Below are 72,089 nucleotides of genomic sequence, written 5' to 3' on the forward strand. Positions count from 1 at the left end.
TGTTCCCTCCTATGTCGTTTGTGTTTTCGATTAGTGAATCAATATTCAAATACCATGTATTCCTATAAAGTAGAGGATAGGTATCATGGATATTCCAAATTTTAATAAGTAAAATGATTTTGAATCGATTATAAAACTGTTTTAAATATTTTAAAAAATAATTTGGACAAATATGATATTTTGGAAACTTATTTATAAATATATGATATTTAGGAATTAGTTAGAGCAAATATGATATTTTGTTATTTGTTTATGGTATATACGAAATTCTCACATTTCTTTAATAATTGTGGAAAGGAAAGATGATGAAGATAATGATAACAAATATTACCTTGTGGATGAGTATAATATGGCGGTTAGTGTTGAAGTTGAAATTAAAAACTTTAGTCTTGTAAATCTTGAAGTTGAAAGGTTTGCTTTTACTCAAACTATTCAAGAAGTTGTTAAAGAAGGTTAAGAATTGACTAACCAATATCTTAAGGCAATAGACCAAGATTATTTTAATAGTGGATCTTATATTGGTGATGAATGTTAGATCAAATGAAATAAGATTATAAAGGCTATAAGAAAAAGGACACAAACATAATTCCAGTCAAAGGATTGTTGTCCTAATTATATGGGTAAAACTTTGACTTTAATAAAACTTGCGAATAAGATTATAAGGATACACGATGTAGATTCAATAAAGAATTTGAAATTTTCAAAGAATGATGATCAAGTTAGAGTTAAAGAAATTTAGTGCTAGTAATGTACCCAGGGTTGAGGAAAGGAAGTACATAGTTTCCAAATGTAAAATGGATTAATAATGGACATGTAAGATAGTAGTAAATAACCATAACTTAAATTGAAAGGATGTAATGCATCTTTTTTATCTCAACAAACAATTTCCTATGCGGAATGTAACGTCCCAAAATTTAAGACTAAAAATTTCTTTTAATAAAACATCACTTAAAACAAATCATCGATTCAAAACATGATCAGAGTATTTTTATCTCAACAAACAATTTCCTATGCGGAATGTAACGTCCCAAAATTTAAGACTAAAAATTTCTTTTAATAAAACATCACTTAAAACAAATCATCGATTCAAAACATGATCAGAGTAATAGTTTCCAAGACACATGTTCGTTATCAGAGTAAAACATTCCCATGCTGACTAATCTATGGTGTGTGCCATGCGATCATCCCGAGCTCCATCATCCGCTACCGGAAATACCTGAAACCAAAACTGAAAACCGTAAGCACGAAGCTTAGTGAGTTCCCCCCATCATACCATACAGTCATATAACATACATATACTGTCAGGCATATCTGGGTGCCCGACCTACCCCTTCAGTCCTCTCGACCGGATACTGCCTAGCATATCTGGGTGATGGCTCCCCTTCGGCCTTCTCGACCGGATACTGCCTAGCATGTCTAGGTGATGGCTCCCCTTCGGTCCTCTCGACCGGATACTGCCTAGCATGTCTAGGTGATGGCTCCCCTTCGGTCCTCTCGACCGGATACTGCCTAGCATATCTGGGTGTTGGCTCCCCTTCGGTCATCTCGACCGGATACTGCCTAGCATATCTGGGTGCTGGCCTCCCCTTCGATATCTTTCAACCGGTAACCGGTGACTATTTCACCCCCTAACATTACCACATAAAAGCATAGCGTAAACACATAAGTCATATACTGCCTAGCATATCTGGGTGCTGGCCTACCCTTTCGGTCCTGTCGACCGGTAAGTGGGGCTATTTCACCCCCTTACTACCACTATCTCATAACATCATATCATGCTAGCACATAAACATAACATCACTTACTGTCAGACGTATCTGGGGTGCCTGACTACCCTCCGATCCTAACAACCGAACTCTACTGATGAGTCAGGGAGCCCCGTCCATGCTCCTACTGATAGTGAGATACGGGCCCAACCCTCCCTCACTATTTCCCTATCTTGGGCCTCGCCCTGATCTGCTGCTAATGAGATGTGGAACACCATCCACACTCTGCTATTGGTGAGGTACGGGACCTCGCCCACACTCACCACCCTACCAGGCACATACAAGTATCACACAGACAACAAGTATAAACTATCACATAAACCATTCCTTGGGCACCCGCTCGCTATCATTGGACCTTGTCCTGAATATCATACTAGCATACTGTGCCTAGGGCTAACCCCCAGGTCTTCTACTCATAACTACATGGGCCGACATTGTGGCCGTAGACCCATTCACACAAAGGGAAACTCACCTGCACTGGCTGAACTCGCTAATGATCCCACTAGCTGCTGCCCGACAACTCTCTGAACTCCTGCTCCACTCGCTCCCCGAGCTACCAATATCAATGCAACACTGAGTCTAACTGACCCCCGAAAGACAACCAAGTCAACTCTGGTCAAAGTCAAAGTCCTGGTCAAAGTCAACCTTCCAGGTCAACCCTACTCGCCGAGTTCATATGTTCAGAGTCCTTCTATTCGCGACTCGACTCGCCAAGTCAGTCCATGACTCGCCGAGTCTACCAATTACCGAGTCCTGACCTGTCCAACTCACCGAGTCTCCATTCGACTCACTGATTCGAGTCTCAACTCGAAGGGTTTGGGGTTTCGCGACCTGACTCGCCGAGTCCAAGAACAGACTCGCCGAGTCCAAGACAACCTTCAATAGACTCGCCGAGTTGTTCATCCAACTCGCCGAGTTCCTACCCAACTTCATCCGACTCGACGAGCTATTCATCCCACTCATCGATTTTCTCCAAATCTTCATGCTACTCGCCGGGTCCATTCAAAGGACTCGCCGAGTCCATTCAGATCTCCAAACATGCAGAGGACTTTTGAGTCATTAAGGGACTCCAACCCATAGATCAATACTTCCAAAGCTCAATCCCCACGTAAAGTTGCAACCTTTACGTATAACTAAAGAGATCTAGGCTCAAAACATACTAGGGTTTGGTTTAAGGACAAAAGGGCTTCACCAACTACTCATCTTCTGATGCTTTATGACATATTGGACCATCCCAACACTGGATCTGAAGTGGCAACAACATATATAATCCCCTAACTCGAATTGGGTCTCAATCAACCATAAAACCCCCAAATCTCATAACAAAATAGATCTAGATGCAAAGAAGGGAAAATGGCAGCTTAATACCTCCAAGATGAACACAAACTGAAGTAGATCTCGGATATACACCTCTCCTTTGAAGCAACCTTCTTGATCTTCAAGTTCCTTTCCACAATTTCCTTCCTCCAAAGCTATTTCTCTCAAATGATGGAAGCTCACACGAAATATAGAGTTTACAGGTTCTCTAGGATGATATGGAGGCTGAGGGAGGGACATAACACCCTTTATATAGGATACAACTCCCGGAATTAGGGTTTTCCTTGCACAGACCAGACTCGCCGAGTCGGTCACTTACTCCTCGACCCGGATCCCGCTCGGACTCGCCGAGTCGCCCCTAAAAATTTGGGTTTTCTTTCCTTTCTTGGCCTTCTAGATTTTGGGTGTTACACGGAAGAAACACTTTATCTCAACAAATTATTTCCAAGGTAGAAGGAAACACCAAAATTCATGTTAGGGCGAAAATATATATATATATATATATATATATATATATATATATATATATATATATATATATATATATATATATATATATGTTTTATTGTTGTAATTCTAATGTGCATATTTGGCGTATGATTATTAATATATTCATTACCCAATAAAGACATAAGACGGTGTATAGAAAATTAATGGGAGAATAATAACATAAAAGTATTGTTTTCACGTCTTCACTTTATTTACTGTCTTCATTTGAACTTATATATATATATATATATATATATATATATATATATATATATATATATATATATATATATATATATATAAGTAGGTTCATGCGAAAATATACCATGATGATCGGGTATTATAAGTTTAGCCGATTTCTGATGACTTTGCCATCTTTAACGAATCTCTGGTCATTCTTCGACCAAACATGAGTTTTTTGAAGAAAAAAAATTGGATATGTTTTTGTTTGCATCGGGTCTAATTCAAACACATGAATATACATTTTTATTGCAAATTCAAACACATGAACAAACCATAAAAACAAGATTGAATTTGCATATGTTATTGTTTGCATCAGTCCCTAAGATCTGGATCATTTCTTGTTTCCATATGTTTTTATGATCTTCCTTAACAAATCCAAAAAAGGAAATCATTTTGTAGTGTTTGTTCTTGTTCGTGTTTCGTGTTTCCATATATAAACTAACATCTTTGAACATGAACCAATAAACAAACCAAAATATTCGAACATGAACTCAAATCTTTGAATACAACACATAGAACTTATGTGTATATGTGTGTTTCAAAAAATGAACCCATATCTTCAAATATGAACCGATAAGTCGATTTTGCATCTCTTCAAGTTCGATCCCCAGCTTTGAAGATATATTTCTTAATTTCGTGTTTATCAAGTTTAGAGCATGGACCTAGAAAAATTGATTTTGATTTCATTTTTTAGGCACACATGTTTTCGATTTCATATTCATCGAGTTTAAGGTTTAGATTTTGTTTCTCTATCTCTCTTGATTTTGTTTCTTCCTCTTGATTTACGGTTTAGATTTTCGAGACACACACACATCAAATCTTTTTATGTTCATGAGGTCATTAAACACACACAAATGAAGGTTCGATTGTTGCATTTTTTTTTGTTCAAACCACAAATGTGAAAATCAATAACACATATCTTATATGACAAAAACTCGTCAGAAATCTCATATTGGCTGGAAACTCAATGAAAAAAATGACAGGATGTTGACCGGCTAAACTTATAATAACTAGTCATACATCATAATAATGTTATCCAAATAAAGTAACAAGTTTAATGATATAGATGATCCTCCTTAATAAATAAAAGTTTTTTTTGCCACATGTCAATTTCTCATTATTTTTGACACTTGTCATTTTGTGTAATTTTTGAAATAAATATGACACTTGTCAATTTTTGGTTTGTTTCAATTTTAAAAATTAAAGTCATATATTTATATATGTAAAGTATTAAATATAATATATATGATATTAAATTGCAATAAATACGTTTTTTTCTTTCTTATTTTAAAGTTGTATATTAAAAAATATTTTCTATTTATATTTTAATGTTTATTTTTTTTTAAATCAACCTGTGTAATACACGAGTCTCACACCTATTCTTAATAAATGAAAGTTTTTTTTTTGTCACATGTCAATCTCTTATGAGTTTTGACACTTGTCATTTTGTGGTATTTTTGAATAAATGTTTTTTCCATTTGTCATTTTCTCATTTTTTTATATTTCTTAATTAACATATCATATTTACACCTTAATTAATAATTGCTTTAATTAAAAATAACCAATAAATTACAATATTACAACTCATATAGTATTTAATATGTTTCTTTTTAAATTCAAATTTATGTAAATTTTTGTTTAAACCTTCATATTTAATTTTTTTTTTTGTTTTATCCAACCCATATAACATTCGGGTCTCACAACTATTTCAATATAAATGGGAGTAAATTTCATTATCCCTTGATAATACGCCACTTAACTAACTTATTTATTAAACATAGCTTACTATAATTGTGAGTTCGGGACAAAAACGTATGAGAGACATAAAAGGGAAAAAAATAGGGGTCCTTGTCTTCACCTGGAAACGACGCCGTTGCTCGTTAAGAATTCAACCCACACATTGCATATTTTCAAAAAGGCTTTCGAGAATCTCTGTACGAGTGTGTACTTGCCCCCCTGCTCAACGTTTTCATGTCCTCAACCCCAATCCCCTTTCAATGAAGCTACAATTATCCACCTAATCACATAAAATCGCTTAATTTCAAAGAAAAAGCAACATACACACAGTCTCACACCGTGTCGAAACCTCCATGGGTACGGAGATCAAGGTTTGGTGTCTCTCATGCATAATCTTTGGCATCTTCTTCGTCTTCCATGGTGATTCCGCCATTGTTGAACAGATCCCAGATAGAGAAAGCTTGGTTTCCTTCAAAAACGCACTTCTAAACAAGCATATTCTCTCCACATGGAACCACAACACCCCGCATTGTCAATGGGAAGGTGTTTCATGCCAACACAATCGAGTCACAATGCTCGTTCTCTCACAACAATCGTTCCATGGCCCTCTCCCGGACTCCCTCTTCTCTCTTTCCAACCTCATTGTCCTCGACCTCTCTTCCAATCAGTTTTCCGGCGAGCTTTCACCTAAAATATCCAGTCTCCGGAAACTACGTGTGTTGGATTTGGGGAAAAACCAGTTTTCCGGCAAGCTACCGATGGAGCTAGGGGAGCTGACTCAGTTGCGAACGCTTGAGCTTGGACCCAACTTTTTTTCCGGCGAAATACCTAAGGAGATTGGGAAGTTGTTAAACCTTGAGTCTCTCGACCTCTCTTCCAACTCACTCACCGGAACAGTACCGCCGGAGCTTGGAAACCTCCATAGACTCCGATCACTTGGGCTTGGTAACAATTTTCTTTCAGGTTTTCTCTCTCCCACTCTCCTCACTAACCTGAAAAACCTAATTTTTTTGGATGTTGCTAATAACACACTCTCCGGCCATATTCCCCCTGAAATCGGAATTCTCTCAAACCTCACCGATCTTTTCATCGGAATCAACCGTTTCTCCGGTGTGCTTCCACCGGAAATCGGAAATCTTTCGAAACTACAGAATTTCTTCTCCCCTTCTTGCTCAATAAAAGGCCCATTGCCGGAAACAATTGCAAACCTCAAATCTCTATCGAAACTTGACCTTTCTTACAACCCCTTGAAGTCTCCTATCCCAAAATCCATCGGACAGCTACAAAATTTATCAATCCTAAACCTCGTTTACTCCGAACTCAATGGTTCAATACCTAGCGAGCTAGGAAACTGTAGTAATCTCAGAACATTGGTTCTTTCTTTCAATTCATTAACTGGGTCTTTGCCGGAAAACCTATCGCAGCTCCCAATGCTTTCGTTTTCTGCTGAAAACAACCAGATTTCCGGTGAGTTACCATCGTGGCTCGGCAAATGGGACCAAATAAACTCACTTTTGCTGTCGGGTAATCGGTTCTCCGGACAGATCCCACCGGAAATCGGTAATTGCTCACTGCTTAATTTTATTGGTTTAAGCAACAACTTGTTAACAGGTTCGATTCCCAAAGAAATATGCAAGGCTGTTTCGTTAACAGAGATTGATCTCGAGAGTAATCTGCTTTCTGGTTCGATTCATGACACGTTTATAGCTTGTAGCAATTTGTCTCAGTTGTTGTTGTCGGATAACCAGATTATCGGGTCCATACCCGGTTACTTCTCGAAGCTTCCATTGATGGTTCTTGATCTCGATTCCAATAACTTAACCGGTTCAATTCCGGTGAGTTTATGGAACTCAATAAATCTGTTGGAGTTTTCTGCTTCAAATAACATGATAGATGGTAATCTCCCCAGAGACATTGGGAAATCTGTTATATTAGAAAGGTTGATTCTTAGCAACAATCGACTCACCGGAAATATCCCCAAAGAAATCGGAATACTTGATTCTCTTTCCGTTCTTAACCTGAAGTCCAATCAATTTACCGGTTCCATTCCTGTCGAACTTGGGAATTGTGTTTCTCTCACGACATTAGACCTCGGTGATAACAAACTCAACGGGTCAATTCCGGCGGAAATCTCCGGTTTACCGGAGTTGCAATGCTTGATTCTTTCAAACAATGATTTCTCCGGGTCAATTCCGTCGTCAAGAAAGTCAAAGTATTTCCGGCAAACCGGAATCCCGGATTCCAGTTACGTTCAGCACCATGGCCTCTACGATCTTTCCAACAATAAATTGACGGGTTCGATTCCGGATGAACTCGGGAATTGTTCGGTTTTGGTGGATCTTTTGCTAAATGGCAACATGCTTTCACGGGAGATACCAAAATCTTTAGCCAACCTTACGAATCTCACCACCTTGGATTTATCCGGTAATCAGTTTTCCGGCGGGATTCCGGCGGAATTGGGTGGTGCTTTGAAGTTGCAAGGGTTGTATTTGGGGAATAATAATCTCTCCGGTGGGATACCTAAAAGTCTCGGTCAACTTAACAGCTTGGTCAAACTTAATCTGACTGGGAACAACCTTTCCGGGTCAATACCCGAAACGTTTAAGAACTTAAACGGGTTGACCCATTTGGATTTAAGCAAGAATCTCCTCAATGGCAAACTTCCTTCTACTCTCATGGTGAATCTAGTTGGGTTTTTTATCCAAGAAAACAGGATTTCAGGTTGTTTAAATGAGTTGTTTAATGATTCTGGTTCATGGCGGATTGAGATGATGAATCTGAGTAATAACTTGTTTACTGGTGAAATTCCTTCGTCTTTGGGGAATTTGTCGTTCCTGACATCATTGGATCTTCACCGGAATGGATTCACAGGGGAAATTCCGTCGGAATTAGGGAATTTAATCGAGCTAGAGTACTTGGATTTCTCAAACAACAAGCTTTCAGGTCGAATACCCAACAAATTATGCAGTATCTCGAATTTAAATCTTGTGAATTTGGAGGGAAACGGATTAGAAGGTCCTGTTCCTCGGAATGGAATCTGTAGCAATACGTCAAGAATTTCATTATCGGGGAACAAAAATCTTTGCGGTGGAATCCTCGGAATGGAATGCCCTGTTGAAAAATTCCAAACAAAACCACAGTTTCCATACATCTGGGCTTTAATTTCAATCGTGATCGGAACTTTACTGATCATCATCGTCACTCTCTTAAAACTCTGGATGAACAGATTCAAGAAACGCGACAATTCCGAAGATGAAGAAACAGATGTCAGCAAATTAAACACCAGTTCACTCGATCAAAATCTCTATTTAATAACCAATAGCAAGTCAAAAGAGCCATTAAGCATCAACATAGCCATGTTTGAACAACCCCTTCTAAAACTAACCCTCGTCGACATCCTAGAAGCCACCAACAACTTCTGTAAATCAAACATCGTCGGCGACGGCGGATTCGGCACAGTCTACAAAGCAAAATTACCAGATGGAAAAATCGTCGCAGTGAAGAAACTAAACAAATCAAAAACACAAGGGCAACGAGAATTCTTAGCTGAAATGGAAACAATCGGGAAAGTAAAACACCAAAATCTTGTCCCATTGTTAGGGTATTGTTCTTTCGGTGAAGAAAAGCTTCTCGTTTACGAATACATGGTGAACGGAAGTTTGGATCTATGGTTACGAAACCGAACCGGCGGTTTAGAAATCTTGAACTGGACCAAACGGTTCAAGATCGCAATCGGGTCAGCCCGTGGGTTAGCCTTTTTGCACCATGGATTCATCCCACATATCATTCATCGAGACATTAAAGCTAGTAACATTTTACTCAACGAAGATTTTGAACCAAAAGTTGCTGATTTTGGGCTTGCGAGGTTGATTAGCGCATGTGAGACTCACGTGAGCACTGATTTAGCCGGAACTTTTGGTTATATTCCGCCGGAGTATGGTCAAAGCTGGAGGTCAACGACGAGGGGTGATGTTTATAGCTTCGGTGTGATTCTTCTTGAATTGGTCACCGGAAAAGAGCCCACAGGGCCTGAGTTTAAGGATATTGAAGGTGGGAATTTGGTGGGGTGGGTTTTGAAGAAGATGAAGAAAGGTCAGGTTGTTGATGTTCTTGATCCAACGGTTGTGAATGGTGCTTCGAAACAGGCGATGATCAAGACTGTTCAGATTGCTGCCATCTGTCTCTCCGAAAATCCAGCTAGTCGCCCTAGTATGCTTCATGTGTTTAAGTTCTTGAAAGCAATCAAAAATGACTTCTTGTGATGTTTTTTTTTAATACGAGGGTAGAATTGTAAAATCAGGAGTATGTTTCTAAGCTTATCAAGAAGATGAATCTTTTACTATTTTTCTTGAATTTGAATGTGTTCTTCTTTTAACTTGTGTTTTGGAAGTTTTACATGTTTACCAATTGGATAAATACATTTTTTTTATTACAATATTGTGTTTTGAAATTTTTTTAATCTTTATTGTGAAAAAATCAAATTTAAGTCTAGCATTAACATTTCACCTTTAGAATTCGTATCCAATTATATCACTTGAAATTAGTTTGTATTTTGATGATATTGTTTTAATCAGGGGAGATTTTTCAAATTATAATGTTTTTATAAAAATATGAAAATAAGCCGTAGTAATAAAAAGACAAAATTGCAAAAATGGTCCCTGTGGTATGTATTTTTTTGGGGTTTCAGTCCAAACCTCGATTTTTTGGATTCATGGTCCTTTTGGCCTAGTTTGTATGTAGAATTGGTCCCCCGACTTAATTTCCGTTAAGTTTTTGCTGTTAACCCCCTCATGTACCTCCCACATGAGGGTATATTTGTCTTTTCACTTATAAGAGACCATTTTTGCACCTAAAAAAATATATCCCCATTTTTAAAAGAAAAAAATTAATACCTATTTTTTTAGTTTAACAATTAAAAAATAAAAGTGGTCTCTCTCTCTCTCTCTCACATAAACATACATAACCAGATGAACTCATTCGTCCTCCATTCCACTCTCTTAGATTTTCTGAATCTCCAAATTCACTCCCAATTCCTCAATAGCATGACAGGAACCATTCTCTTCGCCTCCAACTTACCCAATCACAATTAAATAGAAGATCAAAAGGAAAAATCCCAATATATTTCAATCAACATGGATCCTCCATCCTCCACCGTATCAGATCTTTCAACGTATTCAATCTGACCCTGACGCAACCCCTCTTTTGCCACTACCTGGTCATGAATCGGATCATGTTGAGCCGATGATCACATCCCCCATTATCATCAACAATCAACAGCCCTTGAAGTTAAAGAACAAATAGAATATCAATCGAGACTACAGACCTAAATCTTTGATTTGCCTTAACCTTTCTCTATCTGTAGTTATTTGCTTCGATTTATATTTCTTTAGAGTAAATTACATGTTTGGTCCTTATGGTATGCTGATCTTTTGCTATTCATTTTCATTGATATGTTGATTTCGATCAACCTTGATCCTCTGGTCATCATTTGTTCATCATCTTTACCTAGAAATATGAATTAATTTCAAAGCTCAAGAAATCAAACAAAAAAAATGATGTGTACAGTTTGGGTGTGATTGTGTTGATCTTCGTGACCTACTTTCACAACAAAGAGAAACTAACGAAATAAGGAAAGGATTTTAACAGACCTAATCGGACTTGGAGTGCCGGATTCTAACCACCACTCATTTATTCCTTATCTTGCTGATTGGGTTAGCCGCCAGTTGAAAGATGTTGTACAACACCCAAGCGATGACTGGAACTTCAGAAAGCTCATTCACACAGGTGCTCAATTGAACTGATCAGGGAAGAATAAGATCGGAAGCAACAAGGGTTGCTTAAGCATTGATTTGCGAAAGAGAATGAAGGAAGGAATATCCGAGGGAAAAAGGTAAGTTGCGGAAGCAACTTCAGTAAGGAAAGGTGCGAAGATGCGATGAAGAACTGAAGGAGGTGGCGAGGTTGCTCCATGGCGAGCCTCATCGTGGTTTCTTTCTCGTCATCGATAACAACGATTCGAAAGGGAATCAGAGTAGCTGCAATACCAACGATTGAGGTGAAGCGTTTGAGGTTGTGCTTTTTTGACTGTAGGAGGGTTGTAGAGGTGTTGAACATCGATTGCAGTCGTCGAGAGGTTGTAGCTCCTCTTGATCTCGCCGGAAACAGCCATCCCATGGCGTGTTTGTTTGTTTGATGCTCGACAGGGGATTTTGTGTTATGCTTCTTCAACAATGGTGTTTGGGAAGAATAAAAGGATATATATATATATATATATATATATATATATATATATATATATATATATATATATATATATATATATAGAGAGAGAGAGAGAGAGAGAGAGAGAGAGAGAGAGAGATTCTATTTTTTAATTATTAAAATAAATAAATAGGTATTATTGTTTTTTTTAAAAGGAGGATATATTATTTTCAGATGCAAAAATGGTCCCTTAGAAGTTAAAAGACAAATATACCCTCATGTGGGAGGCACATGAGGGGGTTAACAGCAAAAACTTAACGGAAGTTAAGTCGGGGGACCAATTCTACGTACAAACTAGGCCAAAAGGACCATGAATAAAAAAAGTCGAGGTTTGGACTGAAACCCCAAAAAAATGCATACCACAAGGACCATTTTTGCAATTTTGTCTAATAAAAAAGACAAAACTTCAAAAATGGTCCCTGTGGTTTTCGAAAATATAAAGTTTAGTCTCTAAATTCAAAAAACCTTACAGATGGTCCTTGTGCTTTCAAAACTTTAAACAAATAGTCATTTTCGCTAACTCCGTTAGCTTTTGACCGTTAAGTGAAGGGCATTTCTGTCTTTTCACTATTACAGGGACCATTTTTGAAGTTTTGCCCTTATTTAAAAAAATATTATTTAATATTAAAGGTCTCTCTCTCTCTCTCTCTCTCTCTCTCTCTCGATTCCAAAAATCAAAAACCCACCATTCCAATTCATGTCTGAGTTCATGTTCGTCATTTCAAAAAATCAACAACTAGTAATCAAGAATCATAGTTCTTCAAGAGAAGAAGTATAACCCAATTTACATCTCTGTGCAGTTATGATCAAGTTTGTTGTTTCGGGTTAGAGAAAAAAAGGATCCCATTCATTAGCACCCACAGTCTCCTCATCTTATTCTTCTTCTTCTTCTAACAACGCATTATTCCATTAAGTTCTTCAATAAAACCACCATTTCCACAATCTAAAAGCTTCCCGAGTTCGAATTCTTCCATTGATCGATTAAAAGACTTCGAATTGATTTCGGGTTACCTGGATGTGGAACTTCGGCTAAACAGAACAGCCATTTCCGGTCAAGTTTCATCATCCGGTTTTGCCAAGTGAAAACATCAAAATCTTTTGATGGATGGAAGCAAGTAGGGTATAGAATGGCGAAATTGTCTGAATTAAATGAAATTGATTCTATGAGAAGAACTTACATGATCCTGGAAGCTGGTAAGAATAAGAACTTGTTTCTCCAATCGGTGTCTTTGTTGCTTAATCTCCTGAAATCCCAAGTGATTCTTCCTCCAACGAGAAAATGATCTTTTCCGTTCATCACGTTCTATTCATCTTTATTCTGCAACCAATCAACAAGATCAAGAAACGCAGCGTATGTTATACCCCCAAAGATATCTCGAAACTTGGTTGGCTACCTTTATGGTGGTTGAATCAACTCACAAACCCATCTCTAAATCGACTTCAACCTCTTATATTCATCAACCATGTCTGTATTTTAAGGTTCTAATCCCCCCCCCCCCACCCCCCACACACACACACTCTCTCTCTCTTGATTCTCTTTCTCACTCGGTAACCTTCACTGGCGGTGAATTTTCGACTGGAAAGGATGTTTGAAGGAAAAGGGTGGTTAAGAGCAGAAGTTACAGCTATTGCACAAATCCATCATCGAAACTTGGTTGGCTTACATGGTTTCATCATAAGGGGATCTACAAAGTTTCTTATGTATGAGTTTATAATCAAATCATATGGATAAACTGTAAGGTGCCCTTAAACAATCTTGAATCACTTAATGATGAATATTAGTTACCACCACCTAGATCGATCGTCGATGAAGACCACTACCGCAAAACTGAAATCGACTTTGGACTCTGCGACGTTGACAATGGGAAGGAATCAACCATCTTGAAACTGAAATCAAATATGGATATCGAGATCTTAATGACGAGAGGAATCCAACACCACCGTTAAACAAAAACTCCACCAGATCTTGAAGAACACACATCAATTAGCTTCAAGAACTTCACAATCGGTAAGATGTAAATAAGAACTTCACGATTGGTGATGTTAACAAGAACTGATTTATTGGCCGAAGAGAGAGAGAGAGAGAGAGAGAGAGAGAGAGAGAGAGAGAGAGAGAGAGAGAGACCTTTAATATTAAATAATAATTTTTTTTTAAATAAGGCCAAAACTTCAAAAATGGTCCCTGTAATAGTGAAAAGACAAAAATGCCCTTCACTTAACGGTCAAAAGCTAATGGAGTTAGCGAAAAGGACCATTTGCTAAAAGTTTTGAAATCACAGGGACCATCTGTGAGGTTTTCTGAACTCAGGGACTAAACTTGATATTTTCGAAAACCACAAGGACCATTTTTGAAGTTTTGTCAATAAAAAATTAATGAAAGTACTTTGCTATTCATTGCATTTAACCTTTTATCTATTAGCAACTATTACAAGACATTGTTAAAGTTAATTGTGGTTAGATTATATACAACTAAAAGCCAAGAACTATACATAGCATAATGACAAAAAGACCCTTGCGAGAACAATTACGACATATGATCCTACAAGGCAACATTAGTATTGAGTTCGAAAAAGAAACAGCATAATCAACAAAAGAACACAAGTAACTATCACAATAATAGTAAAAAAATTGATCAAAAATGGAAGAATTTTGTTAATAACACAAAACTCTACAACCAAAATCTAGCCAAATTATGGATCCACGTAATCTACAACAGTCGTAGATACGAAAATGAAAAAAGAACACCATTAAGAAACATACATAATCCCATTTCTATATAGGGCAAGATTAACTGAAACAAAAATACACCAAATGAAAACAACCCACCAGGCCATAAACAAACCCATTTCTTTGATCAAAGCAGAACATGGGATCATGTTACACAAAGCTGGAAAGTGATCAAGAACATTATCATTGATTCGTGATAAACCAAGAAAGAGGAGAACAAAAGCAGGCTGCGAGAAGAATTGCAGAGCAGCAAGGCACAAATAGTGGTTATGGAGGAACACTTTGGCTCGACTGTAATCCAAATCAGGGAACTTACTTGCATGTAATCTTTGGTACCATGATAACACTGCTTCGTTCAAAAACATTTGCACATTCGCCCGAAATGTTAGCATTTGTAAAACTCCGGTTGCTAGCATACACCATAGCCGGAAGTTGTTGAAATCGGATCTTGACATACCCACGTTGCCAACTAAACGATCTTTGTGTTGAATGTTGGGTGAATGATTTGATTGTGATCGTTTGTTTGTGTCGATGTTTTTGTTAACAAGGAGTTCGGAAAAGGGGTTAATCCAAAGCAATGAAGTGAAGATCGCTAATAAGTAGGTGATGTGAAGTAGTGTTCTTCCAAACCATCCGCAGTGAATCATCGATAAATTACAGCGAATCTGATCTGTTCCAAGCCAGTAGGCGCGAGCGGTTTTAGTTGCCGGAACGTATAACAGTCCGGCGAGGGAGCCCATGAATACGGCGGTGCAAAATTTTCCATACCCATCGAGAGATTCAAACGGAAAATCGAAAACCCAATTGGGAAAAACTTGGAGGACGATGAGGAAGGCGATTACAGTCGCGGAAAACCCGACGAAAACACTCAATTGTTTTTCAGAACTCTTGGAGGCAGATCGCTCGAAAGAAACCCTAGCAATCGTGACGAATACTCTAACAAGCCCTAAAAGCCCTAACAGGATTGGAATCAATGTACCATTTGGCAGAACCCCAGAGGAATCTTTTGATGAAGGTAAAAAGTTATGAAGCAACAAGCAAGAAGATGCGACGATGGTGAAATTGAAAACCCCACGAAACTGATCGAAATACAGCCTTGATTGGAGGTGATTGTGATTGAGTTTGAGTCTAAAGATCTGAGCCTTGTTTTCATCAAATTCAAACTTATTGGATTTCTTCCTTGGTTTCAATTCACCAGTAGTGGCGTCACCCGGCCTTCGGATTGCGGCTTTGATACCGGAGGAGTTGGGGTTTGGGGGTGCGACGTCATCAGGGTGGATGTAAGTGTGGAGGCCATGAAGGAAGAAGGATGGGATCTTGATGAAGGAGAAGATGAGAGTGAGGAAGAGAGAAAGTGCTGCGTGGATTATGAGGTTATTGTTGCTCGATGTGAAGAATAATGACATTGTTTCTCTGAAGATATTCAAAGAACAGAGCTGATTTTGAGCATAAGAAGAGATCTCAAGACTGAAATCAGTCTGTGTTCTATTCAATTTTGTATCTTTTTGGTCTTAAACTGTTTATTCCACCACTTCCTTTCTAAATTGGGCTTGTTATGATCATGATTTTTGAAAGTCTTCGATCTCCAACTTCTGTTTCGGAATGCCCAACCCAAATACTTTTCTCCTTCATATAAGCCTATAACCTTTAGCCCATATGAGTGTTTTTTTGGGAAAGTTGTAGGGTTTGAGAAAATCATCCCCCGTTCATTTATTTGTAAGTACAAATAATGCAAATAATTTACAATCGAAAATGAAAGTATATACACCAAATAACCAAGGTTTCAATCTTTACACTATTATGTTGTGACATGTGTTGTATAACTCTAATATCCCCCCTTAAGTCAAGAGGTGATGGGCTAATACAATGCTTGGCATGAGAATATTCATGGGACACATAAGTTTTTTTTTATTGAGGCAGGATACGTCCTATAATGATGTGTGATAGCTAGGTAATAATAGTCTTTTTATGTAAAATAAAGTTTTTTTTTCTATAAATAGAGAAGAAAACTAGTCATTAGTATTTAGCTTTATATTTAAAACATGTCGTAGAAAAAACGTTAAATATGAATAAATTAGGTAAATTAGTGTTGACTTGGTAGTTGACCAACGTAGTTAGCTCGGGACTAATTATGCCATAAAATGTGACGGGGACTAAATGAGTAAATTTAAGATGACTAGTTATTTTCACTTAAAATGATAATCATAAAGTGAACTTAAGAAGATTAAGGGTTAAATGTGTAATTAGGGCATATATTAGAGAAAGAAAAAGTATGTGTGTGTGTGTGTGTGAGAGAGAGAGAGAGAGTTGGAAGTCTTCTCAAGTATCCCAAAAGCATCAATCGAACTAGATAGTTTGTGTGAGGAGAAATGGTGATTTCATGAGATCCAAGGAGTTAGAAGTGAATTCAAGATGTATTTGGAGGAATTGAAGTTAGGTTTACATCATTGACGCCTTGTTCTCGAGTTTTTTTTTTAAATTCATTAAAAGAAAGGGAAAGAAAATTTTGACGGAAAGAAAGGGAGGTGAAGGAAAATATTCATTATTCCGTGTTCCTGAGTTTGAAGGAAATGAAAGGAAATTGAAGGAAAATTTTAAGTTTTTGTGTTCCCGAGTTAGGAGGAAAAAGAAAATAAAACATAAAATTTTCCTTCCCCTCACTTTCTTCCCAAATCCGCCCAATTTGGGAGGAAAATTTGGAAGGAAAATATGACTCCAAAATCCTTCCCCTCCCCTCACTTTTCTTCCATTAATGAAACTCGGGAACACGATTTTCCTTCGACACCCCTCACTTTCCCTCCGTATCCTCCCATTTCTCTCCTTAAGTAGAACTCGGGAACAAGGCGTGAAGCTTTAAAGGTATAAAATCGTCTCTATCTCTTATCAAAGATTGATCTAGGGTTTGGATTCCAATCCAAATCCAAAATTTATGGAGATTTAGGAGTTTAAAATCAATGCAATAAGTTCTATCTACTATTTAGTTTATGAATCCGAGCTTTGATCTCTACTCTATTGGTTGATTTGGATTGATGGACCTTGTGGACTTATAAGCCCTAGTTTTGGAGAGAAATTAGAATTTGATGATTATTAAGCTTTGTGTATGTTTTAATGCTAGAAAGCTTGTAATGTATCACCGAATAATCATCATTTCATAATTGAAGTGCTTGATTTCATCTATACTAATGGAATTAGGGATAAAACCCTAGTTGATGAAGAGTTATACTCTAGCTAATAGGACATGTACATAAACTTAATGTTATGGATTTTAAAATAAATTAATGATTATATGGTTAAAAGTAAGTAATTAGTTAAATGGGTTGTTATATGATTCCAATAGATATTCTGGATATTAAATATATTAAATATTACTATTTTATACGTTACCAAAATGCATCAAAACACCAAGATGAAGAGTCTTTTCTAACAATTATCTTCGGTTACTTTTACAACAAAAAAAATCTCACTCAAATCCTATACAAGAAATCTAACATGTGTATGAACTCAAACATAATCAATAATAGAACTGAGAAAAGTATACATGATTAATACAACAATTTACTCGTTTTAGACATGAACGTATAAACAACGTCTCACACAGTAAACAAGAGGTTGAAGACGAAGTGGTGTTTGATTTTGAAAAGGTAAAACTTATGAAATCTGCAGACCACATATATAGAAGAATAGGTGGATTAAAATTCTTTAGCCTGCAAGAAAAAAGTTATTTGTTTTTACAGTCTGCATGTCGCTAAAAAAAATTGAAGTTTAAATCAAGCATAAGTTTCGTATATACCCTTCTTAAATATCAAAATATAATATTTTCCAAACCTAATTTACATCATATTTACAACTCATAGAACTTTCAAAGTATCATAGTTTCAGAAACCTATAGTTTTAAATATTTTAAAGCATTATTTTATTAATCGACTATTATACACTCTTAAAACGCTTAAAACATCATTTATACATTTCATAAAATTTTAAAATATTTACCCAATTTACTATTTTAATCAATTTTTAATGTTCTTGTAACGTCCTAAAGATACTAGTAATATTTCAGTTTTAAAACACCCAAAAACAATACAATCATTTGTTTCAAAATCAATCAATGTATAAAGTGTTCTCAAACATCGGAGTGGATCAAATAGATATTGCAGAATAAACTCCAGATGATGTTGTGTGATAAAGTCGGACCCTTCTGTTTGGAAGCAGAAGTACCTGAAACATTTAAACCGTAAAATTGTATGCAAAAAGGTTAGTGAGTTCCCCAAAATACCATATAACCATACGGGCCCCCTCTCAACATATCGGGCCCCCGTCCATTCAATTCAAACGAGCCCCGTCTGTGACATCCCCATTTTCACAGCCAGAAAAGACCGATTTTATTTATGCTTTGTAAAAACCAGAGTACTTCTTTTCATAAAAATGTTGCGGAATTTGTTCCCAGAAAAATATGTTAAATACATTATCAAAACATTTTCGAAGAAACGTATTTTATTCATTTTAAAACGTTTGGGATATCATCGTCAATACAAAAACATAAGCATAAACAGAACTTACATTTATTTACACTAGTGATCTACATCTCTTTAATCTCTAAGTGTAATGTGACTTCATAACAACACCTGTGATATAAATAAAATGAGTGGGTCAGGTTGGGAAACCTGGTGAGTACATAGGGTTTTTAACCCACAATAATATAATTATTATGTTCAATCATCAAACAATTAACCCAATTACCCATCCCCATTATCTTCTTTATTCCTAAGTACCCTCCCTAAGGATTTATCCTAAGGGTCGTCTCCTACATCTTATTTTACCTCTCATCTCCTTACATCACATCTCCTTTTATGTTTGTTCCTAAGGACTTTCCCTAAGGATCATCGCCTACATCGCCTAGACAATATTGATTCAGGGATTACTCCCTCAATACGTAACCACTAAGGGTTAGGGTATCATCGCATGAATACGTAGTTACAACATCGCCTGAACTCGTAATTCATAGTAAAGGGGTTAGAGTATCATCACATGAATACGTAGTTACAACATCGCCTGAACTCGTAATTCATCACCTACCGGTTATGATCCTGCTGGTGTTTCCACAGGGTTGTCTATAATAGTTCGTGGTCGCCATATATACTCTGGTAGATGACTACATCTCCAAATTGTCGGACAAGGTTGTAGTATCCTACATCACCGATTCATCATCACCTATCTATCCTCACCTAATTATCCTCACCTTCCTATCATCACCTATCTCTCATTATTTTATTTCATCACACACCAACTATTTCATCTACCCATGTTTTATCCCAACATATTTGTAGATATAAAATAAATATACAGTTTAAATCATTTAAAACATGTATAAAATCATTCATCCAGCATAGACAACAAGTATTCAGATAATATGCGCGCATAGCACGTAATTTATGTAAAATACTTCATATCTATGTGTAAGATGAAAGTAACTATGCACTCACTTGATAAGGTGATGACTCGGTACTCAGACAACACTTCGTTACTGTTAAAACAATTTCCCTCGGACAAAACCTAGTATCATTACCACTAGAGTTTAGTCTAACGACAACCGCGACAAATTAATAGTCTAGCTATTATTATTATTATATAAGCGTTAAATAACACCCAATATAACTCATAATAATAGCCCAAATAATTATTTTAAGGACCTAATAACATGAAAGCTATATTAAAAATTGCGTAAGCGTAGCTCACTTACAGCGGATTTTAAAGAAAACCAAGCTTTGTTGGAGCAGCGTTCCCGAGCCGAAAGGCTCTCTTCTTGGGGCTTCGGGAGCCTCAGGGCTTCCTTCGGGTGCTAGGGGGTTTACCTAGACTTTAGGGGGCTTAAGGAAGGTTAGAGAGAGAAACTAGAGAGAGAAAGTTGAAGGGTGAGGTGTGAGGAAGTTGGAATGCCCGGCACCTCTATTTATAGGTTGAATTCCTGATGGACTCGCAGAGTTGGGGCATGTGGCAGCCTTCTGGTGGTGCCACGTGTCCAATTCAGGTGGTGCCACGTCACCCCTTATCGCGTATCAGCCTTCAAACTTAGAAAATCATAACTCTCGCATATGAGCTCCGTTTTCGACGTTCGTTTTTTCAACGCGTAGGTAAAATAAATATCTACAACTTTCATTTAGAATCCGTCGTCTAATTCTCGACCGATCTCAAATTTAACAGTAGGAGGCGTTTAGACTGTTAAATGACCGCGAAGAATTCGTAACTCCTTCACACGGACTCCGTTTTCATCTATCTTTTTACCGTTGAGTTCCTATTAATGAGATATTCAAATCTCATTTAGGCCGCGTAAGCCAAAAACCGCTTAAACTAAAATTCGAGTTTCGGGTCGTGCACTGTTAAGCCAAATCTTAGAAAAATCATAACTTCCTCATATGAAGTCAGTTTTGGGCGTTCTTTTTATGGATGTTCTCGGTTTAACATATACTACAACTTTGGTTTAGATCAATAAGGCTAAAAAGTCCTCCATCTTAAATTCACAATTTACGTCTCCTGGTGTCGTGCCGGTTTTGCCGTAAAACTTCGACGGGCCATAACTTCTTCGTTATAACTCAAATATCGACGTTCTTTATATGTACGGAAACCTTGTGACATATTCTACAACTTTGTTAAAATTATTTATTCTAAATAATATTTTGTCGAAAAGTCGTTTTCGACCTCTATTGCCTCTAAATTGACTAGCCTGGATTTGCGAGCGTTACACCGCCCAACATACATATCAGGTCCTGCCCATCATATATAATGGGCCCCACACAATTCACATAACATGTCCAACCCAACATACAAACGAGCCCCACCCAACATACATGCAAGGGTCACAGTGATACCTAGCATCTGACATAGTACAGTGGAAAGACTCACCTCACAAATGTAGTCAATAGCTAACAGGTTCACTGTAACGCCCCGATCCTCAGGTTTTTCTTTATTATGAATTTCTGGATAAAGCTCTAATCGACGAGAATGCGTCTTTAGTGACCTACTCGGCGAGTCCACTATTGGGACTCGGCGAGTAGGAGCTGGCAGATGAAACCCTAAATCCCAGGGTTTGTGCCCTATTTAAAGGAGCCTCAGCCTCCTTTGGGCTTCCTTACAGTCTTTGAGAGCCCTTACTAACCCTTATTCGTGTGTGTGTGTGTGTGCCTTGGAGGGGTTTTGAAGCTTGGAAGAGAGGATTTTGGAGGAAGGGAGTTAAGAGTGCAAAGGAAATTGAAGCAATAGAGGATGGGGAAATGGGTTTTGCCTCAGCTAGCATCCTTTGAAGGTATCAAAGTGCCATTCTTACTTCCTTTTCTTTCCTCTTGTTGAGTTCTAGGGCTTTTTATGGATTTTCAAGTTGGGATGTTGAGCTATAGGCTAGATCTGAAGTTGTAACTTCTGATATGGACCCTCCTTGGGTGCTACAGTCATATAGTTGTTGTATTGGTTGTAGATGAAGTCCCTCTTGGACTAGAAGCTCCATTAAGAACTTAAAATAGACTTTTGGAGCCCATATAGCCATACATGTACGTAAAGTTTGCAACTTTACGTGATAAGTATGCCCTAGAAGCTTGGATTTGTGATTTGGAGCCGCTGCATTGCTCAAAACAAATCTGTATGGAAAGAGGACTGAATGGACTCGGCGAGTCGCAAGGGTGACTCGGCGAGTCCCATGAAGATGATCATTGAGCTCAGCGAGTTGGATGAACAACTCGGCGAGTCCGATGAAGATCGCCATAAAACTCGACTAGTTGAAGAACAACTCGGTGAGTCCGATGACTTTTCCCTTGGATAGACTTGCGTGTGTACCCGTCGAGGTGCAGGGGGAAACTCGACGGGTGGACCTTAAGGATCGATCGGGATTCGAAGGAACTCGACGAGTCACTCCGGTGACTCGACGAGTTGGAATGTGCTCCATGAACTCGGCGAGTGGCCGAGTGCACTCGGCGAGTAGAGGTCAACATGGACTGTTGACCTTGACTGAGGACTCTGACCTTGATCAGGAATTTCTAAGAGGTTATGGGGTGTCTGATAAGGGTATGAACTTATGTGTATATTGTGCTATGGTTATAGGTGGTGGAGCCGGTGTCAAGTGATCCGATAGTTGGAGTTTGCATTTCTATCGACATCTACGAGGTGACTTATCCTCACTATATCGATAGGGTCTACGGCACCAAGGCCGGCCCTTTATGATTTACATCCTGGGTTAGGATGGTTGCTTTGTTATTGCCATGTTAGATTTCATCCTGGTATAGGATGGGTGTTATGTTATTGCTTTGCTAGAATTTATCCTGTTTAGGATGGTTGTTATACTAGAGATCGGTAGTTATGGTATGCAGCATAAGATCTTGATCTATAGGGTCGGAATCAGGATAGATAATATGTTATGCTTTTATGATCCGTGAGGATTGGTATGTTAGTGACCTGTTAGGTCGATACTCTAGCTATGAGTGAAACTCTATGATTGATGGTCAATGAGATATATATGATTGCTATGTGTACATGCCAGTATATGTTAGTATGCGTACATGGTTAGTTGCTTGTTGGTTGGGTTGAGGCGGTCTTGCTTTGTGCTGAAGGCCAACACACCCTCTGAGTGGTCCGGGGAGACTGTAGGCCCACGCGGTGGACCAGTCATGCCGAAGGCTTAGGATAGATTCAGATAGACTGTAGGCCCAGTAGGGCGGACCAGTCCGGCTGATGGCCCAGTATGTATGTTGTTTGATTGATCGTTATGGCTATGGTTCTGCCAGTGTGGTATTGGTATCTTAGGGGTAGCTCACTAAGCCCACGGGCTTACAGTTTTCAGTTTATTGTTTCAGGTACTTCAGGAGAGCAAGGGAAGGCGAAGGCGTGACCGTACCGCTCCTCATCCTCATGATCTATTTTGTGACACTTTGATAATAAATGAATTGGAAATGTTTTTTAAAAACAATTACTATTTGACTCTTTAGTTAGTATTAAAAGTTTAAATTTGGCGTGAATTTTATGGGTGTTACACTCACACTGTAGAAATATGGATGCTACACACCTCCTAATGAATCATACAAGGTAAACTCTCATTTTACCTTCTAAAATTAGTCATTTGACTAAAATTCAACCCATATAAAAAAGACAATAGTCAAGGTCAAAGTCAACTCCAGCTGCATTCCACGTCATGGCCAACCAATGGCTACCACATGGTCATTCAACTTAATCTCGATCAAAATCTATTTGACACATCGTGGTAGACATGCTACCACACCGTCCCAAAATCCAAACAACGTAGTCACGACCAAACCAGTCTCCACGTCGTGGCAAGCAAGTCGCCATGCCGTGGAAAACTGAACATGGATAACTTAATGGATTAAACTCTTAACTCCTAATCTCAGAAGTTCCAAAGTTCATATCTGAATCTCTACAATGTCTTTATGGATAAAGTTTCCAACTTTATCCATTAAGACACACCAATAAGTCAAGATCTCTACTCTAAAGTTCTTAATGATTGCACCATATGCATAAACACCAAAATGATTCATGCAAGACCACTTTCCAACCAACACCATGGTCTAGAAGCCAAAATATGCACCCAAAGGCTCTAGAGTATACTCAAAATCCAAGGACAAGAAGATTGGGACTAAAAATCTCATAAAAAGACATAGAATAAATTCTAGAGAAACAAAGAGCAAGATTGAGAATTTTACATCCACAAGGTATGAAATGAGATGAAGTTGTTGGATATAAGTTGGAACCAAGCTAACAAACCACAAGATGAAATTCTTCTTTCTTCAAACTTCACAAAAATGGCTTCACACACTCAAAATACACACAAATAGACTAGGATTTAGGTGGATTTCAGAGAATGGAGGCTGACAAATAAGACGGCCCTAGGAGTCAGTACCCTTAAATAGGGTTCAAAACCGAAGATTTAGGTTTTTCACCAAAATTGACCACCACACCGTGGCAATTAGGCTGCCACGTCGTAACACTTCTAGGTCCGCGTTCTTAATCGGACAATAGTCATGTCTTGGGGCCTTAATAGCCACCACATCATGGCCCACCCAAAACCTTCATAATTTATAATTAAAATAATTAAAATGGGAAAAAATATTACTTGGAAAATGGATGTTACTGATGGGTTTTGAGAAAAACAACATTCCTATGGTGTTCATGCAAACCCTAATGCTTGGATCTATGTTTTTCTACTTGTACATGCATAATTGTCCAAGACTTGCTAAACCCTAATCTAGGATATCATAAAAATCAAAATCATATATAATAAACTAGTTAGAAATTTACCTTGATTGTTTTTTGAAGAACTTGAGCCTTTGAGAACCTTAGCACCTCAAATGTTGTGCCTCTAATAGATCACAAACACCAAAACAATCGAAGAAGGCAAGAGAGAGAGAGAGAGAGAAGGAAAGGCTAAAAATTGGTTCCTAGAACTCTTAGGGTTATATGTAGCCGATTTTGGTAGCTAGGAGGGTCCTTATATAGGTGAGGAGTTAGGGTTTTAGTCAAACACTTATCCGGTTGCATAGGCTCTAAGCAGCCCATAAGAATCTTCTGGAATCCCTACCTTGGACGAATTCTTAAGAGCTTATCCCCAAGAATTCGTCCACCCTATCTCTAGGGTTTCCTTACCCTACTTTGCAACTATCCAATAAATACAATATTAGTCCCCTAGGTTTTAATTAATATCTTTTGATCACGAAATTAATTCCTAATTAATTCTTGAACAATATTAACTAAAGAATATGATTTCTCGTTTAATATATTATTCATATAATATATTAATAAACCATAATAATCTCTTTCTCTATAATTCATCCAGTCAAGTTGCTTTGTTGAAGGCAACCCAAAAGGACCATGCTACAACCGGGTCAAGTACATACCAAATATAGTTATGGGCTTAGACACTTAATCCAATAGTTACATGTTCTCGGCTTGTATTTAGTCATTTACTTTATTTTCTAAAACCACAATCCTCTTGCTTCTTATGTATCTCTTAATCCTTATTCTCACAGATCCCCTTTCATCAACTTCAACAAGTCAACACACTCACGCATCTATAAAGTAGATATGCTAAAGCATCAATAGTCCAAAGACATATGTTTAATGATAATCGTAAAAGTAGAAATTCTAAAGCATCAGTGGACAAAAAACAAATGTAACGCCCTGTTCTGAATCGTTTCCTAAAGCGGGGTGGTGACCCGAAGATCTGGTATTATCAGGCTTGGGGCCATTGAGGGAATGTGATTTAGACCCATTTGGGTGTGAGTTATGTAATTTGGATGATCCGGGAGCTCGATTTGTGTTTTGGAGACAAGGGGTATTTTGGTAAAGTGTCAATTCGGGCTTTATGGAAATTGTATTTTTTTTGGGAATTTTTAAGGCAAGTATGAGTTGATAGAAGTGTAGAGCTTCTTGTTACCTCTTCGTGGATATAAGGATCGTTGGAAACAGACTTATAACGAAGAAGTTATGATCTTCAGAAGATTGTAGGGCTTAAGGCTAACCCTAGACAAGGGGCGTACATAGGGAGTATGCGGGGCATATTAGTGCTAAGGCCAATACGTTGGGCGTACATTGGTGTACACTGAGTGTACTAAGCATATGGATTGCGACACTTGAGAGGAGTATGGTAAGCGTAATGGGAGTACGTAGGGCGTACTCCAAATTCATTTAAACCCTAAATGACGGTGTTGGACCATATTTAAGCTCATTATCTCTTCACCAAACCTTCATACCTTCAGCCTCCATCCCTTTTTAACCCTAGATTCAATCCCTAAGTACATTGTGGTGATTTTGAGCTTGGACGGTGATTTGTGGGTGTTTTGTGGTGAAGAAGAAGAAGTGGAACACTTGGAGGAATGGCTTGAGCTTGTAGATCCAAGAGTATCTTCCCATTTGCAATCTTTCTAAGGTAAAAAGCTTATACCTTGATGATAATTTTGTTTGGATCTACTTTGTGGTGTTTCTTTGGTATTTTTGAGTCCCTTGAAGTAAATGTGAGCTTTTGATCTACTCCTGAAGTGGTGGATGTTAGATCAAAGCTCCAATAAGGTCCTTTGTTCATAAAAATGAAAACTTTATGGGATTTTTTGGTCCATGCAAGTATTAAGACCCTTATTAAGTTCCTTTTTAAGTGTTGAGTCCCATTAAGGCACGTATGTGAGTAAATTTGGCAACTTTATTGGTGAAGACCTTGTCTAGGGACCATATCTATGTTTTGGACATCTTGGCTTAACCTATTAAGAGCTAAATGTGGGTTTTGGACTCTTGACGAGTATGTTGGGCGTACGAGAAGGTACGCTCAGTGTAATGCTAGGTTGTGCATCAGGTACTTGTACTTTGTGCATCATGGTCGAGCATGCAGGACGTACTCCCCTATTCTGCAATATTGGTCCTTTTTTAGTATGGGCCTTGTTGGGCCATTGGGATTCTGTTTTTGTGCCATGGTTAGGCTGAGGACTTTCTTGGTAATGGTCCCATGAGAGTTTTTAGCCCCAATTAGGAAGTTGGGCCATATTGGGCTTGGGTTGCCATCTTAGGACTTTGGTGTAGTTGGGATGGGACTTGGTTTTGGGTCAAATGAGGAAAGGGTAAAATGATATTTTACCCTTTATGAAGTTAGTTTATGGAGTGGGACTTGAAATTTGGGTTTCGGGTTGATTATTGATTGAGTTTTGTATTTAATGTTAGTTGGTGCGAAGTCATCCAGTTCAACGACCCGAGCAGTCATTGTTTATCATCGGATTGAGGTGAGTTTCCTCACTGTGTTTAGTGGGTCGAAGGCACCAATGTAGGCCCATGGTTTATATGTTAGGATGCTAGATGTCTGCGTGACTCTTGCAAGTGTTATGCAATGGTATGCTTATCGGGAACGACTCGATGCCAGGGGGCCTGATGAGTATATTGTATGCTAGTTATCAGTATGTGTTTTATGCTTACCGGGCGAGGCCCGATGCTGGGCGGGGCTCGATGACTGTATGGTATGGTATAGTCTTTGTGATCATCGCATGTTTTTGTATGGTTATATATTTATATGCTTAGATATGTATCGGGCAGGGCCCAGTGTCAGGCGGGGCCTGGGGATTGACATATCAGTATAGAGAGCGAGGCTCGATGTAGGGCGGGGCTCGTTAAAGGGCGGGGGCCCAGTATATGAATATTATGTGTGGTATGTGGTATTTTGGGTAACTCACTAAGTTTGTGCTTACGATTTTGTGGTTCTGATTTCAGGTACTTCCGGTTCGGAAGGGAATGACCCGACTCAAGGTTGTTCCAAACATAATTTGGGCCCAGGGTGAGAATGAAAAAAGGCCCCTATAATACATAAATTCATCAACATTTTTATAATAACTCATTAATTGAAAATAATTATCTGTACTAGCATCTTAATATAACATTTTCCGTAACAAAAATACAAAAATTTAAAGAAAAATACTTCTTCTAGCTTTTTGAGATGCAAAATCATTAATAATATCTTCAAGATCAATCTTGTCTAGCATGTCCTTCTCTATACATAGAATTGCCAAGTCGTTCAACCTTTCTTGTGACATCGATGACCTTAAGTAATTCTTCAATAACTTCAACTTTGAAAAATTCCTCTCTGCAGATGCAACAGTTACAGGAATAGTTAATAAGATTCTATATGCAATAAAAACATTTGGGTAACAATCCTCGACTTTAACAAATTCTAAAATTTCAACTGCAGATTTAATATCATTAGGAAGAGTCTTTTGCAAAAATTTTAATTCTGTAAAAAGATCATTTGAATCCACATCAGAAAAAATGTCATTAGAAAAAGTATTTGCGAGCTTTATACAACACTCTCTAAGCTTATTTTCATCTAATGACTTTAAAATCTTTGAATCAGATAAAAATCCAAATATACTTTCAAAATGTTTTAATTGTTCAAATCTAGTATTTAGTGAAACAATTGCAACATCCACAACAACATAAAAGTAATTAATCTTAAAATACTCTTCTAGTGATTGTATTTCTTCTTCTTCAATATCACTTTCATCAAAAAATTTCTTTCTAGTGACATTACGCCTATATGGAAATGTAGGTTCAACACCCATTTCTAAAGCAATTGTTTTAGCAATATTTATGCTTGAAACAAACCCTTCATTTCTAAATTTCTTAAAAAATGTGATTACATTTTGTAATTGGTTAATAGCGACATCAATACAAATAGATTTAGATTGCACTTTTTTACTTACCATATTAATAGAAAATAAAATTTCATACCAAATAACCGTACTAAGTAAAAATTCAAAACTCTTAATAGCTTTAACTAAAATTTTGGCTTCACTTTTTAATTTTGGGTCATCAAATGATTTAGCCAATTCTAGCAAAGCTAATCGTATTTGAGGAGCTTGGAATCTAATAGCTTTAACACTTTTAATTCTACTTTCCCAACGAGTATTAGATAAAGACTTTATAGTTAAAGTTGGAACATTATCTAATAATACTTTCCATCTTTTAATAGAACTAGAAAATAATGAATATAAGCGTTGAACAATACCAAAAAAAGAAACAACTTTACCACAAGAAAGTGCCATGTCACAAACGGTAAGGTTTAGACTATGACAAGCACATGGCATATATAAAGTTATAGGATTAATTTCAAGAAATCGTTGTTGAACCCCATGGTGTTTTCCTTTCATGTTATACCATTATCATAACCTTGCCTCTTTACATCATTCACATCAAGATCTAACAATTTAATGCATCTAATAACTCATTAAAAAGTCCCAAACCAGAAGTATCATCAACTTTTTAAAATTCTAAAAAATATTCATCAACTTGTATTTTGTTAGAAGACAAATTTACACATCTTATAATTAAAGTCATTTGATCTCGATGACTCACATCTGGAGTACAATCAAGAATTATAGAAAAATATTTTGTCTCTTTAATTATTTTAATAACTATGTGGCCTAAAAGAGAAATAAGTTCATTTTGAATTTGGGGCCAAGATAATGATAATGAATTTCTTGATTTTCTATACGTCTAACATGATCGTGCATTATACCATCGAATTCTACCATCATTTGTATTGCTCCCAAAAAGTTACCATTACTATCTTCATAAAGTTTAGAGTTAGAACCACGAAAAGCCAAATTATATTTAGACAAACATTTCACAGCAGCAATTATTCTTCTTAAAACTTGTCTCCAACGCTCTTTTTCCTTTAAAATTTCTTGTTGTCAATCTTTATCAATAGTAAGGTTTTTATTCAATCGTTGTTTTGCTTCATTGCAATAACTCATACAACTCAGATGTTCATTACTACTTTCATGTTCTTTAAATCGAACACTAAGATGTTTCCAATCATTCTATCCTTCAATTGCTAAAAAAAAACCTTTTTGATTAGTAGATTTAAAAAGTTTACAATAAAAACAAAACACTTTATCCAAAAACTTTGAGTAAACTAGCCAGTTCCGATCTCGTGTCTCACCATTATTTATTTTTTGGGTATAAAAAACATAAGAGAAATGTCTAAATAGTTTATCCTTTGGAAACACAAGATTCATTTCCCTTATTGGCTCCTTTTCAATTAGAATATCTCTTGTTTTATTATCAAGAACATTCCAATTTCTAGGGTCATAAATATCTAAAGGATTATTAAAATTTGTATCATCACAATCATTAAACACATCTGTATCATCGCGTTCATTTGACACATTAGTATTATCACGTTCATTTGATACATTAGTACCATCACAATCATTTGACACATTAGTATCATCATGTTCATTTGACACATTAGTATCATCACAATCATTTGGGCCGCTAATATGGAGTTTGAATGGAGTTTTGTTGGGCTTATACATTAAGAATGTTTATACTTATATGATCCATAAATAATTCATATATATATATATATATATATATATATATATATATATATATATATATATATATATATATATATAACAAATCCTATAAAAATTTTGGCCCCCCTGAAAATATGGGCCCTAGAAGGTTGCCCCTATCGCCCACCCTCTGGGACGGGCCTAACCCGACTTGATCGCAACGCATCCACCTATGTTTCCGCATTATGATGATTTTGACATTGTACTCTGATAACTGTTTTCTTATAAAGAGCTTTTGAATATTTGGAAAAATGATACTAAATGTTGACTCAGAGATAATTAATGTTTATGTTAAATTAAAAATGAAAATTTTACCTCATAATTTTTGGGTCGTTTCAACGAAGGTATATAGATACTTCAGGTTTTGTATTTTGTTAAGTAAGCACAAAAACATGCATTATATGAGATATTTATCTAGATGAAGTTCAAACATAACAAATTTAGAACATCCTTCAATTGAAAATTGTGTAAGTCTTTTCCAATCCGATCTTTAATTACTTTAAATATGTTATTATAGTAGGAATCAGGAACACGAATCAATTATAGTTGAAAACAATTCCAAACTCCATAATCACTAGCACACCAAGCATAACAACTGATACCCAGAGATTATAATATCACAACATTAAAAAATAAACAATAATCCGTAAAACTATACAAAATAAACTACAACTTATATAATCCAAAACAATTTTAAATGTTATAATTTCATAGAATTTTTAAAGCACATACCAAGCACACCAACCATACATGCTATTAACTTCAAACTCTTTAACCTATTTAACACATATAAACCAAATCCCTTACATTTTTCTCTCAAAACATCATCATCATCATCTAAATAACACCAAGTAAGCCCTTTTGCCAAAATCTAAACCCCCATACACCTATATGAAAATGGATTAACCAGGCACCTAAAAAATTCTTCTACTTTTTCACATATAATTCCCTGTAAAAAATAAGATCACACAAAATCATACCAAAATCAAGTATAAAATCAGACCAACATAATATATCAAGCAAGAATTGCACCAAATTCAGACCAAAATCAAATTTCAAGCAAGAATCACACCAAAGTCAGACGAAAATCATATTTCAAGCATATAATCAGACCAAATATGATTTCAACAAAGGATGTGACTTGCAATTTCTGTTGGATTAGGTGTCTAAGCCCATAACTATTTTGGTATGTACTTGACCCGATTGTGAGCATGGTCCTTTCGGGTTGCCTTCACCATAGCAACTGATAGGATGAACTACGGAGAAAGAGGATTACTTATTATTTATTAATATATTATATGAATAATATATTAAAAGAGGAATCATATTGTTTAATTAATATTACTCAAGAATTAATAAGAATTAATTTTGTGGCTAAAAGATATTAGTTAAATAAAGGGGACTAGAACAGTCAATTGTGTGATAGTTGAATATTAGGCTAATGGACTCCATAGAAGTTGGAGTGGACGGAATCTATGGGGAATACCATTAGAATTCGTCCAAGGCTTCTAAGGAGGGAGTACATGGGCTACTTAGGGCCTAAGCAGTCAAATTAGGGTTTCCTAGTTGAAAACCCTAATAGCCTACTGTCACACCCCAAAACCAAGAACGACGGAAACATTATGGGGCGGAGGACGTCATGTATAATATCACAACACATAAATATAGTAAACAAGCAAACAACATCATCCATTGCATTAATAATGTATTTTAATACAAGTGTGTTCTGTACAGTTATAGACACCAAAAATATGAATCAAAATAAAATATGAGTCTTGTAAATGCTCCATCTTCTCAAAAGTTGGCATCGGTATCTGTCTACTGATGACCTGATAATACAAGTTATTTTGAAAGAGTTTATCAACATTAAAGCTGGTGAGTTCATGAGTATTTTAGTGTCATGTTTTGTATGAAAATGTTTGTAAGTGTTCGAATGTAAGAGTACGTAAAATGTTTGTAAGTGTTTGTTTGTATTTCCTAGAAAACCCTATATTTTCCATTTAAAAGCAGCCTTCTACCAAGGCATCAAGTGTAATGTATGTTTGTTCATTGTAAAAGTGTGTACCTTTCCCAAATGTGACTATTATTAGTAAATATAGTTTTTACATTACTCTTTATGTGAGGAGATCACAAAGTATATGCAAAGGGAAAATAATGAAGTATTGTAGTATAATAATATTATAACTACTATTGTACTAACTACCTTAAACCAAATTATTGCTTCGACTCATATTCCCCAAAAAGTGGATCCCGCTCTAATAGCTCCGAATAAATTAAATACGTGCATTAAGATATGAAGGCTTCTTATTCCACTGTTAATTAAGGTATAATGTGATGTAATTGTAACCATACTTGATCGACCTAGTGAAACACGACGCTCGAAGACGTCGAGATGTTATGACATTCATCACTCGAAGACCTGCAGGTCCCACTGTAGCTAGCAACAAGGTGTAGGACGGTTAGTCCAGTATAGATCTATACACGAATTCACGCTCTCCCTTCAGGAGACTCTGGATACAAGACGAGCCATGACGGAGATGCCATGCCTCGAGGTAGTGCCTCACTTTTATTGCATAGTGTGTATGTGGTGTATGTAATAGTGTAGTGTATGTCTTTCTTAATCCTTATCATAGTGAGTTCTCTAGTGTAGTATATAGTGTGTATGAATAGTATGTATTAGTGTATGTTCTCTCTGACTCTCTTTATAGTATGTTCAATTGTATAGTGTAGTGTATTGTTTACAGTATGTATTGACTCATGTATGAACTGACTCTTTGTATGTTACATTGTACTAGAAGTAGTAAGTAGTATATCACTAAACTATACCTATTATAGTTTACTAGAAAGATTGTTTGTATAACTGAGTGTATTGAAATAAGACAGAAAGCTTTTATTTCTATACATATACATATGATATATAACTAAGGATTAAACGACACTCGGACAAACAATAGGGGACTCTAAGTCCACAACCAAACAAGGAACATGAAATAGAGCGTATTATCAATCCTAAGTCCTTCAAACCTTACTTATATAACCATATATGTATTGGACATGATTTGACAGTATATAAGTTTAAAGAGTTTTGAAAGTAAAGATTTGGAAACTAAAACTAAGTTTTATAACGAGTTTAACATGTAAAAGTGTTTGGAAATCATTTTGAAGTAGTTTTGTTGACAAGACAGTTTAAAGCATAGTAAATCCATTTGTATGCTAGTTATTAATCACATGTGATTGATGTAATAATTAGTATAATTCAACTTGTATTCCCCCTATAAAAGCATTTAAAAACATAATAAAGGTTAATTAAGGGGTATGAACTCACCTGTAGTGAGTGGTTTGGATGAACGAATGGTATAGGATGCTAAGTGTCAAGTGAGGACTTGAGCACACACACGGATCCTATTTAACAGATATTGACACATATAAGTATCCAATTAGTCAATTAACAACTAATTAATCAAATAAAGACACCCTAAAACATGGATAACACTTTGATTCAAGTGCTGGGAGTACATTAGGGTTGCATCTAAGGGGTGTAGGGCTTTGCATTTGAGTTTATGGCCCAAGGGCCACTCCTTAAGGAGTTTACGGCCTATGGTCATTTCCCCCATGAGTTTACGACCGCAAACTGATGGTATTAAGTTCCATTTTGTGTTTTGAGGTCTTATAAGTCATAAAGAAGCATCCTTACTTCAAGTCTAAGCCTTAGGAAGTCATGGTGGCACCATTACACCTCTTTATAGAGTTTACGCCCCATGGACCATTCCTCATGGGTTTACGGCCGTAAAATCTATATGTTCATGGTATTTTTTATGCTTAAGGTCCTAAACACTTCAAGGAAGTGATCTAGACTAGTATCCATAGCTAAGGAAAGGACTAGGGCTCACTTTGCCCCATCTATTAGGGTTTACGGCACAAGAACATGCCTTGGCCGTAAACACATTTGATCTTGTGTTTCTTTGTGTTTTCTAGGTGTAAAAAAGCTCATTTCAAGTGTATAACAAGCTAGGATAAGTGTACTTACAATCTAGAAGCTTGATTGGGTGTTTAAGGTCCAAGAACACTAGTGTGTGTTCTTGATGTTCTTGGTGTTTTGAAGAACAATTGAAGATCTAAGTAAAAATGAGGAATTCATGGATAAAATGGAGTATAACAACTAGGTGAAAGGTTATAACAACAAATCAAACAAAGAAAACACTTACATTTTGGAAGATTGGAAGAAGAGTGTGATGATACTTGAAAGAGAAGCTAGGAGTTCTTGAGTTAGGAAGTTGGAGAATGAGAGAATGAAGAGTAAACTCATGCCGTAAGCATGAGTTTGCAGCCATGAGGGAGTTTACGGCTCAAACTCCAAAAGTTTGGCCGTTAACTCCTTATTAGGGGTGAAATTGTGTGTTTGCTACTCCAAGACTCTAGAAAGTACTTCCTTTCATTCGTTCGTTTGAAGAATAAATATTAAAAACACTCAAACGGACTTTAAACCGGCTAACAATTAACAAAAATGTATTTGACTTTTATTTGAAGTGCTTGAGTGTAGGGTTTGTACAAGTGAAAATTTCGGGATGTCACACCTACCTATATAAGGAACCCCTAAGGCCCCAAAAACGTGGTGAAGTAATCCCTAAGGGTTCTTGGACGTTTTTGGTGCCTCCTCCCTCTCTCCTTCTTCATCTTGATGCATATGGTGTTTGTGACTCCATTAGAGGTGCAACATTTGAGGCACTAAGCTTTCAAAGGTCAAGATCAAAAGGAATTGAGATTGTTATTACTACATAACAATCAAGGTAAGATCTAAACCCCAATTAATATGTTAATTTGATTACTGTATGCTAGATCTAGGGTTTATGAGGTTTGAACGATTATTGCATGTTCATTAGACAAACTAGATCCAAAGCTTTAGGTTTTGCAAGTACACCATAGGATTGATGTAATGCTCATAACCCATCACTGCTATTAGAGCCTAGGTTGTTTGTTTGATGTATTTGATGCTTTCATAATCGTTCATGGCTGAAAAACGCAAAAAATCACTTTTTGAAGCCTGGACTCGCCGAGTTCACTGGGTACTCGACGAGTTCAGCCCTGAGTCGACGAGTCTGAGGGTCAAATAGAGGGTTTTTCGGGTTTTTTTTAGCTGTTTTGGCTTGGGATAATTACCAAAAACGTTTTTTGTTGATAAAATCCGATTTTTATTGATTTGGAGTGATTATGCTTGCCAAAATAGAAGATAATTGTCAATTGATTAGATAATCATTGTCTTATATGATAAAATTGATTTATTTGAATTATTTGATTGGATTATCTTTCCATAAAATTGAATTAGGTCAAATTTAGATAACTACCAATTATTTGATTAATTTAATTATTTGTAATTTGATCTAGATAGTTTTGAAAAAATTTGAAACTTGCCCTCAAGTTTTGGAATTTAAATTTTGATTAAAAGTTTAATTTCGAAAGATTTAAATTCTAAACCCCTAATGTTTTGAAAAGTTTCAAAACTTGCTCTCAAGTTTTGGAATTTAAATTTTTTTGATTAAAAGTTCTAATCTTTAAATGTTAAATTCTAAAGCCCTAGTATTTTGAAAAGTTCAAATTACACCCTTATGATTTTATTAAATTAATTAAGTGTATAGTTAAAAGAGAGTTAATAAATTCATAATGATATGGTTTATATTTAATTAAATTAGTAAAAAGTATAATTTATTAAATTCAACCACCTAGTATTTTAAAAGTGTAAAATACACCCTTATACTATATAACATTAAAAGTCTAATATTATATATGTATAAGTAAAGAGTGCGTCTTACCGTTAGTAGGCCTCATTCACGAAGTTGGTCTATAAGGGGTGTTTAAGGAAGCGGCCTGTAAAATGACCGTCATTGGGTATCCATTCTTATCCACCGCACTCTTGATTAGTGGAGGGTTGTTAGCCGAACGGGTACGTAACGACCCAATTTTCACGCCCAAAAAAATTTCATTTAAATTAAGTAGTTTGTAAAACATTTGTAGTAAGACATCATCCGATCATATCTTTTCATAAAACATATCTCATGTCTGAAAACCCAAAACATGAAAATAATAATAATGTCAGAGTACAATCCCAGAACATCTCATAATGCGGAAAACCAAAGTGTGTGTGTATGATGTGCTGCTACCGCGCCAGCTCCTTCCCCTTCGCTGAAGAGGTACCTACAACCAAAACTGTAAATTGTAAGCACGAAGCTCGATGAGTTCCCCCATCGTACCACATACCTTACAATCATACATACTGCCAAGCATTTCTGGGGTGCCTGACCTACCCGGTACGGCCATTCTGGGGTGCCGACCTACCCGTGCGGCCATTCTGGGGTGCCGTCCTACCCATGTCAAGCCATTCTGGAGCGCTGACCTACCCATGTCGAGCCATTCTGGGGTGCTGACTACCCTTCGGTCCTAACAATCGAACCTCGGGGACTATTTCACCCCCTACTACTACTATCACATATATCATAGAATAATCTATTGTCAGACATATCCGGGGTGTCCGACCTACCCTTCGGTACTAACAACCAAATCTCGGGGACTCTTCCCCTCTTACTACCTCTATCTCATATAACATATCATGCTAGCAGCGAAACATATCACCACATACTTTTAGGCATATCTGGGGTGCCTAACCTACCCTTCGGTCCTAACAACCGAACTCTATCACTATAACATATCATAACAGGCTAGCATATAACATATCAGGTAGTAACAACACAGATGAATATCACAAAGACAAACATCTAGCATACGATCCCTACTGGTGGGTCGGCATTGTGGTCGTAGACCCACCGCTACTAGAAGGTAACTCACCTTGTAGTAGCTGCTAAACTGTGCGGGAATCCTCTGACTACTGCTGTTGCTGCTCTGGAAATCCTCTGGCTAAAATTCCCACAAAACACTTAGTCAGAAACTGACATCTACTCCCAGGGTAAAATGACCATTTTACCCCCTGACTAAGTCAAAGTCAAAGTTAACTTCTAGTTGACCTGACTCGCCGAGTTGGCTCGCCAACTCGCCGAGTCCCTATCCTTCCATTAGACCTCATACCCGTCTCTACTCGTCGAGTTAGACGATGACTCGACGAGTTTTCCTTCTAAATGAACATCGACTGAATCCTCATCTGACTCGCCGAGTTGTATGAACAACTTGTCGACTTCATCATCAACTGATACTCAGGTCCTGCCCTTGACTCGCCGAGTTGTATGAACAACTCGTCGAGTCCATCTTCATCCTTAAGAAGATTGCCTTGGACTCGCCGAGTCTGTTCATGCACTCGCTGAGTCCCATGAATTTCCAGAACAATGGCTTAGTCCAGAACGTTGGGTCACCCCTTGGGACCCCCTTAAAACCTTTCCACACTCAACTGGGTCCTTTTGACCCTCAACTGATATGGGACAGAACCTTGGACTCGCTGAGTCCAAGAACGAACTCACCGAGTTGGTCATAACCACTGACTGAATCTTCGCTTTCTGATGTACAACACTTGATCAAAATGTAGATCTAAGCTTCTACAATCGATCTAGCACGTAAAGTTACAACCTTTACATGCTTGCATGGGACTTTAAGCTCAAAAGATCCTAAAACAAGCTCTCACAATGCATAGGGCCTTCCTTGAGTGCAAAAGCCACTCCTTTCTGCCTTGTAACCCCTCAAAGGACCTAGATCCGAGACATCAACCTCAAACCATGCTTGCAATCATGGTTGGTGACCAAAATGGCTTAGAAAAGCCCTAAAACTCAACAAAATGGGATCTATCAAAAGAGCAAGCAAGGTATAGACTTTATACCTTCTGAAGTCAGCAAATGATGCTCAAAATTGAATCCTTCTAGCCTCCTCTCGATCCTTCAAGCTTTTCCTTCCTTCCTTGTATCACAAAAGCACCAAAATCACTCCTAAAGCCTTAGATTGCTTCAATAACGGCTAGGGTTTGCTATGGGAGTCTTCTGGGAGCAAATGGGACTAAGGAGGCCGATTTAAGTTGTTTAAATAGGGTGCAAACCCTCGGATTAGGGTTTTTTCCCAAACAGGGTCTACTCGCCGAGTCCGGGACTCGACTCGCCGAGTCCACAACTTAAACTCCACGCTTCATCCCGCTTGTACTCGGCGAGTTGGTCCTTTAACTCGCCGAGTCCAAGGCCAATATGCAAAAATATAAAAGATTTAATAAAAAGAACACGTACCAAGAATCAGGTGCTACAAATCTCCCCCACTTATTTTAGACTTCGTCCTCGAAGTCTATTGCTCGATCCTGAAACATCTCGGGGTAGTGCTCCATCATCTCATCCACCGGCTCCTAAGTCCACTCCGAACCCTTCCGGTGCTGCCATTGCACCTTCACGAGTTATACTCTTTTGTTCCTCATATCCTTCGATTTTTGGTCAAGGATCGCTACAGGCCGCTCGATGTAATTCAATCTGCCATCAACCTGAATGTCCTCAAAGGGTACCACTGTTGGGTCGTCCACCAGGCACTTCCGTAGCTGTGAAACATGGAAAGTGCTGTGTATCTGACTGAGTTCGGCTAGCAAATCCAGCCTATAAGCCACCTTGCCCACCCGGGCTATAACCCTGAACGATCCAATATACCTTGGGCCCAACTTGCCCCGCTTACTGAATCGAATGACGCCTTTCCAAGGCGACACCTTCAGGAGAACCATATCTCCGACCTGGAACTCCAGGTCTGATCGACACTTATCGACATAACTTTTCTACCGACTCTGAGCAGTCTGAAGCCTGCTCTGGACCTGCTGAATCTTCTCTGTCGTCTTGAGCACTACCTCGGTGCTCCCCATGACCCTCTGGCCAACCTCACCCCAGCATATCGGGGTCCTGCACCTCCTCCCATACAACATCTCGAAAGGAGGACGGTCGATGCTCTTATGATAGCTATTATTATACGAGAACTCTGCCAACGGAAGGTAGGTATCCCAGCTACCTCCGAAGTCCAAAACACAAGCCCACAGCATGTCCTCCAGAGTCTGGATGGTCCGCGCGCTCTGGCCATCCGTCTGCGGGTGAAAGGCGGTGCTGAAACGCAGATGACTACCCAACTCGTCGTGGAATTTCTTCCAAAACCTGGATGTGAACCACACATCCCTATCCGAAATCACCGAAACTGGCACTTCGTGCCAGGCCACCACCTCTCTGTAACTCCCCAAGAGATTGCTGACTTCCGGGCACATGAAAGGGATGCTACCAAAGTGGCATGCATCGTGTTGGCCACCATGACAGCAGAACTCCAAAAGTCCTATGAGGACTTCTACCCTTTTGAAATGCACCAAGATCTGATGGAAAGATACCATCAAAGTGCACGACAAGAGAGGTATGAAATCATCTGCTCCATCATAACAACCATGATGAAGGACAGAGGATCCGTCACGAGCCACATGCAGAAAATGCAAAGGTATGTGGATCGGTTGCTGGAGCTTAATGTGAACTTCCCTGAGGATCTTGCAATAGATATCATTTTGCACTCCTTACCCTCGTGCTATGATCAATTCCACATGACATATTACATGAATAAGGAAGAGGTCACACTCAGCAAACTTCAGGGACTCCTCAAGACTGCAGAAACAAGTCTTAAAGGTAAGTCGGTTGTTATCACTCCTACTCCAAAATCCGCCCCAATTTTGGCAATCGGGAAAGGTAGACGGAAGAAGAGGAAGAGCTCTTCGAAGGGCACCAAGGCTAGGACCCTTGATGGATCTTCTTCAAGTGGAGCCAAGAAAGGTTTCGTCACTCCTTCTTCTGACCCAAAAGATGTTGAATGCTTCTATTGTCATGAAAAGTCACATTGGAAGTGGAACTGCCCAAAGTACCAGCAAGATGTGAAGGATGGGAAAGTTAAACCCAACCATGTAGGTATTTACACTATCTTATCTAACAATTCACCCCATTCTAACTCTTGGGTCCTTGATACCGGTTGTGGTATTCATATCTATTCTGATTTGCAGGGACTAAGAAGAAGTGAGAATGTGGAGCATGGAAGAATAAATTTAAACATGGGGAATAGGAAAGCTTTACCTATCACCAAGATTGGAGTTTATACTTTATCGCTAAGTAGTGGGTTTAGTTTAGATTTGAATAAATGTTGTTATTCGCCAGAAATGACAAGAAATATTATTTCCTTTCATGCATTGTATAAACAAGGTTTCACATTTTCATTTGATAATGAAGTTGGTTCGATGTTTTTGGTGCCTCCTCCCTCTCTCCTTATTCATCTTGTTGCATATGGTGTTTGTGACTCCATTAGAGGTGCAATATTTGAGGCACTAAGCTTTGAAAGGTCAAGATCAAAAGGAATTGAGATTGTTATTGCTACATAACAATCAAGGTAAGATCTAAACCCTAATTAATATGTTAAATTGATTATTGTATGCTAGATCTAGGGTTTATGAGCTTTGGACGATTATTGCATGTTCATTAGACAAATTAGATCCAAAGCTTTAGGGTTTGCATGTACACCATAGGATTGATGTAGTGCTCATAACCCATCAATTTCAACCATGATCAGAGATTTTTGTAACATCAAACCATAATGAACAAATAATTGGAAATTAGAAGAAATACCTACAATAGAGAAGATATAGTGGCTAAAAGAGGTGTGGTGTAGGTTGTCATCAACGTCGGGTGTGGCCAGTATCGAAATAGGTGTGGCAAACGTTGTGAGTGGTGATGGTGAATATGACATGGGGTATTCTCCATATTTTTTTAGTTTAAACCCTTGCATCCTTAAAAGGATGTTAGTCTATTTCTTCTACAAGAAGAGAACACACATACATTTTTAGTTCTACGATCTTCTATAAACAAATAGTCTTAGACTATACGTCTGCCTGGCTACAGACAAAAGAGGCCAAAAATATCTTTTTGAGAAAAACAAACAACGAGGTATACATATAATACTTATTATCATGAATGATGAATAATGATGAAACCCTAGATGCTCTTAGCTCATATACTAATGAGCTCATATACTAATGATTTACACTTAACACCTTCGAATATACAAGTATAGAAAAATTGTCCTTCATTTTGCAACATATTGCTTCACTACCCTCCAACTTCAATAAAATGAGCAACACCCCTTCATCTTTCACAGACTGATTCTTTAACAATTATTTAAACAAAATCTTTCATTTTTAACCCTACAAGAAACTTTCCAAGTTAACCTTGCACTTAGACAATCTTTTCAAAGTTGAGGTTGGAATTTGTGAAAGTTAAACAATAAGTTTCAACATATTTCTTTGATACATAAATTATTTAAATATTAAATAAAAGAATTATAATAGAAAAAATATAAGCCAAACCAATTTTCATCTCATATTCTCAAATAGATGCTCTTACTTATATACTGATGATTTACATTTTGCACCTTCGAATATACAAGTATACAAAAATAGTCATTCATTTCCAACATATTGCTTCACTACCCTCCAACTTTAATAAAAGGAGCAACACCCTTCACGAACTAATTCCCTAATAGTTATTTAAACAAAATCTTTCGTTTTTAACTCTACAAGAAACTTTACAAGTTAATCCTCCTCTTGGACAATCTTTTCAAAGTTGAGGCTGGAATTTATGAAAGTTAAACAATAACTTTCAACATATTTCTTTAATACATATATTATTTAAATATTAAATAAAAGAATCATAATAGAAAAAATATAAGCCAAACCAATTTTATCTCGTATTCTCAATTAGTTGATTCATGAAGTACAATCTTAACTAAGCCTTTCAATCTCTCATAAGTCACCTATCTTAAATTCACCATAATATTAGTCTCTCTAGAATGGTCAAAGAGTTAATTATTTGATCACATTTCAATATTCAATCATCAATCAAACCAACAAGTAAACAATCATGTAAATACCAAAGAGTTTTTAGTCTAACGTATAAAAGTATCAAGGAGTTGAAATATATCCCTTCCTAATAAGTTTAGGGTTTAAGTTCCATGGTAAACAAAAAAAACTGTATAAGTCTAAAATTTAATATGTATATATTAACTGTTAAAAAACATTTTAAAACTTAAATAAGTTGTTTGAGAAAATAAACAAATAAATCTGATTTCAACTTATATAATAGACATATTAAAACGAACCCAAACCAACTTTACTTATTACCAAGATATCAAGGGAATCATCATTGTATACTTTTTTTTGGAAATGACGCATAAACATATATAAAAGAACAGTTTCCGAGAAAGTCCTAATTTTTTATTTTGATTTGTAAAAAATCTCAAAATAATTTTTTATTTACAAAAAAAAAACATAAATTACAGGTAAAAACAATGATTTGGCCCATTTTTTCAGTTTATTTGTTTCATTACTTATTTGGTTTTTTTTAAATCTCATTATTTTACCATTATTTACGAATAAATTTCAAAGTAAAATTAAATGATGATTTTGTCATTTTCTCCATGTAACATACATTTTACCGATTTCATTGTTTATTTAGATGTCTGGTCATTAAATGAGTTGATAAGATAGATACGATAAGTTAGATAGTGTTATGTTTGCTGTAAAATTTGATATCCATCTCATTGGTTCATTTATAATTATATATCTAGGTCAACAATGAAACTGATAAAATGTGTGTTTCTGAGAAAAATGACGGAAAATAAGCTGATGAGATGAGTATACTGGGTTATATAAGATTAGATAAACAATTTGAAATTTCTTATAAACCTAAAAAATGACGAAGTTGTTCATAGTTTATGTAATTATCATAGTCTTCGTTTGATGCATTTTATATTCCAAAAAATATAAGATACATCACAATACAAAGTTTTATGGTAAACACAACATTATATAACCTACAATATCCATATTACCACCTTATTTAATGACTAGACATGCAAATCAGAAATGAAACCGGGTAATATATATGTTACAAGGAGAAATTGGTCAAATAATCATTTAATTTTAATTGGGAAAATGACTCTTGAGGGTAATTAACTTTTGCGTTTGTACTCATTTGGTCCTTTTTTTTGTATTATACCATCGAACTTGTTGTTGGTGTTTACCATAGCCCTTTTGACCGACTTTTGACCTGTGATAGCCGGTCAAAGGGTTATGGTGAACACAAACAACAAGTTCGATGATATATTGAGTACAAAAAAAGGAAAGGGACCAAATGAGAACAAACGTAACAGTTGGTTACCCTCCTGATTCATTTTCCCTTTACTCATTTACAACAAATCACACATCATCTCCTACTGATATTAATGACTTTATGAGATTCATTCTTGCTTCTCTTCAAAACATAACATACGAAAGGACATTATTCATACATGTACAACTTTGTAATGCACTTGAATATTTATTAGGGGAATCTTGACTAAGCAGACGCATTTCATGATTACATTTACATTTCCAATCAAATGATTTATCGTATCATGGATTCTAGACAAGTCTACAAACGAGTGGAATCACAAGTGCTATGATTTTTGAGTTTACTTAGCTTTAAGATCGAACTCATGGGATAAGATACAACATCAATATGTACAATATCATGCTGCTTTTGTAGACACATCACCATAATATTGTACATATTGATGTTGTATCTTATCCCATGAGTTCGATCTTAAAGCTAAGTAAACTCAAAAATCATAGCACTTGTGATTCCACTCGTTTGTAGACTTGTCTAGAATCCATGATATGATAAATCATTTGATTGGAAATGTAAATGTAATCATGAAATGCGTCTGCTTAGTCAAGATTCCCCTAATAAATATTCAAGTGCATTACAAAGTTGTACATGTATGAATAATGTCCTTTCGTATGTTATGTTTTGAAGAGAAGCAAAAATAAATCTCATAAAGTCATTAATATCAGTAGGAGATGATGTGGGATTTGTTGTAAATGAGTAAAGAGAAAATGAATCAGGAGGGTAACCAATTGTTGCGTTTGTTCTCATTTGGTCCCTTTTTTTTGTACTCAATATACCATCGAACTTGTTATTTGTGTTCACCATAACACTTTGACCGGCTATCACAGGTCAAAAGCCGGTCAAAAGGGCTATGGTAAACACCAACAACAAGTTTGATGGTATATTGAATACAAAAAAAGAAAAGGGACCAAATGAGTACAAACGCAAAAGTTAATTACTCTTAAGAGTCATTTTCCCATTTTAATTTGATACTTATTCGTAAATTATGATAAATTAATGAGACTTTAATAGAACCGGATATGTAATGAAATCGGTAAACCGAGAAAAAAGAACCAAATCGTTGTTTTTACCGGTAATTCATAATTTTTCATAAACAAATTTTAATTTGAAACTTTGTTGTAAGATTTTTCTATATAAAATTGCCACAAGCTTAGCAAGTAACTAAAAATACACAAAAAAAAAAAAAAAAGTAATTCGAATGCAACAATTTATATCTATATAATATTTTATGTTTAATAGAATTATATAATATAATATTTTAAACACAAATTATTATATATAAAAAAACATTTCTTAAGTACGAATGAGCTCATCATGAGAAAAATATAGACACTGATTAATGACATATTTAAAAGGAGAATGACTTTCAATCCCCCGGTTACAATAAAAAGAGTTCCCTTATCTTTGCACCAATTAAAAGATAATGAGATGCTTCATCAGCTGTCTTGAAAGGGGTGAAACAGCACCATATTTTCTTTACAAGATATTTTCTTCCAAACTGAAAAATATCTCTTATAAAGTTATAATAATAAAAAAATAATATAATTCAATTATTTTAAAATCCAAAAATAAACGATCCAGTCATTTTCACATCTCTCTCGATTTGGAAACTGTTTTATACTCGCTCCAATACCGACTTCCCTAAACATGCTACCATGACACGTGTACACATTTACCTGGCGCGTATCTAACACTGCACTTCCCCTAGCGCGTGAAACATTACAATTTGCATTTCCGTAACGTGGAAAAGAAAAAATGGAGAATAATAAAGTGAAACCGTCCTTATAAAAGCGGATCCGCCGTATCTCTCCAACTCAAAATAATCGTTCGCCGGAAAAATATTTTCCGACAGTTGCCGGAATCCGTGGGTTTAAACTTGAAATGGATGCGAAAAGAGCTTACAACGATCATCGATGGACGAACGAGAGGCACCTTCATTTCCTGAAATCTCTAGAGGCTTCGTTCGTTCGAACAATGCTGGAGAAACGCGACAATCGCGTTTTTCTTCCAATGGATCGGTATTTGCCGGATAGTTGCGAATCGACGTTAGATTCGAAGACGACGACTACGACGAAGAGAAGAAAAAGGCATTTTCCGACAGGTATGTTTGATAAAAATATAAATCAGATGCATCGTCGACAATACTGGTTAAGTTCTCAAACAATACTTGCGATTTGAATCATAACAGAAAATTACATGTATGATCAGTTTATTTATCATGAATCATGATCTAACTAACCACTTGATCAAAAAATGAAGTAGAATTTCAAATATTTTATTTCTATTTGTGGAAAACAGATGCTGAAGTTGGTTGTATCTTGCAATATTTGCAGAAGTTGATGCAGTTATAATTTGAATTTCTAAGAATTTTACTTGGATTATAATTTGAATCAATTTAATTTCTCTAGTTACTAATATGAAAATGAATGTATTTGACACACATGAATCATGATATTTCCACTTTATCAATCGGCTAATATATGTACGATTATTGTACATGATATATGTTCGTTTAGGAGAAGATATTTAAAAATTTAAAAATTCATTTATATAAAGTACAATCCCTTATAATTATTTTATAAGTCATTAAATCATATATTCCAATTTATTTTATAGAAGAAGCATCTTTTATTTTGAGGCATCTTCCATTTTATTTGTTTTATTGTCTCTTTTTTACATTTGTTTAATTTTATTTTAAATTATTTAGATTATTTGGACGAAGTCAAAAGATTACGCCTTCACCCATCCGCTATGCTTCAAGATGATCAGGTATTATTATTATTATTATTATTATTATTATTATTATTATTATTATTAAAAATGGATGCTAATATCTATAATTATATGTAAAATTGCAGGTAGTTCCACAGATCAAACACATAAAAACCGAAGATGATGACAATAAATGGACAAATTCGCCATGAACATCTTCCAAAAAAAACATTTATCGAAAGTATGTTTTAGCTAACATGTATAGGGAGTTTTGTTTGATGTTAGGGATAGTATTAATTCATTGGGTTAATTTTAATTAAAAACTTAGATTAACATTTATTTAAATATATACCAAGAAATGTTAAATTCTCTAGTTTGTATTGGTTTGTATTTTTTTTTGTTCGAACAACAAATCAATATTATTTTTAAAATAAAAGACCGAAAATATTACTAATCCTAAAAACAAAATGTTAACTATCCGAAACAAACGCCACAAGACATTAATTTACAAAATCTAGGCACGAGGGACAACTAAGAGAGCGAAACCCCTACAAAACTTAACCATTTAAAAAAGCAATAAACTTTCCTTAATGACCCAATAATATCAATGTATTCTCCAAATCTTATGTCAATATCAATGTGCTTTCAAGATCATTCCCATAATACCAATCTATTTTGAACTTTTATTCTAGCAATATACTTTCAAGATCACCAAATGGCCTTTGGCCTAACTGTAGACATGTATGTGCCCCTAAACTAAATGTTGAAGGTTTAAGTTTCGTTGCGGATGGATGATGTAAGATTTAGGAGCAAAGTAATAGGTGAGTTTCTAAACAGTTCTAAAAAATATACTTTCAAAATCAATCCAACAATATCAATGTGCTTTAAATAACAATCCCATCGATATCAATGTACTTTCAAGATCAACCCACAACAATAACATATTTTCATAAGATGTACTTTAAGAACAACCCATCAATTCTTTAAAATATCCCAACAACAATTTCAATGGATCTTGAAGAAGATTAATTCCACTTTTTTCGACACTCTCCAATTATATTCATACAAAACCACAAGAAAAGAGAAACGCACGCCAATTATCTCCCCCCGTTTATATGTCACGAAAAGAAAAAACCTTTTTATGAAAGAAGATACTTCAACTCACAGTAACACATTCCAAACTCACACATTTAATAAAGGCTCTAAGGAACTATTACAACAAGAAACACCAAAATGATCTATTGATGTTCTTTAAAGTTGTGATAATTTCTTGTTGGCAATAAATACATAAAATATTTAAAGAGAAAATTTATGAAATAACCAAAAGTTAGGGGGGTGTTTTAAGGAATGAACCACGAAATTTTGAGTTTTGGAAAATGACCACGAGATCCGGAGAGGGGGCTCTGTAGATCCCTTTAATCTTTTGAGGAACAATTCACAGTACTGAAAAAATGACATGACACCACTAAATGAAAAAAAAAAATTGTGGCTATAATGGTTCTGCAGAGGTGGCTTTGTGGATCCATTGTACACCTCTGTGTATCGCAATTTTTCCGATTTTACCCGTTTTCGATGGTTCCTCAGAGATATTATAGATCTACAGAGCCGCCTCTGCGTAACCATTATAGCCACAATTTTTTTTGTCATTTAGTGGTACCACGTCATTTCTTCAGTACTGTGCATCGTTCTTCATAGGATTAAAGGGATCCGTAGAGCCCCCTCAGTGGATCTCGTAATCATTTTCAAAAACTCAAAATTTCATGGTTAATTCTGTAAAACACACCCTAACTTTTGGTTATTTCATGAATTTTCTCATATTTAAGACACGAACTTGATTTAAATACCCATTAAATATTATTATTAGAAGATTAAATATACATCGGTTAACCGTCACTATTTATTTGTTTACAAAGATCTTTTCATCCAACCAAAAAAATATCTCACACGTAATTAAATAATTTAATTGATTTTCATTAAAAGATCATCGATCCTCGGATATTTTATGCGGCTTTGTTTTCGTAGTCTCTTGAGCACGAAAATGTGTTGCAATCGCTCTAATATCGACGTAGCTATGCATCCATCGTGACACGTGTATATCTCCATCGGGCGTGTAAGAAAAGCTTCAAATTCTCTAGCGCGTGGGAATGTGCAAAAGGGAGCTATAAAGTGAAACCGCCCTTATAAAAAGCGGATCCGCCATATCTCTCCAACCCAAAATAATCGCTCGCCGGAAGTATTTTCCGACGGTTGCCGGAATCCGTGGATCTAAAACTTGTAATGGATGCAAAAAGAGCTTACAACGATCATCGATGGACGAACGAGAGGCACCTTCATTTCCTGAAATCTCTAGAGGCTTCGTTCGTTCGAACAATGCTGGAGAACAGCGACGATCGCGTTTTTCTTCCGATGGATCGGTACGTGCCGGATAGTTGCGAATCGACGTTAGACTCGAAGCGGATGACGACGGCGACAACTGCTACGAAGAGAAGAAAAAGGAATTTTCCGGCAGGTAGTTCCCAATAAACAATACTTCCAATTTGAATCATAACAGAAAATTACGTGTATGAATTTTGATCAGCTGATTTATCAATTATCATGAATCATGATCTAACTACTCGATCAAAAACTGAGGTAGAATTTCAATTTATTTTATTTCTATTTGTGAAAAACACACGCTGAAATTGAATTAAGCTTGTTAGATCTTTTTTAGTATTTGCAGAAGTTGATAAACTTATTATAATTTGAATTTCTATATAAGTAAACGTAAGTAGTGGAAATGAATGTATCTGAGGCATATGAATCTTCAATCATGATCATGATATTCCTTCTAATCAATCAATCGGCTAATATATGTACGATTATTGTACATGATATATATTAATTCGATCGAAGCTTTAGGAGAAGATATTTTGAGGCATCTATAATTCTATATTTTTTTAATTCTCTTTTCTTACAATTTGATTAATGTTATTTTAACTTAATTAGATTATTTGGACCCAAACATAAGCATTGAACCAAGAATCACAAAATTTCGCCTCCACCCATCCACTTTGCCACAAGAAGATCAGGTATATTTATTATTATTATTATTATTATTATTATTATTATTATTATTATTAAAAATGGATGCTAATATTTATAACTATATGTAAAATTACAGATAGTTCCACAGATCAAACGCATAAAAACCGAAGACGATGACAACATATGGACAAATTTGCCATGAACATCTTCCAAGAAAAAAAAAACATTTGTTGAAAATATGTTTTAGCTAACAAGTAGGAAGGTTTTGATTGATGTTAGGGAAATGATTAATTCATTGGGTTACTTTTATTAAAAACTTTAATTAATATTTATATATATATATATATATATATATATATATATATATATATATATATATATATATATATATATATATATATATATATATATATATATATATATATATATATATATATATATATATATATACAAGCAAATGCTAAATTATATGGTTTGCTATTATCTTCTTTTTGTTGTTCTAAATATCTAATTGACGTCTTTCTTCAAACTTGTGATAATTTCATGGTGGCTACAAACAAGTACATAAAATATTTAACAATTTATTAGATCTAAGTACCCATTAAATATATTATTATTAAAAGATTACATCGGTATACATGTAATTAGGAATGCATATATCTTAGTATGATGAAGCGGGAACCCTAAAAATGATTACGTCGGTTTAATTAGTTTCAAAATTAAGATATGATTTACAGTAAGTTTATGATTAATTATACATAAAATGTTCTTTTGGTTAGTGATATAAACTTACAGGTATGAAAACGAATATATGTAAAAAAATATAAAATTTAAATTTATATAGTAGCTACTATATAAAAACAGAAAAATCTTTTAAAAATATGTGCATAAAAATGTATGTGTGAAAAAATTAAAATAAAAACTAGTTTTATAAAAACAAATTCATGAAAAAGTTATAAACAAAACATGTTATCTTTTTATAAAAAATAGTAAGTTTTAAAAAAACATATAAAAAATCACAATTTTTTTTATCCAAATTATTTTTTGAAATTTTTTTGGAATAAAATTATAAAACTAAGTCAATATGGAAAAAAAAAACATTTAGGGACTTGTAAAACAAATTAAAACTTTGTCAAATTGAGAGAGAGAGAGAGAGAGAGAGAGAGAGAGAGAGAGAGAGAGAGAGAGAGAGAGAGAGAGAGAGAGAGAGAGAGAGAGAGAGAGAGAGAGAGAGAGAGAGAGAGAGAGAGAGAGAGAGAGAGAGAGAGAGAGAGAGAGAGAGAGAGAATTTAGGCTAGATGAGGCGGGCTAGTAGGTTACTCGGACCCGAGCAGAACACACAAAAATAAAAGAAAATTAAGTAATCTAACTAATATAAATAAACTATCTAAAAAAAAACGACATTTTTTTTTTGTAAAATAACCACTTTGTGCGGAATATATCATTACAGAGAGGTTTTCGGAAAATCGGAGTAGGATTATGAACATTGGTTCCAAAATAGATTTTTTTTTTCTATTTTTATGTGTAAAATGTGTTTTGTTCTTTTTGTATAAGTTTTGTTTTTATAAAATCTAAAATGCAAATGTAATCTTAAAAATCAACAAAAAACTAATAATACATAAACTTAAGGGGTTTGTTTAAAATAGGGAAAATGACTCTTGAGGGTAATTAACTTTTGCGTTTGTACTCATTTGGTCCCTTTTCTTTTTTTTGTATTCAATATACCATCGAACTTGTTGTCGGTGTTTACCATAGCCCTTTTGACCGGCTTTTGACCTGTGATAGCCGGTCAAAGGGCTATGGTAAACACCAACAACAAGTTCGATGGTATATTGAATACAAAAAAAAGAAAAGGGACCAAATGAGAACAAACGCAACAGTTGGTTACCCTCCTGATTCATTTTTCCCTTTACTCATTTACAACAAATCCCACATCATCTCCTACTGATATTAATAACTTTTATGAGATTCATTCTTGCTTCTCTTCAAAACATAACCTATGAAAGGACATTATTCATACATGTACAACTTTGTAATGCACTTGAATATTTATTAGGGGAATCTTGACTAAGCAGGCGCATTTCATGACTACATTTACATTTCAATCAAATGATTTATCGTATCATGGATTCTAGACAAGTCTACAAACGAGTGGAATCATAAGTGCTATGATTTTTGAGTTTACTTAGCTTTAAGATCGAACTCATGGGATAAGATACAACATCAATATGTACAATACACCATATTGATGTTGTATCTTATCCCATGAGTTCGATCTTAAAGCTAAGTAAACTCAAAAATCATAGCACTTATGATTCCACTCGTTTGTAGACTTGTCTAGAATCCATGATACGATAAATCATTTGATTGAAATGTAAATGTAGTCATGAAATGCGCCTGCTTAGTCAAGATTCCCCTAATAAATATTCAAGTGCATTACAAAGTTGTACATGTATGAATAATGTCCTTTCGTAGGTTATGTTTTGAAGAGAAGCAAGAATGAATCTCATAAAAGTTATTAATATCAGTAGGAGATGATGTGGGATTTGTTGTAAATGAGTAAAGGGAAAATGAATCAGGAGGGTAACCAACTGTTGCGTTTGTTCTCATTTGGTCCCTTTTCTTTTTTTTGTATTCAATATACCATCGAACTTGTTGTTGGTGTTTACCATAGCCCTTTGACCGGCTATCACAGGTCAAAAGCCGGTCAAAAGGGCTATGGTAAACACGAACAACAAGTTCGATGGTATATTGAATACAAAAAAAAAAAAAGAAAAGGGACCAAATGAGTACAAACGCAAAAGTTAATTACCCTCAAGAGTCATTTTCCCTTTAAAATAATATTACAATGTTCAAATGGTATTTGTCCTTGTACAAAAAAAAAATCCATCAGTCGTTTATGATATGACATAGCCCATGGACCACTTTTACCCTCTATAAAACACAATTTGTCGATGATCAACATCTCCAGCAACCAACACAAAAACACCCCACAATCCCATCTACAATCAATCTGTTGTGGTACGTCGGAGGTCCTTTCGAGGGTCATGTTGAAACTCTCAAGTGAGATTGCATTGGTTGGTTCGATACCTCAGTAGTTGACACCCACTAGCATTATATGGATGCGGGCTCTCATACCTATAAACCAATCCTAATTTTATGAACAATAGCCGCTCTTCCAATGACCATCGTATATAGTCATTTTGAATGTCTTCAGATCCAAATCATCCAAAAACCAGTGAGCATATGGTATATTGATTGGGATGTAAAGCTACATAAAAGGTTAGAAATAATTAATCATCAAATAACATTATATTATAAATTACTATTACTTAGGTAATGTAATCCAAAAACAATTATATTGTATCATAGTCTCCCAAGCTAGGTAAACAGATTCGTCAACCAAGTCACTCCATTCAAATGCATCAGTATTGAAAGTTGACGGTACAGCCGTCCACCAACCATCATCCGCTCTACAGTTTATCAACAATGAGATCTACATCATGATGTGCTGCCAATCAAAATATTTGCAGTAAAATAAGAATTATTATTAGAACCGTAATATGTAAGGAACACATAATTATATAACTTACATCACATTCCATCTAGCCTGTGTGACTATCCGCATATAAGCGCGTCCAAAATTTAATCTTCGTGATACCAGTAAAAAAAACGGTGAGCAAACAACTGTGAATCATCATAGAATGTGTACGGTTGGTTCTAAAAGATTGTCCAACGGTGTTGGCTGTTGGCATGCAACACTTTCCTCTTCATTTATATCCATGGGGACTTATACCATATGGACATAACTTTTTGCCGCATAGAAAACCTAAGAGGTGCTGTCAGCGACGTTTTGTATTCATCCAGCGGAATCTGTTTTACATCTGATGATTGAATACATGCAGACAGTTGCTCATATCCGTGATTCAGCGGTTGTTCGGATGTGCCTAACCCATAATCATGCTCTCATATTTCATTGTCATTGTACTTTGTGGTACCAACATCTTGCACGATAAGTATCGGTACGTTTCAATAGTATTTAATTATAAACGATGCAAAAACATAAGGACCATAAAGTTAAATAAAAATTGTATGTGAGTGAAATAATTAACAGTGTACAACCACCCCCTTCGTCATCTTTAGGAGTCTTATTGATACTTTTAGAAGCATGACTAAAGTAGCGTCATGCTCTGTTAAATGCTTATCATGTGACCTCATATGACCGTGACATTCACTGAGCTCGTTTTGCAATTAACGAACCTCATTTTGCAAGCCAGTAATAATTTGGTCCTTATCAATTAATGGTTCAACGATCGGCGGAGGTGATGGTGGCGGGTGAGATGAAACATCTATATGTCCCTTCTTATGTAGAGGCTCATGGGCAGGGAGCGTTTTGGGTGATGGTGTTAGACTGTCAGGGAAAGTGCCATGTGAACTTTTGTGTCGAGAAAATTAGGGCGATAAATCCACGTTGAGCTAACTATCCACCATTCAGCACGACTCTCAGCTTCTGTTGGCTTCAACTTTTGTACAAGTCTATTATCCTGCTAACAAAATTATAAAATTAAAAATAAACATAAATTATACATATAAAAGAAAATCTTAAAGTATATAAGTAACCATACGTCGTTCATTTACAAAAACTGGTTGCACTAAGTCTTTTATAAAGGCCTTAGTTTCAACCATGCAACGACCTGATGGATCACATTCTCTTGTCGAATACCAAACAAACGGCTAATAGGAAAAGTCTCAAGAATCCATATCTGAAAAAAATCATGTATAGAATGTTAGCAAACAAAATTTTTTTGTTAAACATGTACTTACCTTAAAAGCATATAAAAAGCCGCTTTGGGTGTAGGTCATTTTTTGAGGTTGTTTGTCTTTGGGTTTGACTGGATGTATATGTCTGTCAACCTTATTGAATACAGTAATTAGTTGTGAGCACAATTGATCCAAAATTATTCTCCCCCATGGATATATCCGACATAAAAAATTTACAATTAAATTTCTAAAAAATATTGGTAATGATAATTAATGACCCTAAATTATATTTAGTAATTTTAAATTACCGACATGATACCTATTGAATTCATCAAAGTCGGATACCTAAGCGAAATACTCCTCTAAACAGGTTGTTTAGCCAACCGCCCATTGAACCCATTCTCTAACATATATATAAGACATACATGGACTGCATCCTCGTCCGATAAATCATTAAGCGAATGCTCAAACACATTTTTCACATAGTCTAATTTGACAAATACATTCCTCGCGGCCATAGGAAACACATGGGAACGGAAGGTGGCGTCGGAACCGGAGGCAGAAAAATAATCTTCAAAGCGGAAGTCGGTGACAAGACAAAATTCTTTCTTCTCGAAAGGCAGCTCCTAACCCCAAATCTCAAAAACCATTTCCTTTACTTTGCTTCAAGGCTTTGTGATAACTTTGAGGCAAAAGATGTAATGTTGAAGCAAATGATCCCTATCTAGATTAGGAATGTCTAACCACCTCCGAAAACATGAATTCTGGAACATAGTCTCGCATGTCGGTCTGTCTTTGAATGCTGCAAGAATATCCCCTATTTTGGGTTTACAAGACAGTGTAATGGATGCATCAAAACCCCCGTCGTGTTCCAAATAAAAAGGTTGTTATAAACCAACTCTAGAATGCAAACTGACCAACATTACAAACATGTTCTAGTGTTCTGGACCTGTTCCTCGTGTTCCATACTTGTTTATCGTGTTCCAGACTCGTTCCAAAATGCAATTTTATGTTCCAGAACACTAGATTTGGATGTATAATAACACTCTATTTACAACCAAACTAATTTTGGGTTGGTCCTAATGCACTGACATCATATATTGGTACTCTAGAACATGGTGAGTTCATTCCGGAGGTGTTCTTCGCATTCCGGAATGCAATGTTTTGTTCCAGCACACTATTTTTTGATGAATATAAACAAAAATCTTAAGTCGGAGTAAAGGACTTACCCGTAAAACAATCGGGTCATAGTGATCGGTTTCCATATTTTTAGTCGGAGTTTCGAATTAATGTGTCGGAATCGGAGAGTTGGATTGGCATGTCGGAGATTGGAATCAGAATCAGAGAGTTGGAGTGTTATGTTGGAATGTATCGGAAAGTTGAGATCTGTAATGAAATCGAGATCCGAATTTTTTCCAAATATATTTCGGAATTTGATTTGGTGGGTCCTTTTGAGGTATTTTGGTTGTGGTTTTGGTCCCTTGCTAAACTGAAATGACTAATATGCCCTCCTGATATTTTTTTAATCTTTTTTCTATTTAATTTAATGTTTTATTAAATTAAAATATAGGTCTCTCTCTCTCTCTCTCCCCCTCTCTCTAATCGACAGGCCAAGAGGTTGCCACAACCTCCTCACCCCACTTGATCCTCCATCACTAATCACCCCCAACAGTCACCTCTTCAATGCTACCTGTGTTCGAGCTCACACAGCCGCCAGCGAAGCTAGAACAGTTGTGAGAAGACATGCCGAAAATACAGCCGTCCACCCCCGCTATCGCCATTTCAGCACCGAACACACATGACTGTGAGAACAAGACAGGAGGGCCTACATCTGGATCTAAAGTCACCTTCGAAAACCCACCACCGAAGGCTCCATGTCTGGTAGGTAATTCAATTTGGGTTTAAAGTCCGTTGACGTCTCTATTGACCCATTTAGTTTAGCACGTCACACCGGTATGTTGGTGAGCACACTATGTACCAATAGATCGTTTTTCCGACGAGGGAGATGCATGTAGAGATAGTTCTGAAAGCTTTAAAGATGAAGAGGTGTAGAAGAGTTTTCTGAGGAAGAAGATGAAGAGGAATCTGGTTCTAACAAAATTCAAGGGAAAATCTTCAACAAGATTCTTGTAGTTTTACTTACCCTATTAATCTAGAGTCGGAGAAATATCAGAGAAAAGACGGGAAGAAGCATTGCTCTTAAAGATCTGGTGGGGATTTTTATTGTATGTACTTGAGCTTTAAAGATTTTGGTTTTTTGTTGCAGATGTTTGTGTTCATGTGTTAGGTTTGTTTAGTGCACACCATGTGTTCACTGAAATGCTTGACCAAGGAATAAAGATCTGGTGGGAATTTTTATTGTATGTACTTGAGCTTTAAAGATTTTGGTTTTTTGTTGCAGATGTTTGTGTTCATGTGTTAGGTTTGTCTAGTGCACACCATGTGTTCACTGAAATGCTTGACCAAGGAATCAAACCCAATGTAGTTACATACACACAATTGATTCTTGCAGTAAGCTTTTGAGTTTTAGGGAATGATGATTGGAGAAGATGAAGAGGGTGATTGTTTATTGTGTGTACGAGAGAGAGAGAGAGAGAGAGAGAGAGAGAGAGAGAGAGAGAGAGAGAGAGAGAGAGAGAGAGAGAGAGAGAGAGAGAGAGAGAGAGAGAGAGAGAGAGAGAGATATTTTTATTTTTTTGAATTAGTTAAATAAATAAATAAGTATTTAGATTTAAAAAAATGAAAGAAATGAAAAATAAATAATATAATGGTATTACAGTCATTTCACTATTCATAGGGACAAAAAAACGCAATGAAACTATCTCAAAAGAACCACGAAACCAAAAAAGTCGATGTTTGAATTAAAACCCACAAAAAATACATACCACAAAGACTATTTTTGCAATTTTGTCTGTAATATAATACAAAAAATATTTGATCATGAGTTAAATATATAAAATGCAATCACAAAATGATGAACATGAGTTAATTCTTTAAAATATTCACATAGGAGTCCAATAGTTCAAACTTTGTCATTTCTAAAATTTTACTAATTTTCCGTAATTTACCTTCTATGTAAAACAAATTAGCAGAGGCAATTTAGTGTAAGTTGTTACGATGACGCGGATTATAATTTTAAAATGACCAAAAACAAATTATTGTATTATAAAAAACCACTTTTTTGTAACTTTATCATTAAATGACAACCAAACTCAAATGAAAAGACTATGATGGATCAAATTTCTTTTTTTCTAAATCACTCATGATTCATAATTTTTCTTATTTACCAAATATTTTAAGTAAGATTGTCTAAAACTTTTAACTTTATTGATTCATGGTCTGCTTGGTGATTCGCGCATGAAGACAAACCGTCCACCCTCTTTATATCATAACTTAAGTGTAGAATATGTTTTATATAGAGATGGGTGTGGGCAATGGGTTCCTAGTGACAAGACATCTAATAAGGGCGTCATAATGGGAGGAACATCGCCCTTTCTAGCCGTTACTAAGTGTTATGGTATTACGTGTGATCAGGGCCGGTCCAAACGTATATAGGACCCGAGGCAAAAAAAAAAAAAAAGGGGGGGGGGGGGGGGGGGGGAGGGGGGGTCGTCAAAGACAAATATAATAAATATTCAAAAAAATATTATTTATTCTTCATCATAGACGTGTTCAATTAGCAATAACAAGCAATCTAAATTGATTATATTTTAAACTAATTTGAGTTTGAACCAACTTTTATCCCTAACAATCATTTAGACAATATATTTTTATATATATAACACGATATAGCCCAGAAAATTTGGGCCCACCCACCGTCTGGACCGGCGTTGCGCGTGATGGCCGTAACGGGAGGTAGCGTACGTTATTTCTTGGGTTTTTGCTTCAACGACTATAATTTTGACCGTTTGAAACAAACGGTAACACAAAAAAAAAATTATCTATACTATCACATAACCTTTATTATTTTTACCTACAAAACACCTACTTCTCTACATATTTCTTTCAATATTTCAAAACCAAAATACGGATCAATTTGATCCGGTCCATTCGTATAACGATGATAACGACGAAGACGATTTGTTCGTGAGTATGATGTACCGATATTATACAGACAGCCTGGTACAGCCAAATCCAGCTCCACTACTCACACGATGTGTGACGTTAAATATAGATCGTGAGGAAGGACATAGACGGCTAGTTAAAGATTACTTTGCGGAAAATTGTGTCTACCAGCCAAACGATTTCAAAAGAAGATTTCATTTGCGAAAAAATGTCTTTGAAAGGATAGCTAACGCTATGGAAGCAAGATATCATTTGATTCAACTTTTATAATTTACAAAATGTCACTTTTAGATAAAATAAATACAATTTTTACATGTTTAATATTTATTTAGGTATCATTTGTTTCAACTTTTATAATTTATAAAATGTCACTTTTAGATAAAATAAATACAATTTTTACATATTTAATATTTATTTAGGTATCGTTTGTTTCAACTTTTATAATTTATAAAATGTCACTTTTAGATAAAATAAATACAATTTTTACATGTTTAATATTTATTTAGGTATGAATTTTTCCAAATGAGATATGATGCTAGAGGCTAACAAGGTTTCACAGGTTGCAAAAATGTGTTGCTGCATTTAAACTTATGGCAATGAGGGAGTCGTCCGATTCTGTTGACGATTATATGAGAATGTCTGAGAGGACCGCACGAGAAAGTTTGTATTTATTGGCAAGAGGTGTTGTCGAAACCTTCGGTGACTAATACTTGCGCAAACCTTCATTGCATGATATGCAACAACTATATGCGGCGCATGAAGAAAGACATGGTTTTCCGGGTATGCTTGGGAGCATTAACTGCACACATTGGAAATGAGAAATTGCCCCGTCGCATGGAAAGCCCAGTATTCGAGCGGTCATCATGGAGCGCCTTCGTTGGTATTAGAGGTTGTTGCTTCACAAGATTTATGGATTTGACATGCTTTCTTCGGGGTTGCGAGCTCTAACAACGACGTCAACGTTCTCGATCAATCACCAATATTTGACGTTCTTTTGTCAGGAAAAGCCCCGAATGCTTCTTTCACAGTGAATGAAAATGAATATAAGTTTGGGTATTACCTTACAGACGGAATATATCCACAATATTCCACGTTTGTGCAAGCGTTTCGACACCCAATAGATCCAAGGGACAAATATTTCAAGAGACGACAAGAAGGAGCACGTAAGGACGTTGAACGTGCTTTTGGGGTTTTGAAATCAAAATGACACATAGTTGAACATGCGGCGGGACCTTGTGAGTTAGATACTCTACGATATATCATGTATGCATGTATCATAATGCATAACATGACTGTTAAAGATAAAGAACGCAATATTGCAACATATTCCCTTACGGAGCCAAGACACGTGCAATTTCAACCAGGAACATCAGAATATTTACATAGAGTGATTGATATTCAAGATCAGCGAAAATACAAGCAACTCCGTGAAGACTTGGCGGATTACATCTATGTTGGTCACGAAGATGAAGATGAATAGTTTTAGGCTAAAAAATGTAGGTTTTATCTTTATTTATTTTTATTTTTTTTTATTTTTAGGTTTTTAAATGTTTTTGTGTTTTGTTGTAATTTTTTTAATGTTGTTTTTTATTTTAAGTTTTATTAAAATTTTATTTTTACTTTTCAAATATAAATAAATAAACTAATTCGAAATATAAAAAAACATCAAAAACAAACAAAAAAAAAATAATTGGTTTTATCACATGTTATTAGATGTTGTCCATTTCCACATTGCGTGTTATAACACTCACGTATGAATAGGATGCTGACATAGCACCTTTTAGGTGTGGTAACATGTAATAACATGTTGCCCACACCTAATAGTCTTAACAACGATTTCACATGCCTAAATATTGAAAATGTTATATTTTTACGAATTGTTGTTTCTTCCCCAAAACACTCAAAAATTACATTACTATCAAGTAAGCACACCTAAACATATTTCATCACTTTTTTGACACAACAAAATACTTATATTGTTCGAAACCTTCCGTACACGTAAATACTTTACACTATTGTTTTAGGTCAATGGTTTGGTGAATACGCAACCAAAACCTCCACTTAAATGTAATTTGGTTGCAGTTTTAATAAAAATATTTCTTTGCCGTTCAAAAAAAAAAATAACACTGTAATTTTGAGTTCAATTATTGTTATCTTCTCGATTTTATTATGCAGAGTTATTTCACACAAGTAAAGTAAACATATGTGGCGAACAAGGCCGGTCCAAACGTATATGGGGCCCAGGGCGAAAAGAAAAAAAGGGACCTCTTAAAGACAAATATAATAAAGATTTAAAAAAAATATTATTTATTCTTCACTATAACCAAGTTCAATTAGCAATAACAAGCAAACCAAAAGTATTTATCTTTTGAGCTAGTTTGAATTTAAACAAACTTTAGGCCCTAAAAATAATTTATGTAATAGTTTTTTTATATATATACACTACATAGCTTAGAAATTTTGGGCCCCCTAGAGATGTGGGCCCTGGGCGGTCGCCCACCGTTTGGACCGGCCCTGGTGGCGAAATGGATTAACAAGTTTTATAAACTATGTTTTCTGCTATTTTTACCTGTTTGTCAATTATATGATGATTTACACAACTAAAACCTACAAATGACTATAACGTTTTACTTGTATGGCTATTTCTTAGATGGATAGATATTTCGTGAAATGGTGTTTAACAAGTTATGCTTTATGTAGTTTTATTGGTATGTTAATAATATGTTTACTTGTAAATATTCATGAAACAATAAGGTTAATAATGTGTTTACTTGTAAATATTCACGAAACAATAAGGCAAAGGCGGAGCTTGAACAATTAATTTTGGGCCTGGAAATATTAGAAACCAAAATAATCGGATCTTTCAAACATCATGTGCCCACTAAATCATCTTGTAGGTGATCAAATGCATGTAAGACTTGAAATAATTTGAAACGGTTTCATGGGTCCGATCAATGTACATTGCTATTTTAGTCATCTATATAATCTTTTTGATAACTATCCATTGCCTTTTAGTACTTTTCTATTGCATATGAACTATTTTTAGTTGTCTTTATAATTTCAGGAAAATATGTTGTTTTTAATTATTACATACATCATACATGATCAATTTAAGTTTAATACGTACGTAGCTATCTCCAAAAAGGCCATTTTTCACATACCAATTAGTACTATATTAGGTTTATATACATTTGTACTTTGGTATTACATATTAGTGATATTACCTACACACTAAATGAAAATTTCAGACTTTAAATTTCAAATAGAACAAACAACTCTAGTTATCAAGGCTTTAGAATCATTGTATATTCCAAGAAAGAAGAAATATATTTGTAATTTCCCATGAAATCATGCTCTCAAATAGTTAAATTCTGCAAAATTAATCTAACATCAACAAAATTCTGCAACAATTTATCTAACAATGTGTGAAATCATGCTCCTAACGGTTCAACAAGCAAACAACTGAGTGAAAAATTGAAGATAAAAACCACTTACACTAAATCAGAAGGGTTGAAGGAATAGGGATGATGGACCAATGGAGTCATGGAGAAGAGAGAACAGAGAAATGGAGAGAACACTAAAGTGCTTAACATATTTGATCAATTCCAGCGGTGTTCGGTGATTGCAGATTGGGAGGTGTCTGATTCAACGAACAATGAAGGAAAGATGCAAGGAGGATGGAGCGACTGACAACTGAGTGCAGGTTAGAAAGTCGATGATTCTAGTTAGGAGTTTGGACTATCGGATAGCAGGGGGCACAACCCATTTCTTTTATTTTTGGGCTAATATGTACTAAAATTATTTAGGCTAATGAATACTTAAAAGCAAAAAAAGGCGGCAGAGGAGGGTAGGGGGGATCCCCTCTTGGCCCTAACTATCCTCCACCACTACAATAAGGTGGTGTTTATTATTATTATTTTTCTACAGGTCTTTATATCCTACTTTGTTTGCGTCACGCATACATTGATCTCCATAAACTCTTTAATTTTTAGAAGAACACAGACCTAAAAAGGTTTGCACGTCCTCTTCTTGGCATAGATGAAATATAACATCCCCAAAATATGATAAAAATTTTCAATTTTAAAAAAATTACAAGTATGAAAATTGTTCCAAAACCATCATAATGTATAAAAATCACATCATCAGAGTATAACATCAAAATGCAGAAATAATGGAAGAGAATGTTGTGCCATCACACTGAGCCATTCCCCTTAGTACCGGAAGTAACTGAAACCATAAACACAATCTGTAAGCAAACGCTTAGTAAGTTTCCCACAAAGTACCACATACCAATATACAAATTAATGCTATGGGTCAAACCATAGTCTTACGTATAATTCTTGCCGAGGGCCAGATCCCGGTCTTCCATACAATTGCTAGGGGACAAATCTTGGTCTTTCATGCAACTGCTAAGGGCCAAATCCTGGTCTTTCATACAGGTGTCAGGGGCCAAACCCTGGTCTTTCATACACATATCACACAAGTAATCGGTATCCTATAAAATAAATAATGGGTCAACCTTGGTGCATTCGACCCATTGATATAGTGAGAAAACTCACCTCAGTCTGTTGTTAGCAACAAGATGCTCAACTGCTAAACAGGAAGATCCCACACTACACAATAAATTATCCCTAATCAGAATTAGATCACAATCCCAAATCATGGGCCTAAGCCCTAAGTCCAAACTCCTAAAATAAGGGCTTAAATGCTTTCTCCCTTTGATGGGCCAAACCATTCCTGGCCCACATGCAATAATGGGCTCCAAGGCCCAAAAGGCCCAACTACAACACTTAAGGCCCATTAGCAAATTCAAAGGCTCACCTACTCTAAACATATAAAGGCCCAAAACCAAATAAGGCTCAATAACCCAAAAGCCCAACACAAGTCCAAAAGCTCACTTGGAGCGTACGCACGATGTAACCCTAGTACGCTTAGCATACTTGACGCGCCATGCAGTACGTGTTGCGTACACCTTGGTACGCTCAACTTACTATGATGCTGAGCACCTTCAACCATTTGTGCTTAATCCATGCAGTCACTTAATCTCACTTCCAAATCTCGGTCAATAAGAGGGTCCTAGGGGATAAAGTTGGCAACTTTATGCCTTAGCACGTCTTATGGGAGTCCAACATCCATTTTTGTTCATCAAAGCTCATTTAAAGGACCTAGATTCATGCATGGATTCATATCAACCACCAAGATAACATTTTTATGCTTCTAACATGCCAAAGGGACTAAGATCTGGCCTTTCTAGCTTCTGGAGTTGCCCAAACTCACAAAAGAGAATCCATGGACCAAAAATGAGCTTATAAACAAATCCTAAATCTAACTATCAACATGAATAACAAGGTATGAGCTTTTGCCTTCAAAAGCTTCCTAAGATGATGTAGATTTAGGATCTAGAAGCTCAGCCACGTCCAAGGCTTGCTCACCAACTTCTTTTTCTTGCAAACACACCAAAAAGGCAACTGAAGACACTTTCAAGCTCAAAGATCACTCTCAAAGGAAACTAGGGTTTAGGGATGTTCAAAGGAAGTGGAGGCTGATAAGAGTGAGGGTCCAAATGTCATAAGTGTGCTTAAATAGGGCGCATGCCCAAAAATTAGGGTTGTAGCAATTGGTTACGCACGCCCCACATACGTGGCTCATTGTCCCGACTCTGAATGCCCATGTACGCTAAGCGTACATAGACGTACGCCCACCGTACGAAGGGACCGCTTTCGCAATAAAATTATTATCCCAAGGACTAAAAGGTAAAATACCTGAATCCGAGTGTTACATGAAACTAGAGTCTTCTAACATCTTCAAACATCTTCTAGTTAAGAGTAACAAGTAGATTAAAAACTATCATTCAATGAGAAGACCATAAAAATGAATGATTGAGTCCATTTCACAAGATCGAAAAAGGAAACCAAAGGGGATGTAATAACTTAGTTAGACCTTAGTGACCTTAGTGATGTAAACAAGGATGAATCTATGTAGGAGTCGGGGTAGCCCGTACTACCCCTAAATTTAGTCAAGGATACATAGTTCTCAAATTTCGATTATGATTACGACATTCCTCTTCATAGTTCGAATTTTGAGAACGTAGCACATAAAAAATTATAGCAGAAGATTGATAAAGTATCAAATCTTTATGTCAGACATTATGCATCGTGTCCCATACGCTTCGGGTATAGGATCGATTGCAAATGCTATAATATTTTACCATTCTAAAATTTTCCAAATGTCTAGCGCATTTAGAGGGAAAAGGACAAGAATCGGTTTTGACTAAGATAATTAAACAACTATCAAAGGACAATCCAAAGTTCGCCAAGGATTGGTCTCTTGTGAGTAGTTGGAAGTATAGTATTGGATGGACCATATCGACATTATTATGAATAGAAAAGATTCTATTATGAATAAGTTGTCATATGGAAAATATGGAAACGTGTCCATATTGGGAATTGAATATTGAAAATCTATGTCTAAGATTAGAAATTTTATGCAAAAGGATGTTCAAAGGAATGTACTTTGAGTGAGAGACATCATATCTAAGGAATTGTATTGTAACAATCTCCGATAGAGAACTTTGGCAATAGTCATTGTGACTTTTGTGCTATGACATTAAAAAAGGATCATTGCATAAAATGTTAGAATCTAGCATATTCCATAAGTGGCAAGAATTTGATATTCTTTCACTTGTGAAAAGGATTGGGAGTTGTGAAATGAGTATGATTGGAAATGTGTTCATTTGATCTATTTCACAAAGTAAGAACCATAGGTAAACATTGTGTGCATGCTAAGAGCATGGGACAAGTGTTGTAATAATTCAAGTGAAAAGTTGATTACCCGAAACAACAAATAATGAGTAATCGATATGGTGATAAATAAAAGGTGTTTTATTTATGCTCAAAGGTTTGAGGCCATATGGGATTAGTATTATTCTTGTGTTTCACTTTGCATGTTTTGACTTCCTGAACAATTTAATTGGTTTAGAACAGTCAAATTATTCGAACAGGCCACAGTCGTTCATATGTTGGAAGTAGGTATGAATAAAGACTGTCGTGAATTGGTGTGTGAATTGTCTAAAGAGTATTAGACATAATCAAATGTTTGCTACAACGTTCATGAGTGCTTATGAATATGATTTGAGCATTGGATTAAACCCACGCTCACTTGGATCACTCCATGAATTGTATCATGAGTGATTGGTGAGACGATAACATCTTATATTCTTGCAACCGAGATGTGTGAGTTGTATCTTGCAAATTGGTTGCACATTGATAATATGTAAACGCACCAGTAACTTGGTGTTATAAAAAATATTGTTGTGTGTGATTCGGTGAGTGAGTGCAAGCGAGCATTGAATCAAAGTTTATCCGTTCCTTTTATCCAAAGTAGGATCAAAGCGATATCTTTGGGCCCCTCGATGATTTAGTGATAACGAATGTAAATGCTCGGCCGGGCTAGGGCTAATTTGATTTGTTCAATTAGTCAGTCGTCATAAATCGGAAGTCGAGAAATAGTACAGAGAGAATGATTAGAAATCATGTCTTACGATATCTAGAATGGAGGAATATATGATCCCTTATCTAAAGGACACGCCTATCTGATAGGATCAGAGTTGACAGCGGCTTTGGAAAGCTACGATTGCAGATCAGGATCTGAAGTCATACGCATAATAGTTATTAGACTTATCCAAGTGGGAGACTATTGGATTAGTGTCTAAGTCCATAACTATTTTGGTATGGACTATTGGATTAGTGTCAGGATCTGAAGTCATACGCATAATAGTTATTAGACTTATCCAAGTGGGAGACTATTGGATTAGTGTCTAAGTCCATAACTATTTTGGTATGGACTTGACCCGATGGTGCATGGTCCTTTTGGGTTGCCTTCACCAAAGCAACTTGATAGGATGAATTATGGAGAGAAAGGATTAAATATGATTTATTAATATATTATGGGAATAATATATTAAAGGAGAAACCATATTGTTTAATTAATATTAGTCAAGAATTAATAAGAATTAAGTTTGTGACTAATAGAGATTAATTAAACTTAAGGGACTGGAATTGTAATTATAAGATAATTGCAATTGGGTTGTGGATTGCCTTATATTATAAGGTTGGACGAACTCTATGGGGAAACCCATTGGAAATTGTCCAAGGCCTTTAAGGAAAGGAGTCCATGGGTTGCTTAGGGCTTAAGCATCCAAATTAGGGTTTCCTTGTTAGATAACCCTAATAGCCTCACTATATATAGAACCCTTATGCCCCAAAAACATGGTGAACTTGTTCTCTAGGGTTTCCACACGTTTTGGGCAGCCTCCTTCTCTCCCCCTCTTCATCCTCTTGCTCTTGGTGTTTGTGAACCATTAGAGGAGTGACATTTGTGACTCTAAGCTTTCTAAAGTCAATACAAGAAGGATTTGAGATTGTTATTTCTACATAACAATCAAGGTATGATCTAAACCCTAATTATATGTTATATTGATTATCATATTCTAGATCTAGGGTTTATAGTCTTGGATGACTTGCATGTACAATAGAGAAACCTAGATCCAAGCATTAGGGTTTGCATGAGCACATAGGATGTTCTTATAGCCAAAACCCATCAGTAACATCCAACTTTCATGTATTATTCCACGACATCAATCTTGGTTTTAGTATCAATGTCCTTAAATTATGATTGACCACGACGCGGTGGTTGAGACCACTGCGATGCTACCACACCACTTAAGGGGCGACACAGTCAGGTGTTGGTTGTAGCACATTAACGGTTGGGTTCAAAACCATAGGTCTCAGGCCTTGACTCCTATTTAAGGGATGTGATGGCCATGGTTCTCTCCACCCTCAACCTCTATTACCTCTAGGTAAACCCTATCCCCTACTCCATAGTTCTTGAGATTTTGGTGGTTTTGACCTTAATTTGTCCATTTTAGTGAAGAAGTGAGTGAAGAAAGAGTTTGTAGTTGCATTAAAGTTGGGTTCACTGATTCAACATTTCTTCCTTGTTTCTGAGCTCTTGGAGGTATAAAGTTTCTACCTTTGAATCGTTTTTAGTTAGATATAGTTATATACTATTTTAGGTCCCTTTTTGTCCATTTCATTGAGGTCCTTGGAGTTTAGGGGACTCTAAGACATTTCACTTTATTAAATCATCTTCAAGACTTGTTTCATGGAAGAAAAATGTCTATGTGTGCTTCTTCTTCAAGCCATGCATGAGTTTTGTTCCTAATTTTAGCCAAGGTTTAGGATTTTGGTTTATGGAGTGAAGGAGACGGATAAAGTTATATAGTAAACCGATCTAAATCTAAACTCTAGGACCATTGACTTTCGGGCTAAGAGCTTAATGAAATAAGTTATTATGAACGTTCAACATGGCGCGGTGAATGGCTAGTTGCAGTGAATACATGTGGCCCGGTCGCAACTACCTTGTCTTTTATTGACTGTGACGCAGTCAAGGAGTAGGTCGCGACATGGTGGTCGGTGATGGTTGGCCGTTGTCCATTGACTTTTAGACCAATTTGACTTATGGTCAAACTTTTGGGTTTGGGGTTATAGATTGGGGATTGACCTTTGATTTAAAATATTTAGGTGGTTTGTAGTATCGACCTTCACTTTTCTTGCGAGCTGTGGTGATTATCTGATTTTATAGGAGGTGCGTCTCTCACTATATTGTGTAGGACATGTAGTGTCCAAATATTTTTGTTATTATTTGTGAATTTCATGAAAGACTATTGGGGGACCATATCATATTGTATGAAAGACTATTGGGGGGGGGGGGGGGATACCGGGAAGGACTGCAAGGGGATTGTAGCAACATAAGTGATTGTAAGACTACGTGTGGACCGTAGCATTCACATGGTTTGAAATACACCCTTAGGACGGGGCCCATGTTATTATTATTATTATTATTATGTATGTGGTATGTTGGAAAATTCACTAAACTTTGTGTTTATGGTTTAAGTTTTAAATGTTTTAGGTACTTCTGGTAGCAAAGTGAAGGCCCGACTTGATTGCATCTCATCCACTAGAGATTTCTGTACTATCTATGTTTATGATTTTACTATGATATTTGGTTTTTGAAATAAAATTAGAGGGTTAAGAGCATGGTTCTAAAAGACATGTGTCGTGGCGAGGCGGTAAAACCAAACCTCAAGTTTTACGAGTCATGATATTTTTCAAAGTGTGATAAGACGATGATTTTGCATTAATTTATAATTATATTACCACGTAAATATAGATTTATATCAAATATAACTAGTTTTTAGAAGTGTTATATCAACAACTAATAATAAAAATGTTAACAAAAAAAATTCACAAGGTGTATGCCCAGTATAAAAATGTATAACAAAAACTTAAAAAACATGTCTCAAACGAAAAAACTCGTGTCATAACACGTCATGACACGCCATATCACATATTGTCATACGCCACGCCTAACAATAATGTCATGAAGCCTTTCCTAACCGCGAAGTCGCGCCATGCCTTAACGCGCGCCATGACACATCTTTTAAAACACTAGTCGAGAATTAACACCTTAGGATGTGTCTTGACAAGAATACTGCCTATTAGGCATCTCAAACACCATGCCCAATAAATGCATGACAAAATGAAAAGGAAATTGAACACCTTGCTGTTTCTCTATTCTCCTTGGCAAAGTGGTACACCACACCACTTGTTTTGCAAAGAAGTGGCAAAGATGAAATGGAAATGTCATAATTTTTTTTTGATACCACACCCTTTGATCTAAACGTTATAATATATGTAGATTAACTTTAGGTTTAATAAATTTTTTTTTTTTTAATTTGGAAAAAATAATAAACAATAGAAATTGAATTCCATGACAAAAGTTGATACAACTATTTTATCTTGGGATGAGCTTACAAGATCTTTTCGACCAAAAAAATATCTCAACACAATTCAAATTAAATACTTTAATTGTTTTTCTTTAAAAATAACAATGACCCTCAGATATTTTTGCTGCTGTTTTTCTTCACGCCCTCTTGAGCACGAAAGTGTGTTGCAACCGCTCCAATGTCGACTTCGCTATACGCCTATACCTTCTATCATGACACGTGTACACATCCATCGGGCGCGTTTATATGCTGCAAATTCTTTAGCGCGTGGGACTATGCGATTAGCATAGCGTAACGTGGACAAAAAAGGGTATGATAAAGTGAAACCGCCCTTATAAAAAGCGGATCCGCCATATCTCTCCAACCCAAAATAATCGTTCGCCGGAAATATTTTCCGACGGTTGCCGGAATTCGTGGATCTAAACTTTGTAATGGAAGCCAAAAGAGCTTACATCGATCATCGATGGACGAACGAGAGGCACCTTGATTTCCTGAAATCTGTAGAAGCTTCGTTCGTTAGAACAATGCTGGAGAACAGCGACGATCGCGTTTTTCTTCCGATGGATCGGTACTTGCCGGATAGTTGCGAATCGACGTTAGACTCGAAGCGGATGACGACGGCGCCGACTGGTGCGAAGAGAAGAAAAAGGCATTTTCCGGCAGGTATGTTTGATAATGTAAGAGAAATGCATCACCATTGATAAAATTCTAGGTTAACAATATGAATCGTAACAGAAAACAAGTATAGATTTCTCATGATCTTAACAGATTTATCAAAAATATTATAGAATTTGTTAGATCGTGGAATTTCCAGTTGACTGAAGTTGATGCAGTTATAAATTTTTTAATTATAATTTGTACATGTGACTGTTAATTATTAAACAACCTTTGTTAATTACTAAAAAAAATCATCACCAGTTGAAATGAATTTTTTAATTATAATATGTATAAGATTATTGTACATGATTATCAAGAAAAATAAAAGAAAGTATGATTTTAGATATTTTGAGGCCTCTATATTTTATTTGTTTTATTTTCTCTTTTCCACAATTAATTAATGTTATGTTAATTTAATCAGTTGAAAAAAGAGTCAGAAGATTACGCCTTCAATTTTCCTCTCCGCATGAAGAGGATCAGGTATTATTATTATTATTATTATTATTATTATTATTAAAAATGGATGCTAATTAATATCTATAATTATATGAAAAAAAATTACAGGTAGTTCCAGAGATCAAATATATAAAAACGGAAGATGATGACAACAAGTGGACAAGTTCTTGATAGTTTTGTTTTAGCTTATAACAAATAGGTCGGTTTTTGATTGGTGTTAGGGATATTATTAATTTATTGGTTAATTATATTAAAAACCTTTGATTAATATTATTTAGATATTTACATTCTTTTTAAGATATTTTAGTACAGCTAACTTCTAAATTGTTTGGTTTGCAGTTATATTCTTTTTCATGTTCTAAATATCTAATTTATGACTTCTTCCAACTTGTAGTAATAATTTCTTGGTGGCAACCTAAATATATAAAATATTTTAATTATAAGTACCCATTAAATATACTATTATTCAAGAGATAATTCAATTCAATTAAACAATAAAAGTGGACCCATCACCGCAATTCTTAATATCTATGATATATTATTGTCAATACGTTGAGGAAGTCCATCGATTCTATCTCTTTCAACCGATATGGCATGTAGGTGTTATATAGTATTTTCTTTTTTATTTTATTTCGATCCACAACATATATATATATATATATATATATATATATATATATATATATATATATATATATATATATATATATATATATATATATATATATATAATAAGTAAAAAAATTAAAAAACCCACTCACCTCCCAAACAATACCATCCACCACCACTACCCGTCACTACCACCCACCACCACCACCAATCACCACCACCCCCACCCACGAAAACCACCATTCGCCACCGCCAACCATGATCACCATCCACCACCACCATTACCACTACCACCCATCACCACCACCATCACCCACAAAACAACCACCCACCCGCCACCACCATCCACCACCGCCGACCACCATTACCCATCACCACCACTCGCCACCATCACACCCACCCACCACCATTACCACCCTACCACCCACCCACATCCACCACCCATCACTACCACCCACCATTACTACCAACCACCACCCACCACCTACAACCACCACCCGCCTCCACCACCCACTACCAACCACCACCGACCACCATCACCCCCACCTACCGCCCACCACAACCATCACCCACCGCCCACCGCCACCATCCATCACCACCACCCGCCACCACCACCGACCATCACCAACCGCCACCATCACCTCCATCCACCACCCACCCACCTCTATCACCTGTCATTACCACCCACCCACTACCTACCATTATGATCACTACCTGTCACTACCACTAACCACCACCCATCACCACCACTCGCCATCACCACCACTCGTCACCACCACCCGCCTCCACAACCCATCACTACCCACCACAATCACCGTTCAGCATCACTTACCACCACCACCCACCACCATGACTTCCACCCACCACCCATCTACACCATCCACTTCCACTATCCGCCTCCACCACCAACCTCCACCACTCACCACCATCACCATTCATCACCACCGACCACCACCCGCCACCATCACCTCCACCCACCAAAGCAACCATATATCATCACCACTTTCACCACCACCACCTATCACCATCACCCGTCTTCACCACTGCTCGCCACTACCACCTGCCATCCACTATAATCACCACCTTAAATGTCACCCCCACCACCATTGATTATGTGTATATAATCACATGTGATTATGTGTATTTAATCATATATGATTTATATGGACATCATTTTTTGTCCATATAAATCATGTGATTAGATACATATAATCACATATGATTAGATATATTTAATCAAATGTGATTAGATATATTTAATCAAATGTGATTATATGTATCCAATCACATATAATTTATATGAACAATATTCATTTTTGAGTTTTCGTTTCAATAATTTTTCTCA

General features: G+C 36.1%; 6 protein-coding genes across 7 annotated transcripts; 4 read left to right on the top strand and 2 right to left on the bottom strand.

Moving 5' to 3' along the window:
* Nucleotides 1–5,567: 5,567 nt before the first annotated feature.
* LOC111901716 (leucine-rich repeat receptor protein kinase EMS1) lies at nucleotides 5,568–9,894 on the top strand. The gene has a single exon (XM_023897598.3). The coding sequence runs from the start codon at nucleotides 5,906–5,908 to the stop codon at nucleotides 9,812–9,814; it is 3,909 nt and encodes a 1,302-aa protein (XP_023753366.1). The 5' UTR covers nucleotides 5,568–5,905; the 3' UTR covers nucleotides 9,815–9,894.
* Nucleotides 9,895–14,419: 4,525 nt separating this feature from the next.
* On the bottom strand, nucleotides 14,420–16,037 carry LOC111901717 (uncharacterized). Its single transcript, XM_023897599.2, has one exon. It carries the CDS (start codon nucleotides 15,944–15,946, stop codon nucleotides 14,561–14,563), a length of 1,386 nt encoding a protein of 461 aa, XP_023753367.1. The 5' UTR covers nucleotides 15,947–16,037; the 3' UTR covers nucleotides 14,420–14,560.
* Nucleotides 16,038–27,967: 11,930 nt separating this feature from the next.
* On the bottom strand, nucleotides 27,968–28,765 carry LOC111901644 (uncharacterized). The gene has a single exon (XM_023897528.2). It carries the CDS (start codon nucleotides 28,763–28,765, stop codon nucleotides 27,968–27,970), a length of 798 nt encoding a protein of 265 aa, XP_023753296.1.
* A 16,646-nt stretch (nucleotides 28,766–45,411) lies between these two features.
* LOC111901766 (uncharacterized) lies at nucleotides 45,412–46,724 on the top strand. Its single transcript, XM_023897640.3, has 3 exons — nucleotides 45,412–45,715; nucleotides 46,322–46,383; nucleotides 46,473–46,724. Exons 1-3 carry the CDS (start codon nucleotides 45,496–45,498, stop codon nucleotides 46,536–46,538), a joined length of 348 nt encoding a protein of 115 aa, XP_023753408.1. The 5' UTR covers nucleotides 45,412–45,495; the 3' UTR covers nucleotides 46,539–46,724.
* Nucleotides 46,725–48,508: 1,784 nt separating this feature from the next.
* On the top strand, nucleotides 48,509–49,646 carry LOC111901767 (uncharacterized). Its single transcript, XM_023897641.3, has 3 exons — nucleotides 48,509–48,835; nucleotides 49,312–49,394; nucleotides 49,487–49,646. Exons 1-3 carry the CDS (start codon nucleotides 48,604–48,606, stop codon nucleotides 49,550–49,552), a joined length of 381 nt encoding a protein of 126 aa, XP_023753409.1. The 5' UTR covers nucleotides 48,509–48,603; the 3' UTR covers nucleotides 49,553–49,646.
* Nucleotides 49,647–69,368: 19,722 nt separating this feature from the next.
* Nucleotides 69,369–70,477, top strand: LOC111901768 (uncharacterized). Of its 2 annotated transcripts, none has more exons than XM_023897643.3 (3): nucleotides 69,369–69,699; nucleotides 70,101–70,159; nucleotides 70,244–70,477. In XM_023897643.3, the coding sequence occupies exons 1-3, from the start codon at nucleotides 69,454–69,456 to the stop codon at nucleotides 70,245–70,247; spliced, it is 309 nt and encodes a 102-aa protein (XP_023753411.1). In that variant the 5' UTR covers nucleotides 69,369–69,453; the 3' UTR covers nucleotides 70,248–70,477. The 2 variants fall into 2 exon arrangements, with proteins under 2 accessions (XP_023753411.1, XP_023753410.1); XM_023897642.3 differs by having other exon boundaries at nucleotides 69,370–69,685.
* The last annotated feature ends 1,612 nt before the right edge of the window (nucleotides 70,478–72,089 follow it).

This window comes from Lactuca sativa, chromosome 9, assembly GCF_002870075.4.
Source record: "Lactuca sativa cultivar Salinas chromosome 9, Lsat_Salinas_v11, whole genome shotgun sequence".
Classification (NCBI taxonomy): domain Eukaryota; kingdom Viridiplantae; phylum Streptophyta; class Magnoliopsida; order Asterales; family Asteraceae; genus Lactuca; species Lactuca sativa.

Bases quoted from the DNA above. Each gene is read 5' to 3' on its own strand.
- LOC111901716 (XM_023897598.3), top strand. From the start codon at position 5,906: ATGGGTACGGAGATCAAGGTTTGGTGTCTCTCATGCATAATCTTTGGC.
- LOC111901717 (XM_023897599.2), bottom strand. From the start codon at position 15,946: ATGTCATTATTCTTCACATCGAGCAACAATAACCTCATAATCCACGCA.
- LOC111901766 (XM_023897640.3), top strand. From the start codon at position 45,496: ATGGATGCGAAAAGAGCTTACAACGATCATCGATGGACGAACGAGAGG. The intron at 45,716-46,321 runs GTATGTTTGATA...TAAATTATTTAG, and splicing joins AAAAAGGCATTTTCCGACAG to ATTATTTGGACGAAGTCAAA. The intron at 46,384-46,472 runs GTATTATTATTA...GTAAAATTGCAG, and splicing joins CTATGCTTCAAGATGATCAG to GTAGTTCCACAGATCAAACA.
- LOC111901767 (XM_023897641.3), top strand. From the start codon at position 48,604: ATGGATGCAAAAAGAGCTTACAACGATCATCGATGGACGAACGAGAGG. The intron at 48,836-49,311 runs GTAGTTCCCAAT...TAACTTAATTAG, and splicing joins AAAAAGGAATTTTCCGGCAG to ATTATTTGGACCCAAACATA. The intron at 49,395-49,486 runs GTATATTTATTA...GTAAAATTACAG, and splicing joins CTTTGCCACAAGAAGATCAG to ATAGTTCCACAGATCAAACG.
- LOC111901644 (XM_023897528.2), bottom strand. From the start codon at position 28,765: ATGGTAAGTAAAAAAGTGCAATCTAAATCTATTTGTATTGATGTCGCT.
- LOC111901768 (XM_023897642.3), top strand. From the start codon at position 69,454: ATGGAAGCCAAAAGAGCTTACATCGATCATCGATGGACGAACGAGAGG. The intron at 69,686-70,100 runs GTATGTTTGATA...TAATTTAATCAG, and splicing joins AAAAAGGCATTTTCCGGCAG to TTGAAAAAAGAGTCAGAAGA. The intron at 70,160-70,243 runs GTATTATTATTA...AAAAAATTACAG, and splicing joins CTCCGCATGAAGAGGATCAG to GTAGTTCCAGAGATCAAATA.